The sequence below is a fragment of the Catharus ustulatus genome, chromosome 5 (assembly GCF_009819885.2).
Source record: "Catharus ustulatus isolate bCatUst1 chromosome 5, bCatUst1.pri.v2, whole genome shotgun sequence".
Taxonomy (NCBI): domain Eukaryota; kingdom Metazoa; phylum Chordata; class Aves; order Passeriformes; family Turdidae; genus Catharus; species Catharus ustulatus.
In genome coordinates this window covers 8134632-8206720 of record NC_046225.1, presented here as the reverse complement: position 1 = coordinate 8206720, position 72089 = coordinate 8134632, and the positions used below count along the sequence as shown (strand labels likewise).

The following is a 72089-nucleotide window of genomic DNA, read 5'->3' as shown; positions in this document are numbered from 1 at the left end:
ACAGAAGCTATAAGGCTTCTACTCAGACTATTGCATCAGCAGCACCATTTATTCACTGTTTGCTGGAGTTCAATTTATAACTTTTATTACAAAACAATAGTCTGGGTTCAGGCAAGGCCAAACACTCCATTTGGGCAGCTTTTTCAAGCCCAGAGCCTTGCAGTCCTGACAGAGCTCTCTGAGGTAGCTAATCCCTCACAGCAGAGGGAACATTATCAAGGACAAAAGGGGTAGGGGCTAAAGCCACCTGCATTCTCCAGGTGTGCTGCCTCTGCTCTCCCTCCCTCCCTCCTCTAGATGGACTGATTGGGCTCTCCCAATGTTAGAGAGAAGCCAGAGTTCACAGGGAAGCAGGGGATGTTCAAAACTGTCTTGGGAACTGTGGGGAGCCACCTGGCAGTGCCTGGGTCTCCAATGAGTTTAAAATGTGCACTGTTGCTGTGCAACATGATAATCTCTCAGTATGTGCTCCCTCAATATGTTGCTCCAGAGGCAATTGATTCAGATGTGAAACTCCCTTCACTAAATAACTTTCTGACATGTCCCTTTTAGTAAATGAGAATTTAAGTACAATAAGCAACATGAGTCACCTGTGATGATCACAGACAGAATTTGCATGAAAATTGCATTAAATTCTGTGAGTTTCTGACTGTCGGTGCTGCTTGTGCACAGAGCCCACCTGCTTTAAGAAAAGGGAAAATGCTCTGTTGAGTCTGCATTCTACAAAAATAGCATATTTGGTGAGATTTTTATACTCATTTGTTTCAAGTTGGAGCCTTCACCCGGATTCACTGCATTCATCTTCCATGTCACTGCTGTGACCACAGTGTCACTGCTGTCACTGTGCCTGAAGGTCCACTTCTTTCAATGGGCAAAATATTTTTTTTCTCTGAGAATGCGTCTGGGGACATCATAAAGATGCCACACTTAGCCTCAGGGGGCAAGCTCACAGCTCAGCTCCTAATGGCCTCTCAATCCAAGGGAAATTTTAGGGGAAGGCAGCTTGGCCCACAAGTGCCTACAAACACTCTCATAGACTTCAAAGAGAGACCTAGGAAGTCAATTATCTTTCATGTTGTTACTTGTTGGTATAAAAATTAAAAAGAAATAAAAGTTTAAAATAATCCACCATTTACCTCATCAGTATGTGGGAAGGATCTGTGTTATCTGTATTTAGATTAAAAAAAACCCAAAAAACCAAAAAACAAAACAAAAAAAACAACACCAACAACAACAACAAAGCATTAAAAAAATCCCAAACAAAAAAAAAGCCCAAACAGTACCTCACCCTCTCAAATAAACCAGAACCCCCAACTAATAAACTGAGCAAAACCCCTCATGCTACAAGTAAAGATTGATCACCACCAATTGTCATTATGTAAAGATTTACACACACAAAACAAACCAATTACATGGAAAACCTTTTAATCACAATGCTGCTATTAAATAATCCTAATTTTCATATAATGGCAAGTTTCAGTAGTAGGTCCACTTCTGAGATTGTGAAAATACCAGGATAATGACACAGTGAGAGGAGATACATGTGTTGACACACTATTCAATGACTGAATTCTCACTCCTCCAGGTTGCAAATTGCTGACTGAGAAGTGAGAGTAAAAACCTAATTAACTTCTTGAAGCCTTAACCTGGCACAGTGTTCTTCCTTCATTTTTTAAGGTTTCCCCTCTTCTAATAATACAGATGGAAAAATTAAGACTGCCCTGTTGGTGATGGCAGCTCAGAATTTAGTAGCACTTTGAGACAATGCAATACATATCAGTGACTATCAAATGAAATATAAAACGTTAAATCAACTTAAAGAGAAGTCGTGTGCTTAAAGCTGTAAAAGCTTATTTTGTGTGAAATAAATTTAGAGGATAATACATAAACCAATTTTTTTGTTGTTGTTTTTCTCTGCCTGAAAATATGCAGTCAGAGTGTGACTATAGATTTTTACTCCAAATTCATAACCACAAGGGATCTTCTACTGTGAGCTAGAATAATGGCAATTTCAGTGATAAAAAAACTACCACCACCGCCAACAAAAAAAAGCAACTAGTCTGATTCCCAAGAATATAGAGTGTGATAAAAAAAGTTCCATGCTGTTCCTCTTAAGGCTTACTATAGGATTACATCAGGATTTTTCTTCTTTTTATCTTCATAAAAAATCACAGGCTTAATGGGGAAATCATGAATCAAGGGCAGCTAGAAAGATAATGTCAGTGAATTAATACTTCAAGGAGAGGATAACTGGTGCTGTAATCCTGAATTCCAGAGTGAATGCCTGAACACCACCTGTGTAATCTGCATGACTTAGACACGGCTGCTTTCAGACGTAACTCCTGCCTTGTGATAAACTTTTCATTTGGGAGAAACTGAAGTTCAATAATTAAATGTATTTTTGTATGAAGTAGACATAATGTGAATAGATAAGGGCTGGGCATCAAGACAGCTTTTGCTGGCTACTCAGCCCAGCTAATGCTGGTAATCTTTGCCTGACAGGTCTTGAATTCTTTTAAATAAAGTGGAACAACTTCAGCAAAATAAAGGCAGGATAGCTCCCTCTGTGCTACAGATCAGCATAATTAGGGTTCTCTGGACAGTTGGGATAAACAGGATTAAGAGGTCTCAGATAGAGGAATGATGTGAATCCAGCTCTTGGAGATGGCGTCAGCATTAAGATGCTGCATGAAAAGCACTTCAACTCAGTGATGAGCTAACAGAAGGATAGAGGTTGTAGTTTTGGTCTGAGAACCCCTGGTAAACTGAGATTCTTATAGCATCAACTCATTTATTTCTGCTGAAAAATATAATTCTGCAAGGTCTGGCTGCAACGTTGAAAAATCTACAGGAAGACGAATCTTTCAGCTCCCTGCACACTCTACCACAATAGCTAAATATGTATTTTTTTGAAATATAAGTTTAAAGCACTTTATCATAACTTTTGAAGATGCCTATCTGCTGTGGAGAAAAGGAAAAATTAGATTAGGAACTGAACATTTCCTTAGGCATCTTTCTAGGAGAATAGACACATCTTGTTTAAGGTGAATGGATAATGTATTTTATTTTCATGGGGAAAAGAAGAGAAAGAAAATAAATTTGTTGAGTTAAGTTTACCATTTTCTCCATAAAGACAGGAATGAAGATATTGACATTTCTTTGGGTTTCAAGATCTGTGAAGTTTTCATAAAGCAGAGAAACGATTAGAAAATGTCTAGTAATACCTTTTTCCATCATTCATTTTCTCTTCATTCTTCTGTGTCAGACTTTACAAAGAACTTGTCTGTTTCTTCTACTACAATTAAAGCTCCTATAAAAAAATTATTAGTTTAGCCAAACAAAAAAAAATACAAAGGGAAAATACATATAGTCTAATACAAAGCATAAAGATTTGCACATGCAATTGATGTTCCCTAAATGGCTGCAAAGCAAACTGGACTGTGAATCTTAATGTGTAAGTATAAACAGCTTTAGAAAGATTCACTACAGGGTATGCTTGTATTGCAAATGACAGTGCAGATCAAAATAATGGGATGCCTCCTGTTCCCAGAAAGAGCTGCAACGAACTGATTGGAATTTCACCTTGAGGTCACCTCTGGTCTCAGTTGTCTTCTTTAGTATGCATACTATTCAATAACCACTGTGATGCTAGTGGCATTATCCCATCAGTATTGCAAAATTCCCAGTGCAATCTTTGCTTCATGTCTGAAAATGTGTGCATTCAGTGACAGGAAGAAATATTTTAAAGCATACAAGATTTATACAGCACCTTCTAACCTAAAGGATTTCAGTAATTTTCAGAAACTACAGGCCTCTAGCAAAGTTAAAATATGACTTATCACTTGGATGGGTTGCAACAGTTCAGGAGTATGCAAAGCTCTTACTGACAGGTTGGGGATGGTAGTAATGTCTTACTTGGATGAAATAATATTTTTATAAAATTTTACTAATTTTTCACTTCAGTTCTACACAGATGAACTAGAAGTTTTCCTCTCCATGTTGAAGAAACGAGTTTATTATTTCTTCCCGTAAGAACTCCAAGTTGTTTATCCAGTATTCAATTAATTTACCTTTGAAGGATGAATGTGACAGTCAAGTTTGTTCAAATGAGGATCCGGAGTTCCAGAAAGTCTGGAGATAAGATGTAGTATTCCGCTGTATAAATGCAATTCCACTGTATTAAATTAACTTCTCTCAATATTCATACTAATGTAAGAACACTGTCAGTATCATTCCTAAAATCTTCCCCATCCACTTCTCTCAAGCTAGCTGTTTAGTTCTCTGGTGAATCTTGGTTCTTCTCTTTTTGTCAGCTACAAAGATGTCACCATCTACAGTTTTGTGAAGTAGCACCAAAACTGTAAGTGACCTGGCTTAGGATGCTATATCCTAATTAAAAAAGCAGCTGAAAGTAATAGAATTGTCCAATGTACTTTTAAGTTTGCATTATTCTATTGATATTATTCCTACAGAAAATAAGTGAATGGAAAATGGTGAAATCTGTGAGTGAAAAGGTCAGAAATTTGAAGTTAATGTGAGAGCAGCACTATTAAATAGACATCAAGCAACAAAGCCCCCCTGAAAATAAAAGAAGTACTTGGAATAGAAGGACTAAGTACCCTTTGGATATTACTTTGAATTAAATTAGTCATTAGAATTAAGGTCACATTTAACTGTTTGCTACATTAGACTCATCTTTTGGTGTTTTAAGTGCGTCTTTGGCTGTTCCTCAGCTAAAACCTGAAAATAACCCTATTTCTTTATAAAGACCATTTTAAGCCATTTCTGTCCTAGCATTTAGGTACAATTTAAAAGCCCAGAATTAAACTACTTTAGCAGGATTATCTAGTTAGCCACGAGGCTAGCTTTTTTCTTTAAAAACTCAGCCACAGAATTGCATATGACAGGTAAAAAAGTGAAAATGCTTATACCTCTAAAGAAGATCAGTCATCCTCTCCTGATTTGCAAAATGTATGGTTTGAAACATCCTCCTTTGCTGCAAACCAAAGCCAGTGTTATAACTAGACATGGTTCAATGAATTACATTTAATGCTGTTGCTCAATTCTGCTGAGTCCAAGCTGCCAAGACAGAGACAGCAAAATTTGTACAGGGGCTTGATCAGAAAACAGTGGAATCACTGAAAAAGACAAAAAAAAAAAAAAAAGTGTGGATTGGTCTCAAATATTTAACTCAGAGAAGCTGCAGATGATAAATACTTCCTAGTTGTGATGGGAGGTAATAGAATAATAGAATAGAAAAATTAAGGCTGGAAAACACCTTTAAGATTATTAAGCCTAACTGTAAAATGAGCCACAATGGCAATGGAGAATAGTTTGGAAAATTTAGGCTGGAAAATTTAGGATGTGGGGACAACATTCGTACTGGGAAAGTGATAAAACTTCTCCCTTAAAATGCTGTGGAGACCACATTACCCCAAACAGCTGAGGGTTTCCTATCCCTGCAGTTTGCCAAGACTAACAATGCTACAGCTGTCCCTTCACCTCTATCCTTCTCTCAAACAGGACAGAACATCCTAAGGTTTCTGCTTTAGTGAACCACATCCTTCCCGTGATCCTGAGCTGTGTCCCTGCTTATCAAATGGCCAACTCTTTCCAGTGATACAGGATTGTAGAAGGAACTCATGTCACCAAGCAATTACTGGTTCCAGCACAAGTCAGAGAAGAGAAGGAAAAGAAATAATTCAAGCTATAGCTGCAGTGAGTGAAGGTCTAAAAGATATAGAATTTGCTTCTCTGTGCCTCCTTGCCTTGTTATTTCACAGAGCTGAAGCAAAGCAACCAGCCAGACTGCTTCCTTCTCTGGATAATGACAGGATGGCTTCGAGCAGCACTAAGAGATCTTGCCACTCTCACAATCACATATTACTGATTTCCCAGCAGGTGATTAAGCACATCCTCCTGAGGAACATTTACACTCCACTTGTATGTTACAGAAGTTTTCACACATCTGGAAAAGAGTAAAATTAGCTCTTGTTCAAGTTCAGATGATAAACAGAAGCACTATTGACAAGCACTGCTAACATGGAGACTGCACAGCACAGTGGTACAGTGATAATTAATATAGCATGCTTTTTTCCACATTATACACTTGGAAAGCAAACTAATGTGACTGACAAGTTTAGCTTAGCATTTTTAATGGACTGTACTGCTCAAGTAAACTGAGAGTCACTGGTGGGTGAGGCTGTGAAGTTACAGAACTGTTGTATGCTAATACATGCAACACCAAAAGTAGCTACATCACCAACTTCATAATGAGGCAAGGACTCTGCAAGTGAGATTCAGACTCCAAGTAGATAGAAAAAGAACTCCAAGAACAACCCTAAATCCTAAAACTCGGTCTCTGAAATGTTCAACATTAGGGCTCCAGGCCTCTTCTTGGAGGAGATGAATTTTAAAGTACAGAAGTTTCTCTTGTTGCCAAGAAAATTGAAAACAGTGTTGCAAAATCAGTAAGGCTGAATTAAGGAAATAAAAAGGAGTAGAATTGATTTGTTCACTAGTTATCAGAAAGGAAAAAGTTTCTGCCACAGAGTTTATGTGCAGATAGCAAGAGCCTGCCAAAGCTCTCAGATGAAACACTCAAATCGTGATATACAATTCTATGATATACAATATAAATTCACCTGTACTACTAATTTTGTTGCCAGCTATTCACATCTCTGCTTTTTACATCTCAGCTTCTGACAATCCACAGAAGTGCTTTAAAAAGGCCTGGATTGCAAATGCTATTTAAATTGTATTTTAGATTTAACCTCAGTAGTTTAGATAGATGAAAAGTCTGACTCTCACAGCCAAAACAAAGCAGTGCAATATTTTAGCCCTTCATAGAAAGCACTAAACCATTTTACTAAAATCAATACTAGAGTATACAGTAGCAAGGTTTTGGTTTTATATCCCTTCCTTCCCCCATTCCCTTGGGAGTACTGTGCTGAATAGTTTACTATCTTGCTGGAGTACAATAGTTTAATAGTAAGTAATATGTCAAAGTGATATTTTCGAGCACGGTAATACTGGGATTTTATATCAGACCACAGGTTTCAGAATAATCAATGTATATTTATAATGACTTAATTACAGTGATGAGATATGTCTCTGCTGCCCTAAGGAAAACTGTAAAGAAGAGTACAGTTTCAATTATCTGTACCATAACCCAGCTAAATGCAGTTTTGCAAAGTTTGCTATTAGCAAAACCCATTTTACCTCAGTGGAAGCAGCTTTTTTCAATAAGAGGCTCTGGAGATATCCAGTGAATTGCAACAGAATTAGGAACAGAACTTGTTGAAGGAATCATCTCACCTGAGCAATGATCAAGCCTTTCATTAACTGCCATGTGGCTGAAACATTCACTTGGAATATCAGAAAAAACTAGTTCAAATCTTTGTGATACACTGCTGTTGCTGCAACCTGAACCTCATGCTTTGCTTTTAATTCATGGATTACCTAAACCAAAGTGATGGTAAAGGCCTAGCCTTAGACTGCCAATATTGATACCCCTTCCAAATTTCTTTGTGGATGCTCTTTGGAGCTGAGAAACAAAGTCACACTTGAAAAATACTCTTGTTTGTTTCTTATTTTATTAATACAGCAAGAGAGACAACAATGTTAAATTTGCTGTAGTTTGTTCAGGCAATTGTAACTTTGCGATCCACAAATTTTATGTCAGGCAACTTGAAGTTTATTAGCAAAGAAAGTGTCCATATAAGATGTTTTGTACAAATGCAGCTATCCATATCACCTAGCTGCATTTGTCTACTTAGAAGTGAATAGAAGGGGTGAGGAGTGTATTGTAATGAGGGTGTTTTTTAAATCTTCTTGGTGGTAGTCCTGTGAGAAAGGATAAATCCCAAGATTTTTCACTGCTCCAACAGTAGCTTCTGGTTTCTTTCCAGTTCAGTGTTCCCAAGTTTAGCTTCTACTCAATGCAAATTAAAGCACCATGGAAAGAACCCTTTAAGACAGAAAGTAAACAAGAAAGTTCTCAAAAAAAAAAAAAAAGTTCTCTTGTTTTCTGGAGACCTGTTGTGTTTTTTGTTTTCTTTTATTTTTCATTTGGTAGAGAAAAAAAAGAAAATATTAGAACTGGAACCTAAGCTTGTCTGATACTTGATACCCTTAAAGTTTCAGAAATGTACTGGGAAAAGATGTCTGGTAGGTATGCGGTTATATACAGATTTAAAATGTGTACTTAAGTATTAATTTTCTTGCCTCTAAGGATTTTTTCACTCCTCTATTTAGGATGCAGTCTGTTATTGAAAAGAAGACAAATTTTTGTTTGTCTTTAATTTTCCAGTACTTATAGTGCTAGCCTGAAACTTAGAAATCTCAGATAAATCCATGTTCTCTGTAGATTTACTGTATAATCTTGAAGAAGTAATTTTGTCACAATCCTGTGTCTTTAAAATGAAAATAATAATCGTATTTCTCTCTCAGTGGGGTGTAGTAAGGGGTGTTGTTTCCATGGGAATGAAAACTACATCAGTGTCCTGAGCACCTTTGTAATCATAGATGTATTTTAATTAGGAAAGACCTTCTGGATTTATAACGAAAAGAGAGGGTGACTTCTTATGGCTGAATTGTTCAGCCTTGGATGGGGGCAGCAGAAGTCCAGCTAGCACTGTGGTACCTGAGAAGTGAAAGGAGCAATGGGATTCAGGGAAGGCCCAGGATGATATTGGCATAAAATGCCAATCAGTAATGCAGTAAATACTGATGTCACCCAGAATACATTGGAGCAAACAAATGCAGCTTCAGTATTATGGAACTTTATCATGAGTCACTTTTCCATGTTCCCTAAAAATTATTCCTTTACTCAGTGTTGAACCATGCATATCCCTTCCTGAAATCATTTTAATCTTCCCTCTCAAGCTCAGCTGTATTGAAATGTATATTCTGTATGAATGGTGCCTTGGTGCAGCAGTTACTCCATTTTGATTAGGATGTGCTTGCGAATATCCACAAACTTAAGCCCATTTTAAATAGAATTCACTTTTGATACAGACCTGTCTTCTTGTGAGACAGATGTCTCCTGAGTTTTCTGACATCTTTTACCTCTGGTGAACTAGATAAAAAACAGATCTTTGATCAAGACTGAAGGGGGAGAAGAAAGAGAGGAAAAAAATTTAGTCAATGATTAAGACTTCTTCTGGGAATCTTTCTCCCAATATACACGATCAGGGATGATGTATATGAATACTGTGCTGTGGGAAAGACCCCATTTAAAGACTCCATTGAACAAAATATTTTAAAATAAATGAGAAAAAGGAGTGGTTCAAACAAAATGCAAAAAGAGACAAGGTCTTTCCCCTGTACCAAAATTTTCATGATGGTAAAGTTCATTTTCCTGTCACTGCAGAAAAGGCTCGTTTTGTGTATATAATCATCTAGAACAACACAATTTCCATTCTTTCTTTCTTTTTTTTAAATTTTAGGCAGAAATGAGAAGCATGAAATATAGAATATTAAATCAAATGTCTGGGGTTCCTGCACCTTAGAAAGTGAGGCAAGAGGGAAAAGGGAGTGAATAATAGGCAAGTTATAAAAAGATACCGGGAAGATATATTCCAGGAAGGAATGATACAAAGAAAAAAACAGATGTGCTCTTTTATTTTTACCTATCTACTAATTTCTCTGTTTTGTTGATACTGTCAGGTAGTGCCTAGTGAGCTGACAAATCTGAAAGAGAGTGATAAAGAGATAACTGAATTAGAATTACATATATGTTCTTGAAGAAAAAAAAGTCTTTTTACTGTGCTTGTTGTGACCAGTTACTTTTCAGTACTGTCCAGTCATAAAGCATTTGATAGACCAGCTTCTTGTGCAGAAATGTTTTTACAGGAGCAGAGCTGAGCACACACACTTGTGCAAAAAAAACCCTTTGTTGAACGGTTCACACTGGACATCTTTGTTAATGTTTGCATCTTCCACCAAAAAAAATCTGAGAAAATGCATTAGAGAATGAATGCTAAGTATAAAATCACCTCTTATTTAGAATGAAAATAGTAAGATGAGTTATCTAAAAAATACTACGAAGGTCTCACAGGAATAAACAAGTTTCCCGCATGATTAACATTTCTCCTGACTAACAGTATCTCAAACAAGAATCAACTGCAAACAAATGCACATGAAAAAGCAAAACCAATTCCCAAATCATTTGTGAGCAATCAGAAAGACCAAACTCATGGCATAAACAGATCTCTAGTAATAGCCTATCTCTAATTTGGAATGATACCAGCTGTCGTCAATTTGCTGAGAATTCAGATTTTGGCGTGGAAACTCTTTTCACTTCATCCATCACAGTCTGACTTAAGAGGGTTGGAAGACAAAGGGGGAAAAGTAAATAAATTCTGCTTGTTGCCCAAGGCAAAATTTAGTTTGTTACTCAGTTTGTTGCGGTATGCATCACTTCTAATGAACTTTTAAATTAAATCCACTTGTTTTTTTGTCTTTTTCTATCTTGAGAAAGAACAAAAACATGTCTATATGCTTCTGAGTTCAAGAAGTGCTAATATGAGAGGCGAACAATGAGCCTGACATATGTTTTTAATTCAGAGGTTAAAGTGGCTTTTGCCATGTGTGTCTGACCTTCATCAGAACTAAATGAAAGAATGATTATTATCACTAAAGGAAACCAAAGGAAATATTGTCCAAGGAAGAAAGAAAGAAAGGAAGGAAGAAAGAAAGAAAGAAAGAAAGAAAGAAAGAAAGAAAAGAAATGATCATGATTTAATTGCCATTGTGTGAGTCAAAAGACATCAACAGATCACAAGCAGAAAAATGTGATACCTAAAAAAACCCACAAGGTTCCATGGTTTCATCTCCACCTTCTCTAAGTAACTCACTTAGCCAGCTTATTTTGACTGCTCAGGTAAGATTAGCTAAGAGAATTTCAAGCAGTTTCCACAGGTAAACCTTAAAGTTGGGAAAGGGGAGGGATAACCAACATTGATGGAAAACTTGCATTTGGTGGTTGCCCTGATGGTGGCACTCTTCACTCTTGGATCCACTCACTCGCACCTGCCACATAAAGAATTAATAGGATGGATTTAGCGTTCAGAAAAAGGTAATCTAAAGAAAAGCTGTCCCCATTTTTTACATGCACCCTCCAAAAAAAAACTTTATAAATGTGCCAGTTTTAGAAACAATGGATTTAAATAGTGAGAGAGCGAAACCATGTCATTCCAATCTCAAATGTTCTCTAGTCTAAAAGGACCTCTTTTCTCTTTCTCTGAATTTTTCTCCTCCCACTGTGAATGGCTTAGAGAACTGTTTTTCCTACTCAGTGCTTTTATTTGATTTTTTCACTCTCCTTTTTATCAGCCTAAAATGTTTTTGCAATATTCATGAATTCAGCAGCAGCCCAGGAGTGGGTGTCAGGTGTTGCTTTGCTGCTGTTGCTCCTGCTGGGTCCCCTGCTCAACTAGAGAGTACAATCACATTTTGGAATTTAACAGTCTTGAAGCTGGGGAGGTTTGTTTTTGGAGACTGCTTTTTTTTCTGTGGGTGGGACATGCTGGCTGGTGTGGTGGAGTACTTTATACTTTATACATATACCTGAAGGAAGAAATGTTCTGAACATGCTAGGGTTTTACTGGTTCTTGCAGTGCATCAATACTTTTCCATATTAGATTAAAACTATATCTGAGATATTTATATGTATCTGATATATATATATGAATCTGATGTATATATATGTATGTATGTAGGTTTGTGTGTGGGGGGCGGTCTGGAAGTTAGGGTCAAAAATCTGTGAACAGTTGGAAGTTTGATAGCCCCAACCTGCTGTCAGAAATTTGAAAGCTGCACCTCACTGTACATGTTTCTACTCACATGGTAGAAATGAGCATGTTGAAATTTACATATATATTGGAATTTCTCAGAGGAATTAATCCCACTCTCAGACAGCAGTTCAGTTTATTCCTCTGCAAACCCTTGTGCAGAGCAGCCAAACAATTTGTCTTGTCAAATGATTTAGATTAAACAGATACAACAAGCCCAAGTATGACTAGACATGCATTTTAGAATGATATAAAAATGATAGGTTCTTCCCCTTCCTTTCTCTAATTTTCCCTCTTCCTCCATCATAACATTGAATTAAGGGAATAAGTAGAGTAGATCTCAGCCTAATTGACAGCAGTGAGCTAGTGGAAAGACGTTGCCTTTCTGTGATGCCAGTATTCCACATCCCCCCTCAGGTTTAGAGATTGGTTGTGCTAGCTGTACAAACCAGTGAGGGCAAGCAGACCTCATGGTCTTGAAAGGTTCATTTAGATGGATAGGTAAGAATTAGAGCTGTAATGTTGAAGTAAATAATGGAAAGAACTGATATAACTATTAATTATATGTTGTTGGGATTTTTTTTTTCCATTTAGAGGGAGGGTAATGGAGAGTTTAATTAGAAAAAAGAAATAAGGAAGGCAATTACTGTGCCATCCCATCACTTCCCTCAACATGATTAACAGCTAGAATTGTGTAGGCCTTAGGGCAGAGTTGAGTCTTGAGTATTTGAAAGAGATATCATTTTTATAGATCACATCAGGGGAAAAAAAAAATCACATTTTTAAGTCATATCCTGCACAGATAATACAGTCAAAGAAAAATTACAATATTAGAGATTTTCATCAGTTGGAACAGTATTACATCTGTGAATTCTGTTGCCAGTAAGTCTGGTATCTGCAACCTTAGGGAATGTAGGATATTTATGATAAAAACTGGTGAAAGTTAAAGGGAGCTGAATTTTATCAAGTGCAAGTAAAGATTATGTTGCAACATTTTCTAAGATGAATGACTACTATGGGAAGAAAGAAAGTCAATGAAGAAAGATGATTTGAAAAAAAATAGCTTGCAGGACTAAAAATTACAGAGAAGTTAATTTTAAATATATTAAAGAAGGAGAGAACCCAGAACTGTGTCAGAAAGCAGCCAGCGAAGTGAGAAAAGTAAAATCCATTTTGGAGAAAGGAAAGCATGACATTCAAGACAGGGTGAGAAAGTAAAAAGGAGTAAAGAGACTGGATGGCCATCTGCATTTTCTTTAGCATCAGAGAAGGTTCTTCAGTCTCAGGTTAGCGACAGAAAGAACTCGTGCCAAAGAGTTCTGAACAGAAGATGAAAACATGAGGTGTAGAGCCAAAGGAAGGCTATGAAGCAGTGAAGAATGTTAATCACTGTGGTGTGCTCTCCCTGTGTGATAGGGCACTGCAAAACAGGTGAAAATCCTGCAAGGATTACTGAAGGCATGTGAAAGATGGTAGTGTGTTTGATTATCTTATTCCATTTTTCCCTTTTTTTTTTTTTTTTGACTGAGAGAGATTATCCTCTATGTGTTCTGAAGTGCCTTTGTGGAAGGCATTCAGTGATTCAGTCTGCATCATTTTAGATGGGCTGCATGCTGTGTTATTGGAAATAAGTTACCCCTGCTTTTAGAGACACAAAATGAGCTGCTAGTCTGATTTCTGATGATCCACAATGGGCCTTGTATTGCCTTCTAACGAGAGGCAAGGTTCCTTCTTCCACTCACTGGTAGAAGGCAAAAGGGAAAGGTAAACTGTATCCCAGTTGTTACAGGCTTGTTCTAATGTGAAAAATGCATTTTTTTTAAGTTTTCTCTGCAATCATTGCTTTACACATGCTGAAACCACGTCTGTTAAGAACAGTATTGGTATTAGCTCCTCATCTAAATGCTATGTGAAGAAATTGTTATTTTATCAGTCCTTGATGTGCCTAGGAACAACACAATGACCTTCTTTAAAGTAATTCCCATGCAGTATTCTAAACACAATTTTAAATAGATGTACAGGGAACAGCCATTTCCTCATATCCAGAAAGTAGTAACACTGCTGCCATCCTCTGCTTTTCATTTATGTACACTTATCTCACACTCCTGCACATCTCTCCCTGCGTCTGCCTGGGCATGCTTTTGAAGAACAAAAATGGAAAACTCTGCAATAGGTATCAAATTTTATTTAATTGCCTAGAAGCAGGTAACAATGTGTGTGTATGTCTGTGTGTGTGGCCAGTTGCAGAAACGATGTAATAGTCCAGCAGGCTGATAACATGCCAGGGAGTTGGGGATTGTTCCCCTGATGGTATCCAGATGTATTATTTGCAAAATACATTATTTGTGTGTGTGCACACAGCTGGTTAGTGAAGGGTGCAGGCTGTTAGGTGTGTATAAAGATGAGTAATCCCATCTCCCTTCAGAGGACATTTCTCCACCTTGCTAAACAAGAATACAATCCACCAGACTTGGCAGAGCTATTCCAGGATATCCTAGAAAGGCACAGAAGGATTGTGAGGAAACGTAGCTGGCATCTGGAGTGCAGAGGCACCGAGGATGGCATGCACAGAACCTGCAGCCTCCTCTCTGCTCTGCTGAGTGCTCTGTCTCCCTGGTTTGCCTGAGAACTGTAATTGTACACACAGACGCTCTCGCTCTCCTCCCTCTGTTTGGCTCGGAAGCTGAAAGAGAACTATTGATGTGCAGTGCCTTGTCAAAAGAGAGGGATAAAAATATCTCAGTTTTGGCTGAAACATTTCGTTGTGAAAACTATCCAGCCTTGGTTGAACCTGATCTCTGCAAAAGATTGGTGATGAACGATTTCGAGTGTCAGTGCAACTTAAAGTGCACACAAAGATGCAATTTTTGTGGGAGAAATGTACAGTTCTTTTTTTTTTTTTTTAAATTTCGCTTTTTTATTATTTTACTCTGGCTTCAGTACCAGATAGAAGCAGAGATTGCTGCTATATAGTTACTCACCTTTCCAGTAGATGGTAGTACAGATGTGCTTAAAAGACTGTTACATTTGGGACTGAAACAAACGGCATGTAGACATTTTCAAATACTGAACAAGGAAGAATTTTTAGGTGTATCAGTTTTAAAACTAAACCATGCAAAATTGCCATTGGGAAAAAAAAAATGAACATCAGGACTCCTTTTATTCTAGGTACTGATCTATAGGAAGCTACTGAAAGTTTTATTTTGATGGAAACCTAGGTTGAAATGCAAATAATTGAAAGGATCTCTATAAATCATTGACACAGCTATTTATGCAGTGTTCTGTAATCTGTGGTGCATTATAGTCCCACTGAATGCAAAAAGCTGTGGCTCTGTTAGTTTGTGTAATAAACTGCATGTGTTCAGATTTTAACTAGGCTTGACTTAGTTATTTTGAGATAGAAAAAAATAGAGATAGAAAAAATCCCTTGTGTGACCAGCTTTACAGATTTTCCCTCATATATCTGTTATTGCTGTCTGTTCTGATTTTATGATAAATGATTAAACAGACATATGATAACAAATGCAGACCATTAATGATTTTAGTATAATTTTTAAAATAAACCATAAAACATTAAAAAAAAAGGTGGAAAAATTACCAGTTGTTAACTGCATAGATTTCTATTTTTTTTCCTGAGAGGGAATATTAACATTTGATCTGTTGCAATCTGCAGAATGATTTTATAAGTCATGTCAATACATACATGTTGCTGCATAGTGCATGTTACTAGAATCACTAAACCCTGCTTAGAATAAATCTCCATGAGCTCTCTGAATACTGGCATCAGCAACAGCTGATGTTAATCAATATGGCTGTCATATTACCTCTAAAGACCTAAAGCATTAAAATACAATACAAACATATAAATACATATCCATATATATGCATATAAATGTATACATAGAGAGATAGGAAGGATATAAAACCATTATTTGCTTGATTAGTGTTGTCTGATATATTGTAATGATTGCCACTGAAGAGACTCCTACACAGGACTTACACTTGAGGGAAGAGCAGGGGCTTCATTTTAAATGGCACACTCCAAAAAATCAAGATTGGTAGCAAGGCAGAAGGCAAGTAATTACGTGGATTCTGCTCCCATAACCTGTTTCCATCAAAAATAGTAGAGATATGGCAATAAGAGCCACTACCTTCTGGATGATGTCAAAAGAGAAATTGTCTTGACAAATGAGGGAGATTTTAAATGGGAGTTTTCTCTGACCTACAATACAAGGAAAGGTTATGCTAATATGTTAAGGCACAGGACTTTGCTAATGGCTGAGCTGTAGACGAGGCAGTGCAGCTCAAGACGAGAGTCAGGTCTTTGTACTTCTCTCTCCCTGAGTGACTGAGAAACACTCATTATCCTGTCCTAGGTTATCCTATTATAAATGCTCTTAGCTTATTATAAATGTTCTCTGATATAAATGTTGCAAACAGTGATCTTGGAGAAGAAAGTGTGAAGTTTCTGGCACGAGGAGGACAAACTACTTCTGTTTTAAAACCAAGAACAGCAGTTGTCTTGTTTGAGCCAAATTCTGTTTCGTGAACAGTCATCTAGCAATCTATGCAATCAGCTATAAATATTTCAATTTTTTCCCAAAAATATATATTTTTTTCAATTAAAGCTCAATTTGGCCCTGAATTATTCTACATATACTTCTCCCCATGAACAGTGAACTCAAAAAATACTAATCTATTTTAAGCACCTTGAAACCCATTTCTCTCTTCAGCTAATGAACTATGCAAAGGAGCCTCAGTTGCCTTGGGGAAGCTTGTCAAAACCATCACAAGGAGCCTTTATAAAGCCTAAAGGACATGTATCATAATGTATAAAATTTGTCATAGCATATCATTATTACCTTTTGGGAGGCTTGTTACAACAATTACAGATGATTAAGCCATATTAAAAACAAAAGGCAGATCCGTGACCAGTAGAACAAAGGAAACTGAGTTTACCACAGTTTGGGGTGGGTTTTTTTGGTTGTCTAGTTTAGTGTGATAGAAAATGAATCTTCATTAAAGATTTTCCTGACATAAAGATGTTTACAGGAGACCTCTGCAGGGAGGATCCTGTGGTGTCCAATACTGCATCTATGCATGATTGTGTAGGATGTCCGTGGCTGCAAAATTCAGAGCCGTGTAATTATTTCTGAGACCTCTACCTTCCACAAATCTCACTGCAATGAACTGTGCAGAAATCATCAAAAAGTTATTGGGGGATGTGGGAGGCACACAAATGCCTTTAGAAAGGTACATAATTGCAGTCTGACGATGACTGGGGAACAAGGCTGAAAAAGTGCCTGACAGTCAGCCTTCCCTCCTGTTTTTACTGTCCTGAGTGCTTCCTTTCTCACTTACTTTTCTGACTGAGAAATTGCATGAACAGGATTATGTAGGAGAATGCATGCATCTCTCACCTGGCAGAAGGATGGGAAGCACAGTTTGGCCCAAGGGAGAAGCTCATACTCAGCACATAAACTGCAATGTCAAATACAGGTGTGCCCTTTTCTCTGGTCTCCACAAGCCTTGCACAGTAAGCAGCACCAGACTCAACAGGAACAGGTAGACTAGCCTCAGGCAAGCTCTGGAAAGATGAGATTTGAAATCTTTGTCATGAGGAGGGAACAGCACTCTGGTCATTAGCTACTCAGCTAATGTGTAAAAAGCATATTAGTTTTGTATCCTGCAGCCAACCTTGCTCAGTGTGTTGGCTTTTTGAGTCTCAAACACAAATGCTTCAACATCCCTCTGCACTGTGGGTTTCCTTTTGTGAGTTTTTTTTGGTTATTGTTTTTTAATTGTACCTAAGCCAAAGATAAATCTGATGTCTGCCTACAGTGTGTTTTGGAGCACCAGGCAGCAATCTCTAAACCCATTGTGACCAAACCAATGGCAATAAAACTCATCAGCACAGCCACAATAAGCTGAGACAAAATGCTGCACTAATAGAGCTGTGATGCTATCAAGACAAACCAGTGGCTGCTTCACAGGAATGCTCTGCACTGCACCATGTGAAGATATTCACAGTAGTTTGCATAACCTTGCATTTCTAGGAGGATTTAATGGATTTCATAGCCCTGCATTGGTGGGCACTATGAGGGACAAATTTCGTGGGTATCATTCCCATGAAGAAGAAGAAGAAGAAGAAGAAGAAGAAGAAGAAGAACAAGAACAAGAACAAGAAGAAGAACAAGAACAAGAACAAGCCCTAAGCACCACCACTTCTAGTGGAGAGCTTTGTGTCAGCGTGCAGATTCTTGTGTGATCTGGCTAAACTTCAGCTAACCATCCATACCAGAACAGATTTCAGCTCACATTTTAATTACTTGGATTTTTTTTTTTTAATGAAATAAAATAAATCGAGATGCTTGCTAAAATTCTCATCACTTTTGGTAGCCTGATGGTGTACATAAATTTGGCTAGAAAAACCTTCACAGTTAAACTTTGAAGAAGACTAGTTGTCTAGAAATTATCAGTGTAAATTAGTGCTACCTAAGAGACACTTCAATTAACTTCTGATATAATGATAGGCCACGTTTTTATCTCTGCCAATTATTTTGATCTTCAGGAATAACCACACCAGCTAGCAATCTCTAACAAAATGGAGTAGCAAGTACACAAGCCTTGTATCACAAAGAAAATATTTTTAATGTGTTTATGCAAAACAAATCACTGCTCTGCTCCATCTTTTCTACCTTTTTGTAATGAAAACCATTGCCTACAGTTATTTACTTAAATCACGTCTTTTATTATTCGTGTTTTATGCCAAATTTCCTTTTTTGTGATAGCTATTTATCATAGCAAAAGCAAAACAGAAGCACTTCAGTGTGGGAGTTTTATAGGAGGAGGCTTTAGTGAAGATGGGATTGATACATCAAAGTCTTATCCCATGATAACAGATGTATTTAAATATTTACCTTCATTTTTGTCCTCTACAGTTAATACAATATTTCCCTAGCATAAGCTGCTAAATGTATTTTCCCCTTTTTTATTCTTATTAAAATTGTGATTTGATGATATATTTGTAAAGCTGTGAATAGTTATTAACATTTCTTTAAAGGCTTCAATATTTGAATGGCCAAATTCCAGCTTGAGTAATTTGATTCTGCCTACTTAAATTGCCCTCACAGTTTCAATTAGATAACTTATTCTTCTATTCTTTATTCCCTAAAACTGTTCTGCAGCATTGCTGCCACTATTAAACAGCTGCTCAATTTTGCCCCAGAGGTGGCTTAACTGATCCCTATAAACAAAGCAAAATACATAAAACAAACTTAATTTTTTTTCTGGATGGAAGTTGGTAAATATAAGTTTTATGGTGGGTAAGTATTGTTTTTGAATGCCCATGTTTATGCTCATTTTAAGGGTAATGATATAGAAACCTTTCCCACAGTGTCCTATTAAGAGTGCTCTGGAAAGAGCAGGAGAATTCATATTCCATACCTGTTCAAAGTCTTTCCAAGGACAATCACCTAGAATATTGCTTTTAAATTGCAGGTGTCTTTCCATATGGGTATAAGAATGACCCCACCAAAGAGATGAAAGAACTGTAGGCTGAATGTGAATATCTGAAGATGTCTCAGAAAGGCAACCATGTATGGCATGTCAGGCATACTGTGGAAGACTCTTCCTCACATGCTTTTGGAAATCCTGGCAGAGCCTTTAGAAGGAAAGGCAACCCCAGAAACTTTTAGAAGACTTTTCCATGTACTAGAATCCCAACCTGAAGCTATCCAGTTGCTGCACAGTAATTTTACTGTACCAAGAAAATCCCATTCTTTCTACATCTGTTAAACCTGTGAAGAAGAAAAGGATCACAAGCAGCAAAGACCACTACCTGCATCCTTTAAGAGAAGTTTTAGTGGGGCCACAAACAGTGTGCAATGCATTATTTTTTTTTTTTTTCCTCCTATCCAGACTTATATTTCTGCTCTTTACAAGGGACCTGTTCAGATTACAGAGGTTGCTGCAACTTCAAGGTAATGTGATGCTACTGGGAGGTCGCGTGGGAAATCCCTGTGTAACTGCACATCAATAATTAAGCAAAATTTCAGAGCAGGCTTTTGGATTTAGGCCTTTGTAAATTAAATCCTCCCTTCTTTCTTCACACAAGGTTTCTATAGATAAATCTTCAAATAGGCCTAGGACAGGTAGGCCCCAGGCTTCTAAGAGCTATATATATACTGAAATTATTTCTGGGATCAATTAAAAAGGAATGTTTAAGTATAGAACCTGTGGAAGTTGAAGGAATACTTAAACATTTATAATTTTGAGTGCTACTGTGGCTGAACAGGGCTTCTTCTTTGTTTCCCTTCCTCCTGTTTCCTGGGGTGGATGACATATACTTGGCAAGTACCTTAGAGCAGGCATTCCTCTGGGTTTTTTCCTGCTATACTGTCTTGAAGAAGACAACCTGCACTCCTGAAGAAAGATAAATACTCTCCTGCAATATTTCTTTCTCTTTGGGGGATATAAGGCTTTTCACTTTTCTTGATGAACTGATGAGGTTTAGAGCATCACCTCAAGGACTTTCTGCACTTTGAGATTTCTCATCTTCTATTTCTTCCCAATTCTGCTTTATTTTTTTCCTAAAGTTTAATCTTCATCCACATATTTTTCATATCTGTGAATCTCCATGCAGTCCAATCTTTTTCTGTATATTCTATTTCAGACAGTGAATCTCTTCTCTTCCTTTTTCCATCCCCATTCTGTGTCCCTTTCAGCTCTTTCCCAGCCCCAGGCTTTTCCCTGCCTCAGCATTAGGGGGGAAATGCTGCCTACCAATCTCTCCGATTATATTGAGCTGCACTTCAGGATACAGATCTGAGCTTTAGCATTACTTTCTGCCTCCTGCTAGTGCTGAAGGGCTGAGACAAATGAGACAACAATACTCAACCCTGGATGTTGAAAATAGCATTGCAGAAAATGTCAGGGCTACAGAGTCTTAATGCAACGTAAGAACCTGGAGCAAATCAGGCCAAGTAAGGGCAGGGAAGTTTATGAATCAACCCAATATCCAACTAATAGTGCAAAACCAAAACTAAGTTAGGAGTTTACTAGAACTGTGTCAACTACAAAGGATCAATATTTTAAATAAAACTCTAACCAAAGCATACCAGGATTCCTCTTAAAAATCAAGGAAGGTTGCCACACTACTATGGGAGTCTCTGTCTTTAATTAATAAAAAGAACTGTGGCTTTTTATCACTTCCTCTCACCAGAGGACAAGCAAAGAAAGCAGCAAACATACCTTGGTGTTCTTGCTGCAAAGGCTGACAGCGTCATCTCATGTGCCTCATGTTCTGTGTTCCACAAAATGCTCAAGGATGTGAGCTTTATGTAAAACAGCAGCTCTTCCCAGCATTTCTTAAATAAATTTTTTAGTCTCAAAAAAACCATTCTCAAGTATTTCAAATTTGCCTCATTTCACCATTAGGCAAAAAACTTTAGTCTGTAAGGAAGAGAACACACACAGTAAATTTCAGTGCTAAAGAATGGTGGTTTGGGGAGCTGTGTCATTGTGTATCACATTTCCTAAAACATTATCAAAGTTACACTGTGCAGTTAGACCAGCTGAGAAAAAAAAAAATCAGCCCTTATAGAAAGTTCTTATTTTTCATGGCCAGAATCACATTTGTTCAACATGAATTTGGAAAGGAAATTTTCACAAAGCAGTGTAAACTATTCAGCCTTTTTTGTTTTGTTTTGTTTTGTTTTTTCCCTTGGCCTCCACAGTTCCACTTTACTCGAGTTCAGGTTGTATTTGGTGGGTTTAGCACCAGCAAGAAATTAAACTCCAAATAAGCCAATTCCCTACCCCACCTGTTTTGACGAGGGGGTACAAAAGCAAACATTGTGGGTTGACACAACAATTTACTGAGATAAAAAGCAATGAAATAAGAAAGTGGTTGCTAAAGCAGGATTAAGAGCACAAGTGTACAAAAAGAAGGTGTTTTACCCACAAAAAAGGTGTTTACCACCTTGGCTTAGTTCCACACAGCCACCAGGACCAGAACCAGGATGGTTCTTACTTTCACCAGGTTCTTACTTTCTAGTCAGCATAATAAGCACCATCATTTTACAGCCAAGGTTTCAAAGAAAACACTCTCAACATTGCAGAGACATTCAAACTGAAAAACCTGAAAAATATTTTTTCTCTGTTGATAGACACTCAAATGCATTAGTTATTATTGAGCACTTAATAACTGTATTTGCATTATGTATTCAATTTGATTTTTAAAATGAGAATACTTCAGCACATTTACCATATGTTACTTAAGAAACCATTATCTATGGTTTGAAATAATAGAGAAGATATGTAATTTGCCAACGTATTCTGCATTTTTCTGAAAGCATATTAAATAAAACCTTTTCAATTAGAGATGAAAAGGAGAATAACATTCTACTCATGATTGTAAAAAAAGAAAGAAAATTTCAATTTTTTAAGAAATCATTCCACAACCACAGTTTATCTCTTTATTTAAATTTTAATTTTATGATTCTCCAAATGTGCCAAATATATAAGAAAGTGTGAATTGTTACTATTCATATATTTATACTGTGTACCCATTAATAAATGACATACAGTTTTGTATACAAGCACATCACCGAATATTAAAAGTAAACAAAACTATTGTTTAATACTCTGAGTCATGTTATGGAATGTTACATTGACATAGTGCTTGTCAGTGTATTTCCTACATTTAAAATACAAATTTATTTTTAAACTCTTTTTTTTCCCCTCAAATTTTATCACATTGATATCAAGAATTATGCAATTATTGCTCAAAGCATATGTAATTTACAGTTTTAAGACTGACCAAGGTTAAAAGGATCCTAAACATTTCCTGAACAGTGTTATTCAGGGTGAACTTCAAATTGTAGTTACTGCTGTTCAGTGCTGTGTTCCCTGCAGTTTTCCACCATGACATATTCTTTCTATTATTTGGGATTTGGCAGATCTCTGTAAAATAACGTGGACACAGGATAATGTAACCTTATTGCCACATGAACTCATGGCACTGTATGATGAGCAGCAGGGAGATCCAGACTGTGGAATCTAATAATGGATAAAATTAAATTCTTCCTCCACTTAGACACTTTAATTACCATTTTCTAGTTAAGATTTATATGTTGGTGTATAAATACATATGCGCATATATATATACATATCTATAAATGTTTATATATATATTTATATATATATGTATGCACACAGTTCTTCTTCATAAACAGGTCTTGGATTAAATGAAATACAAGAACCTAGGTCTGAAATACTTCAAAGTTTGAACAAACCTCAGACTTTGATTTTGGCTGTGAGTCTTGCTGTCAGTTCAGAGCCAGGGATGGTGAATCCATCACTTGCTCTTTGCACCTACATGAGAACCCTTGCTTGTTTGTTTAGTCTCACTCCCCAAACATGAGGCACCTCCTTTGCCATAAAGGTAAATACTGTCATATGATTACTGACCTGGATGCTTAGGAACCTATTTCTGCATTCTTGTTATGGACTAATAACTGCAAGAAATGTTTCTGGCCTACAAAACATTGCTTATTTTTTAGGCGGCCTGAATGTATCATGCTTTCCAAAGCTTAGTTTCACTGGGTTTTGTCGTGATCCTACATTTCTTATAGACAAAGATCTAGAGAATCTCCTCTGAATTTATTCCCTTAATCTTGTGGGGCCCTCAGATCCATGCAGGAAGATTTGAAAATGATACAGTAAAGAGGAAAATGCCATTACAGCAAGAGTCAAGCCTAAGCTGTAAATTGGACTCCTAAGCTTCTTTGGGGTTTCTGGCTGGCAGTTCTCCAGCACTGGACAGTTCTGGCCATGTTTAGCATTTTGCTTATATTCTCCTTGTAATTAAGTTATATCAATGCCATCTCATGCAAATTGTGTATGTAAGAAATATATAGATTGTATATGCAGATAAGCATTTCAAAATTGGTTAAGACAATCATGTCACATTAAATAGCACAAAGGATCAGAGGGTTCAAGTGGCAGGCTTTGGCAGTTTGAGCAGGCATCCTTAAATCAACAACATAAATTTTAATATAGCAATTGTACTACACCAAATGTCTGTGTTAACAGGATGCTGCTTCCTGACTATTTACAGAGAATGCAAGAGAGAAGTAAAGTAACATTAACACATTAATATTTTTTCTAACATCTTTGTTTTTTAAATCTTCTGCAAACAATCCAGCCCAAACAAATCTTTGTTTTTATAATCTACTCAATTTCTAAACCCCCTACTGGGTAAGTCTTTCCAATTAAAATATGATTCTTTATGCTTTTTTTTATAGGAAGTGTTTACTCAGACATTGCAGAGTGGTTTTTTTTATGTATAAATTTAACATTGCAAGAAATTAAACTTTCCATAGTCTTGTTTAAGCTCATTTCTAATAACAATTCACAGACAAGTATTCATTAATTTATCACATCATTCAGAGGCACCAACACACTCTTTGAGGACGTAAGCAGACTAAAAATTGTAAAGATTTTCCCAGATTCCTTTTTTTTTTTTTTTTGAAGTAGGATTGTGATGAGGTGAAGGGAATCAGAAAGTCCCCAAGAAATCCCAAGACCACGTGTTCACCTAATCTTGGTTCTGGAACCACTTCACAAGCCATAAGCAATGGCTTCCAGGACAAATTCTGCAGTACACCTGAAGCACACGAGTAACACAAAATATTTGGTGCAAAGGATTCCCTTTGTGCTTTGCAGGAGCTATTTCATACCCACCTTGGGCAGTCTTTGATTGGTGAAGTGCATCAGAGAAACTCTTGGAGTGTGAATATTCCAGTTTTGTGTCTCCCAAAAGAAGTCCCATCTCAATCTCTGAGGCTGTTCCACAACTGAACCAACTTTTTCTTAAATAGAGGTGGGTCAGGAGATTAATTTTGTATAATCCCAAAGCCACTGGCCAATGCCTGCATGGCATACCAGGACTGCTCACAGATGGGGGATAGTCCACTGGAATTCTCAACACCTTGAAACAGGACTTGGTTTTTATGTGGATGAGAATCTGGGAGAATGTAGGAACACATGAAAATAACTCATTCCAAGCAGGGTTCATGAATAGTCAGTGAGAGCTCCTCAATGCACGTTAATTAAGGTCTAACACTGTGCTGATCACACCCCCTTCCCTTTCTCTCTCCTTCTCTCTCACCTCCCAGAGCCAGTAAAACCATATAAAGAAGAGAGATCATGGTGTCTCAGTAACCATCTCAAAGTTAGAAAGCCACAATGATATAAAAATTGTTCTAATTTTAATAAGCAGTTAGAGATTTCTTATTATGCAAAATCCTCAGATTGGGTCCTTATTGCTGCAATATGTACAAACACCAATAAATGTTCCAAATCAGTTTTTTGTATTAACATTAAACCAGATAACCTAAAAGAAAGGTAATTGCTATTTAATTCTAGCATCTTTACAAGTGTCCATTTTAGCTATTGTCTGAGGTTACTAAGATTTAACTTAGTTTTTTAAGTATGTATATTCTATGTTATAGAGTTAGTATAGTGTGAAACTAATTGAGATCACCATGGGAGTTAAGATTATGTATTGATAAATGCCAGGATGATATTGTGTTTCAATAATTCTCATCAGCACAGCCATGGAAATTAATGCTATTTCTGTATTGCACTATTTTCTTCTAACAGTTTGAATGGAAAACATCTGATCTGGAATTGTTTGCAGTGGATAAAAGCAGCCTGCATATTAAAGGATCTGACATATTTGTAAACCAGCAATTATGGCATATACCCAGCAATTTGAAATATTTCTGAATTGTTCAGCACATCCCAAAATTGCTCATGTAATGAAAGCACATGAAAATGTTATTATCATTGTTTCTAGTTGTCTTTCATTTCCCACTGGAAACTTTTTTGTCAGCTTAATACATTTTTGTTTGTTTTCAGCTCTAGCTTTATTTGGTTTTGGTCCTGGAATGAAAATGAGCTAATGACACCTTTTCTCAGTCTACAGAGGCTTCCTCTGTCTAGCAAGAACAGATTAGTTGCTCAGTGCATGATCTCAGAGTGAGATTAAGTGTTGCTGCTCTATTTTTTTATTAATATTTATTTTAGAGGAGGGGGATCCCAGATGTACCTGTACAGGACATTTTGATCTACACTGTCTGAATACTATTAATGGCATTTTGTATCTTAAAAATAAATACAATTTACTCTTCACTGGTTTTTGTCTCTTTTTTTTTTTTTAAGTATTAAATTAAAAGAAGAAAGGAAATAGAAATCTGAAGAACCTCTAGCCAAAGGCCCAATTTAACAACTCATAGTGTTTTTAAGAGTTGAAACCAGAAGTGACTCAGGGATTAGGTGTGATAGTTGTATCATTTCACCTTCGGATTTTCAGTCTGAAGCTGCGTTGGTGACAAGTATTAACAGAAGCATCACTTAACAGCTTGGAACAGGATACAAAAGAACAGTGACAATCCCCCCTACCCCACGCTCCAAATGTTCTACAGACACTTTTCATGCTGGAAGCATAGAACAGCTGTAGCCCCCCAAAAAATAGCCCTCAGGTGACCTTCCTGCCTAATCCATAAATGCTGCAGAGTTGCTTTATTCTCTGCAGCATGACCACAGAGCTAGGGATGAGCAGGGATGGCTGCAGCATCTCCATCCTCAGCTGCTGCCAAATGAGCACCTCGGGAGCTCAGACAGGCTCTCAGAAAATGGAGTGGCTCTCTGGATGCCCTGAGCCACTGGGGAGAGGGCTGGCACACACTGAAAGAAGTGCTGAACAGGGGAGGCTTACCTCAGAAGCAAAGCAGCTAGTACAAAGAATTTTGATGATAATGCCCCAATGAAAGCTTATAAAGAATTAAAATATGACAACTGTCATAACAACAGAAAACATTGTTATAATATGAGATTGTTTCACTAATGTGTCCTGGCATCCCCGAGGATAAGCAGCCACTTTGGTTCTCCATTTTTCATTTTGTTTGTGCGATATCAACCTAAGCATCAAGACTGCAGTGCTTTAAAACACAAACCTTGCAGAAGAATATCAAACTGTGTGCAAACATACTGGAGATAGATTTGCCAGTGCAACATATTGTCTCTGGTACAATCACTCAATTACTAATAAAACCTCTGCAAACAAATGTGTCTTCAGTTTAAACAAGAATATAATAATACATATACTTTGAAACTGCAGAGCCTTCATAAACTAAATAAATCATCGGGCCAAAGCAAAGAAAAGGATTACTCTAACTCCAAATCTAATGATAAAAGCAGTTTTTAAAGATGTCCTTAACAAAGGACAGAAGAAAGTGTGGACAAAATAAGATTATTTGGATCCCCAGTAATTTCTTCTGAGCTTGTGCAGCCTTCTCAGCCCAAAGAGATGTCATCCATGACTGAGTGTCCTGAGCGTTATTGCACTACAACCACAGGAAGAAAATATGAAATTATTAGCACAGACTTAAAAGCAATCTGAGCAAATCATATCCATAGTTGACACACAGGGAATAACATAGGTATGTTTGCAGTTAAAATAAAATTGAAAATAAATTTGTTCATACAAGAGAAATGCATGTTCCTGTTCTTTTTCTCACATAAATTCACTGATATCCTGCTGGCATTCATAAATGTTTTGAGAAGAAGAAGTTGTCTTCACTTTCCATTACTCAATTACAAACTACTGCCATAGGAACTATTTCAGGAGCTATGAGTCCATGTAACATCAACTTCAGACCTTTAAGGAGATCACAGAGTTATTCTAGAAAAAAAGAGTAGTAAAAATTAAACTTGATAAACACTTCCAGCTGCCACTTGTTAGAGCATATACTGTATAGATTTTAATTTCTCCATTGTATCAGGCCTCTTTTATAAGCCCACACTCATGTTAAACAGACAACGTCTCTAAATTTCCTCATTTTCCTGAAACGAGGATCTCTTGACACTTGTGGTTTTCCATTAAATAGTCTGAAACTTCAGCAGCTAAGAAGTTTCCAACACAAAATAGTGAAAATTCTCAGTATAATCTATTTTTATAGTAACTGGTGTTTTATATAGTTATGGTTTAAAAAAAAAAAAAAAGTGTTTTTTTTATTCATAGATGTTGACAAGAAGAAATTCTTTAATATTATTTCCCAGATTTACAGGAATAAGAATTACTAATATTAAATTAAGATTTTAACTGTATAAAGTATATAGAAAAACTGAAAACACATATAGAAAAAAAACCCAAAACATTTCAGACATACATCTGTAGTTAATTTTTCCTAGCACTTCTTTCTTTTTATATAACTCTCTTCTCTCCCAGTTTTGTTCTGGAACTCAATATTTTCTTTATATTATTACTACGAGTTTCTTCATTCTTTACTTTCTTCAAGATTCTTTTGCTCAGTAAAATTAAATCTCCTTGTACTCTGTTATTCTTAAAACTGTTTCAGTGTTTTCTATTTACTTTTTTAAAAACTATTTCTCCTCTTATTTTGTATCCCAACAGTTTAAAAAAAAAATGAATGGGGAAAAAAAAAGTTTCATAATTCTCTAGTTGAAGATAAAAAGAAAGGAGGGAGAGTACTGCAGATGTCAATTGTGAAAATTACCTTGTCTCCATGATCAGCCAGACCTTGGATTTATTGAACTACAGGGCACTCTACAAGGTCTATTTAGTTCCTCACATTTGTTTCACAGCACTGAACTGAAGGAACCGAATGATTTGAGCACGGTTATTGATTAATATTTTTTATTGCAGATATTGTTCCAGGCACTTCAGGAAAAATATAGGTATGTTTAAAAGAAAATAAATACATAAATAAGATGGCATGCTGGACTCCTTCTCTCCTGCTCTTTCTCTCCCACCGCATGTGTATCCATTAGCCCAGCTCTGGAAAGCTCCCTGAACAATTCATAATCATAGCAGGCACTTAGGAAAAAGTATAGGGGTATTTAAAACTAAGACATATACATAAATAAGATAGTAATGCAGGCTATATGCATATGTCAGCAGAGATGTGAAAGCTGTCTGAAGAATTCTGTCAGCAGTAAGTGTGCCACAGGGCAACTACGTGAACACTCAAATGAGATGGACCAAAATAATTCCTTCCCTGAGCAGTGCCCTGCAAGAGCCTGACTTAGCCATACAAAGGACATTCACAGACAGCAGGAGATGTCAAAGCTCTGCCTGGAGGAGCACTGGCTGCTATTTTATTTTTTTTTTATTATTTTTTAAATTATTTTTTTTAAGTATTAAATCATGCCTGAAATGCTATGGGAAAATTTAAAAATTCAAAATCTCAGACTCACTTAAAAGTTGTGTGCTTGAAAGTACAGAGCTTTGCCATGTTTTCATGGTCTTGTCAGTTTAATTCATGGCAAGAGAAAAGAATTCTCCTTAAACTCTGTTTTCAGGAGTGACTTGGGAGATGGGTGTATTCTAGGTCCTGGTTATTATTAAAAACATTTTCTAAATGCCTTTGGCTAAATCACAGAGAGGCTGTAAGCACCTACCAAGACTTCTCAGAGAGTGAGTCTGCAGCAGCTGCTGTTTCTCGATTCACACACTTCCCAGTTTCTCACTAGTGCCTTCGTGTAGACAAACCCTTCCCAGTGACTGAAGCAGATTTTCTGCATCAAAAACGTCTCATATTTGTGTTGCAATGAAGAGATTTCATACTTCAGTGTCAAACCATGTCACTGAGAGACAAACAGAAAACACTTTAATCTCAAAATGTGTCTACACAACGTTCTGAAGGTGTGATGACAGTACAGACATCCCTTCTAGTCTGAATTTAGCTAGCATGGGAAATGAGCCTGCATGTGGAAGTGTAAACTCATAGAAACTTAGGGACACACCCTTGAGCTGCTAAGAAATAATAAGGAACCACTCCTTGGGGTAAAAGATTCCTGACAGAGGAATTCTCCTATTTCTGGCACTAGTATGCAAATAGTGAGACTTGAAGCCAATTGATCCTTTATCTTCCTTCTTATCTCTTCTCTGACTCTATAATTAATAACTCAGTCTTCTCCCAGATTATATTACTGTCCAAATTTTATACCTGTTTATAATCTCTTGGGATTTCTTTTTCCCAAGTCTGTGCAAGTTTGATGCCAAAAAAGCTTCTTCATTTATTTCAGCATTCCCCCTTTTTTAAATAAAATAACCTGGTTTTGACTTTGAAAATATAAAATATTCATGTTAATAAGTGGCAGTCAGTGACAGATGTTAAAATTAAAGGATATGTTAGAATACTTCAGGTATTGCCTCGTGTAAGAGTTTCAGAAATCTATAACCATTGTACCCTTTGACCTGCTTCTGTGACAAAATCAAACATATATTAAAAAAAAGAACAAAACACTAAAGATTATAAATAAAACTCAAAATAAAATGTTGAAGTTCTTAAACAAAATCTGAACGTTTGCAAAAAATTTTCAAGTGCCACACTGATTAGAAGAAAACTGTTTCCCCACTGTAGAAAGAACGAGATTTGTTCTTTTTATGAATTAGAATAGAAGCATCTAGAAATACAATTTCTGGTAAAATGGAAAATCTAATTTTTGAGCAGGACTATTAATCCTTATGCTATGTGTAGCCTGTGTGACATGAAAAAGAGTCAGGTTCAGCCACCACAGGAGCTGGAAGCTCCACTTGTTTGATAATGAAGAAACAAGTAGACGTTCTCTTTTGTTACAGTGCTAATTCACAGACTGTTCCATCTAACAGAATACTAATTACCTTAAGTGGATTTCACAGTTGACAGAGACCTTTGCTGGGAAGACAAGCTTGACAAAGGCAATTGAAACTTAGCTAATGAAGAATACGAGATCCACCTTTGAGGAATGTTAAGTAAGTGCTTTGCTTTTCATGAAAGGTATCTCTTTTATATGTAAAGTAACCATAGAAATGTCAACATTTCATTTTTAAACACCTTGCTAAGTTCTGCAGAGGGTTATCAAATTACCTTTAGGTTTTCCTTTCCTGTAATTACATTTATTCATAGAGCATTTCCTTGCAGTGAAGCTGTGTGAACCAATCCTGAAAAAGGCACATTTAATGTTTGCTTAACACAGCTTAATCAAACCAGTCTTCATATTGACCGTCACAGGATGGCTGAAATTTTTTCTTGCAAATGAGGGCTATGCAGATGTGTGTTTAGTTATTACACAGTTACTTGAAACACACAAAAGTGCAGGTGAGAGCCAGTACTGAAAAAAAAAAAAAAAAAAGTTCTTTTGGAACCATCTTACCACGGGTAGCTCAAAATATGCAAATAACTCCTGCCTTTGGTGCTGCTTGAGCTCATGCCATGAAAATTTGGGATGCTTTAGAAGCTACTGAGAAAGATGAGCAAAACCTTGTTTGGGTGGTTGGTGGGGTTCTGCTTGTTCAGTAAGGACCAGAACCACCCAACCCAAAAGCTTTAAGAATAACCCCCTCCTTTTTATATAAAAAGTTTCCTCCTTGGTGTAGAAGGTCTGATGGTACTGCAGCACTCTTGCACACTGCAGGGCACACTGATGTGGTCCTGTGCTGCTGTGAGTATTTTATGGCTCACCTGCATTTTTCAGGGAATTAAGTCTTTAGGTTTCAGCACCAGTAAGATGTTTGATATGCACATAAATTAAAGTTGTTCACGTAGAGGAAAGTTTCAAAGACTTCTTAAAGCCAGAAAGCAGTTTATTTTCCAGTTATTCCAGGTTTTACTGAGGAAGCCAATCAGAGAAAGATTCCTTTGAAAATGATCTAGTTTAGAGTTGTTGCTCTCCCTTTTCTGAATCATGTCCTACATGATAGTTTCAATTATTTATTACAAGGCAATGGTAAAAAAGTGTTAATTAGCAAAGATGAAAAAGACCGACTCAATGGGAGCTCCTGTAAAGGAGCTCTTATTTCTAATGCCTGAGGTGACCACTAATTTACAGCTTTTGATAGCTTGCATGCATGGTTCACAGAATAAATTGGTCTTGGGGAAAATACACTGTACACCTTATTCACTGTGGTTAATAAAGAAGATCTAGCTTTTGCTGTTGTTTTGTTTTTATTTTTATTTTAGTTTGTGAAATTTAGTTTTGATAAAATGGTTTAACTTGTCAGTGTTAGAAACTAAAATATGCAAAGAGAGAAACAATGACACTGGAATTGCAAGATTTTCTCCATTCAGCTGAAATGCCCATACCCAGCCCAAGAGGTCAGCTCTAAAAATAATAATGCTTTTTTTTCTCATTTCTGTACCAATGTCAGCTAGTCTTTAGCTTCTTATTAGAAGCTCTTTTTAAAAGCTTCAAAAATACTACTATCTCAAAATCTTTGCATTTTTTGTTTGTCTTAGCAACAATAAGAAAGAGGAAAAATAACACACTACTAGATGACTATGCTAATAATGGAAATCATACAGAAGACTGAAACTAAAATTTCTCTTAATCATAATGCATCAAAAATATCTTCATATTTTATTTTTTTATATTTAATCACAGCTAGACCTACACAGCAGTCTGAAACAAGTTTCTTAACAAAATTAAGAATCTCAATTAATTAGAATATTGAACAAGGGTAAACAATACAGTTGTCAGAGGTCTAGTTTGACTCTTTCTTTGCCTGTAATCTCCAATGGAAACATCAGCTTGCTTCTTGAAAGTTAGTCCACAGGTATTCACATTTGTCATTGGTTGTCCTAATTGGATTTTATACAAATGTGGGTGATATGTGACTTGCATGTGAAGGATTCTGTCTCTCCCTCTCTGCCCCTCCTTTATTCCCAACTCTCCTAGTCATCACCAAAACAACAACCAAACAAAAAACCCACTAAAAAACCCAAAAATCAAAAAAAACAACTAAAATGGTCCACTTATTTTCTTAATTTATTTTGGCATTTAACATTGTTAAGTCAAGAAAACCGTGCAAAATTTTTAGTGACCACTGTGGGACATTAGGAGTTACACGGATCCAAGAGGTGTCACAGCAAATCCTTCAAGGAAAGCAGGAGTCTTGAATTCTGAGTATTATTTTTCTTTACTTCAGGTCATTGGCTTGGTGTTCAGCTGCTAGAAATTGCTGGAATTTATTTTTTTTCCAGTGATGTCTGAAAATGTGAAGATATTTTTAGCAAGTGCCTGTTCCATCAGTGCTAACCCAGTATCCAGCCTGTCCATTTACTTCTTTCCAATCCTGCTGCTCTTGCTCTTGCCTGTGTTCTTCATGTTGTTTCCCAACATCACAGCCATGCAGGACCAATTCAAACCCCCAAGCAGAAGAATTCACATGAAAAACTCACTCTTTCCCAAACTCTTTATGTTTAGATCTTTCAAGCCTTTCATATCTTCCTCAATTAACACCTCTCCACTTAGCCTATTTTCCTTATTTGTTCATTTTGTTGTTGTTTTCTCTATTAATGAGATATTAATTGACAGTCTGTGATGTTTCTCATGCATCAAGGTTTTTTCATCTCCTGAAGAGCCTTGCTGAACATAAAATGAGAACAATGAACAAAGTCATTGTGAGAGTTAAACTAAAAAAGACTATGAAGTGCTAGAGTCCAGAATCAACAGCAGCAGATAAAAGATTAACGTGATGCTGCTGTTGTGATGAGTTCATTATCACCATGTTCTAGTCAGAACAAAGGTGTGAAAGGAGATGAAGGTTTAACAAATTTAGAGTGTGATGTGAAAATAAATGAGATAACCACAGTCTATGGTAAATTGCTATGGGCTTCAGAACATTTAAAATCCAGGAATAACTAAAATTCAGATATTTCCAAACTAACTGAAATGTTTCAACTGTATACACAGCAAGGTAAATGTATTGGTCTGAGCATCTGAGATGCATGCCCTCACCTGGAGAGGAGTTTTTGAAGCTCAGGTTTTTGAAAATATGTAGTTAAAATACTGTTTTAATGACAGAAAGTAATGATCTTCATTTAATTATCATTATGTTCTTCAGTTTTTAAACATTCTGGAAAATATTTTGGATATTTAGCATGGCCATGTGGCATGGTATCACCCGTGAAAATTGACACCTGCTCTGTTTAAAACCAAAAAAACATGTGCTTTTTTTGTATATTTGCATGTCTTTCCATCTAAAGTTCTTTATTTGACCAAAAAGGGAAAAGACTAGTAGGTGATCTCAGAGATTGTGCTCAAGTGTTTCTTTCAGCCAGAGCCAACATCAAGCAGTAAAAATTAACTTGAAAGTACAGAGAGCAGAGGTTATAATCTGCTGGTGTTGAGGTGGGAGCATTTTTTAATACTGATTCTTTTCTCTTTCACTTTCTGGTGGCATAAAAAAAGTGTCACTCAGTTTTAGAGATTGGTTCTGGGAGTAGGCAGTAGGCTGCACCAATCAAGAAATCAGAGTCCCTATCATGCAGCTTCTCTAGTGAATCACAGAAGGGAGTGAAACAAAGCAAAAGGGGATTTATTAAAGATAAAATTTAATTAAAAGGACAGAATATGAAATATAATAAATATTAAAATAAAGACATGCCTTGTGGGGCAGGTAGTGACATGAACATGGGATTAGTTTTAATAAGGTGAATAACCCTTCACTAATATGAGTATTGGGGTCAGAGTCTAGCCAAAGCATTTGAATATTTTCTTAGGTTCAAATGATTATTTTCCAGATATGAAACAGTCAGCTTTTTTCTTTTCCAGCTGCACATAGTTTTGAAAATTGTTTGGTGGAAAAAAAGAAATAAAAATGGAAAACCAAAAGTTTTTGTTTTGCAAGGAGGGGGGAATTAAAGCCTCTTCTGTTTTAATTAAGTTCTTCAAGTTTCAGTTGAGGTACCAGAAGTACCATTGGTGCACCAGAAGACACAAAAAAAAAATGAGTTAACTCATGTTCCTGTACAAAAGTGGATGACAAGTAAAACTAAAATGGCAAGGCACATTATGCAGATTTTTTGTGACTGGCAGCTAAAGATTTACATAAAATTAAAATAACCTTTAAAATTAGGACAACCAGGTCACTCTAATGTGATCTGAATTACCGAGCTAATGATATTCTTATCCTTCCATGTCTTATAGCCACTGCTGCTGAAAATCCAAACTTGTGCAAGAAAAGTTGAGTTGGAAGAGCTTCCCTGGGAAAACTACCCCTTACTTCATTGGCGGTACATCTGAGGGCAAAATACAGTTCTTAAGTAGATACTTTAAGACAGAAATGTCTACAACTAAAAATAAACAAAACAGCTATTATTTCATATAACTCCTCCCTCTGCATTTCAGACTGGTGGATTTTTTTATGCAGACAGAGATTTGATTTTGGTGCATATTCTTAACATAGTATAAAGAACAAGACTGCAAAGTCATCAGTTGAACAGCAGTAATGAAATTAGTAAATAATAGTTAATTGATTTTCTGAAAAGTATAGTCAGGATCCAGCTGCATAAAAGGTACTTTTATGCTGTACTACTGGTATAAACAAACTCAAAACTGGATTAAGTGGCCAGCTGGGGATACTGACCCCATAATTGAAGACCTGAGTGGTAAACAAGTATTTTAATTATCTCAGTGAAAAGATTGTCCAGGGGGAGAGGGGAGGAGTGACCGGTGTGTTCTGGCAGTCTGCTAAAGATCCAATCATTGCTCGAGACTATAAATTAGAGGAATCATAAAGAATATATAATCTTTATAATCTCGTGTTTTCCATTTCAGGCTCTTCAATGGATGGCAGAATCCAGGCTACTAGTTGTAAATAACCAGGTATGCAGACTTCCTTGCTTTCAGGACAGGAATTTTTAGCTGTTTTATGAGCGTGTCTCTTTGCCCTTTGTGTGGGAGGCTGTTTTTCAGAGTCTATTAATGATAAAAACTGTGACACACTTTTTTTTAAGGTTTCAATAGGGTTCTTAGATTTGATTTGTCTAAATTTATCATTAAGCAAGTTATATATATTTGTCTATGAGCTTCTCTTCCTATTATAGAATGCTTCCAACCATATAAACATACATACGTACACTTGCAACCTCTCTACAGTTATAGGCACATATTTCTTAAGTAACTTGATTCATACACTCCAGACATTGGGCAGTGCTCACAGTGCTGGCTGTGGGACACATTCATCTCAGCATTTTGTGCAATGATTTGGATGCAAGCACAAAACCTCCGCTGATAAAACGTATGGCTGATGCAAGGATTGGCTGAGTGGCAAATAATTGTAATCGTGCCTTGCATTCGTCTGGAATGATCTGGATTACAATGGTGGTGTTTGTGAGACTTGTGCTGGGTCTGTCTGTGCTCAGAGCTGGCGAGCCCCAGCTGAAAGGCAGCAGCCTGGCCGGGGTGTTTGAACTCTCAGCACTGTTCATTAGCTCGCCGAGCTCCCAGCCCTGCTGCACAGACCCTGTTTTGCTGCTGTCTGCCTTTGGAGTGCCAGCAGAAAGCAGTCGTGTCTTCCTTAAAATCCCTTCACCCTTGGTACTCCGGGCTCATTACAGCAAAATCAGTTCTAAAAGGAGAAAATGCAATTCTTTTAATCTTAATAAAAAGGAATCGGAGTGCTACCTGTGGTACAGGGGACTCAGCTAAGGTTCCTAAGGACAGGCATCTGTTGTGGGTTTATATTGGATAAAAAGACTTAGGTATGGAAAAAATTTAATGAAAATAAAGCTATCTTGCAGTCCACTAAACTCAGAAATAATGAACAGAGAAGTTAGGTGGTGATAATCCTTTTAGGTAGCACTGAAGGTATGGATGTTTGAATGTTTTATCCTGGCTATCCACACAAAAAAAGAATAGCTGGAAAATTATGAAAATAACTAGTCCAAAATGCAAGGCAAAATTTTTATAGTGAAAAAAAAGTCACAGTCTCTTTGGTGTTTTGAGCAAAAACATAGGGCAAAACCTGATTATAGGCTCCTATGTGAAAGACAAGAAAATACTGAATTTTGAAAGATTCTCTTATATGTCTTGGAGAAAGGTCTATAAAACACCTGAGCACCATGCAAACAAATGTATGATTGCCTCACACAGGAGCCCTAGCTGATGTGATTTTAACCTAATGACTTCAGCTTGCATTGTTGGAGGCTGTAATCACATACTTGTGCATGTGCATGTTAGTAAGCAGTGAAAATTAACCGTGAGACAAATGAAAATCAAGGTTTCTGTTTCTTTGTGCAAAGACCTGGGAGTAGGTGAAATGTCATACCTCTGGTACTGAAGAGTTCAAACTAAATCAGCTAATGCTCTTTTCTGCTTTTAATATCCATGAATCTCTGTTTTCTTATTCTTCAATAGCATAATAATGCCTTATTCAAAACTAGAAGCATTTTTATGTGTTTAATGACATTTGTCCTGAGTACACGTGGTGTGTGACCATGGGTGTCACTGTGATACATCCAAATTCCTGCAGCAATATCATGTCTCCCAGATGCAATATTGGAATCTGGATTTGCATAAGCACTTCAGCTCTGGAATATAGTACATTTCCTTCTCTGATCAGCACAGATTGCAGAATTCACTTACATACAAGCCTGTAGAGAATAAAAGAGTACCTCAGGTTCCATAAAAGTTATGCTTATTGACTGTTTTCATTGCTGCGGTTTTCACCTCAAATTTTATGTTTGAGTATATTCAATGCATTTCTTCCAAATCTCTCACAGGAGAATTTTATCTAAAATGACTCAATAATCAAACTGGCAGTTTCTTACTGTTCAGGTTTTCATCCTGAATGTAACTATCTTATTAATAATTAGCATATTAGCACTACTGCTTGTTAATTACTGTTTGTTAATTGTTTTTTAACTGGATTGCTAGCAAACCTTCCAATTTCCTGTATAAAAGATAATCTAAATAGAGCACTTTTCAGTTGCTTTAAAAACTCAAATCATAAAAGGAAGGACATTTTCACAGGTCTGTGTAGAAATAGAAGCATACTGATAAATAAATTTACCGGGCTATATAGAAAATTAAATTTTTTTAATTTAAAAAAAACCCCATATTTGCTTTGCTCAGCCTAGAGGAAAATGTCAAAAGGTCTGACATACTAAAAAAATCTGCCACTCACCCAGTAGAAATTATCTCTTTTGAAGTTGCTGCAGTTAAGGCACTCTTAAACTTGAGTATCTTTAAAAAAAAAAAAAGGTAAATTTTAAAATATTTTTGGTTCTATAAAAAGTTCTTATTAGTGGAGTCTGACATGGACACACAATGTGATAAATATTAATAAGCCACTTAGAGAACAAATATCTAAAAAGTTAGTAAATACACAGTTTCTAAGCAACTCAAGTCATCATGTTCCTCTCCAGGTTTCCATTATAGATCTCTGTTCCACAGTCCTTCTCCTCACTGGCACATTTTGACATTGACTGTTCAGCAGTGATATTTGAATTGAGTTTTTGCCTAGGAGCCATAAGTTCAGAACACTGTATGCTCATTTTTAATACAATCTGGGACCACAAAAGACACACAATAAACTGTTTTTCATTTCCATTTTGACTGAGCAGTACAATTACCACAGTTCAGTCACCTTGGACATTTCATGCCACACTTCTGTCTTACATTTTCCCTATTTCCTGAACTCTTCTTACGATACCCTTCTTCATAAAATATTCTATGAAGGCTTTAAATGAAAGGTGAAATATGGAATTATTTAAATCAGGAGAAAGGCTAAAAAGCTGCAGGGTAAAGCTGCCACTCAAAGGGAGCTTGGCAAGCTGGAAAAACCTCATGAAGCTCAATATAGGAAAACACAGAGTCTTGCACTTGGGGCTCAGTATTCCCACACACCTCTGCAGTCTGGTTGCTGCTGAGCCTTGGGGTTATCCAGAGAGGCTGGAATACACATTGGAGCAAAATAAAAATTTCCATGTCTCTATCTCTGCACAGTTTAATTCAGTGTTTTACCTGCAAGAGCTACAGTGGCTCTCAGAATCTGAACACACACAATACAGTCTTATATTTCTCTCCAAAAAGTATATGGTAATTGAGAGTGTAAAAGAAAGGTGGTGTCTCCTCATTTCACTGAATTTTTTAGTTCTTTAAAATACAACTGAAAATAATGTCTTTCTTCCACGATCAGATCTGAAATGCCACGAGACTACACAGCAGGTTTCTCCTTCTCAACTATAAATTTTACTGCCACTATTTCCCAAGTTCTCTACTAAACATGGACAGCTTGTGAAATACTTCAACCTGTCTGGCTTCTGACAGGTCTTCCTACAAAACTCTGAGCTATCCAAGAACACTCTGTAGCTGTCATGACTATCACTCCACACACCTTTCTCCTACAGAAAAATCCAGTGGGAATCAGAGAATAACAGCAACATGAGCCAAAGTCCCTCTTTGTGTGGAGGAGCCCACAAGCAGAATTTACTCTTGTGTCATAATTCTGAATTTGAGAAGAATGCTTCTCCCAATTTTATATGAATGATCAGACCATTAAAATACATACATACATTTTTTCAGGAAAACACAGGTAAAGATCAGACACTGTCTAAATAAATAAAACACATCAGAACCTTACTCCTAAGTATGTTATTTAATAGCTATTGAAAATGGCATAAATTGAGCATATGGGGGTTTTAATCTACTGCTAATAGGAATAATAATATTGATGATGATGAAGGCAAATAGTTTGATACTCTTCTATCTAGCTTTGCACTAGATGTGCTCTATGACTTGGACACCACTGTGGAAAATCCAGGTTGCACAAGGAAATATTGAATTTGTGTCAAGAAAACTGCTTACATAGTAATACACTTATTGACTTAATCAAAAAATGCAAAATGGCTGTGCTTTATAACACTTAGAAGATCATTAGATTTAGTATCTCTCTTCTGACATATTAACCTTTCTACAACCATGGCAATATATACTTGTCAGGGGTGGTTTTCTTTGGATTTCTGTCTTTTAGTAAATATAAAGTTAAATAACATAACTTGGACTTTCAAAAGCAGTTATATTGGGATTGTTGGATATGGCTTTATGACTATGAGAATTTAAATGTGTTCCAATATTTCTAAATTGCTGGAACCATAAATGTACTTTTCTTCACGGCTTCCCCACAGTTTTCACCATCTGTTTTTTTTTTTTTTTTTTAAAGTGCTCCAACTTCCATTAGGTTAAAGATTTTACAGCTCAGAATGTTTTTCTAGAGTTTCTGATGTCAAATTTCTCTGGAGTCACTTTAACAAATTTCATATATGTGTAACATGCTTTCAGAACACATAAACCTGGCATTCCTTGGGGGGATTTTCTTGCCAGTACATTGATTAGGAAAATGTTCCTTAATACGATCTATTTAAATTACCACTATTTACTTAGGTATTATTGCTGAATTAGGGATTGATTTCTTATGTCAAGATTTATTGGTCCAGACTCTCACCCACTGTAGCCAAGTTTTCTCAGAATAAAAACAAAGTGCAGTGACCTTGGATACTGGATGCCAGCTGATCTAATGGTTAAAGGCCAGAGGAATACAAAATTTATTCCAATTCATTTTAGTTGCCAACAGCAGATTAAGATTGTCCAGGTAGATCTACCAGCTTTGTGGAGAAAGGATTTTCCTTTTTAGGAGTTATTTTAAAAGTTCTATGTCCTCACACTACCTCCAAAAAATTACTTTTGCTGGAAGTGTCTTTGTTTTGGGAGAGATGAGGCACTGCTAGTGAAATCCACTGTTGCATCCACTGACTTCTGCACTAAAAACATGGGCCTTATTTTGGATAACCACCTTGTGATTGAATTAACTACACTTCAGCAAATGTTTGGACACATAACTTTTGTTTCTTTGGAGTGAAAACTGAATTGGCCTATTGGCAAGAAAATCCATATCTCTAGGATTATGAAATAACAAAAAACTGCACCACAGGAATTTCTGAAAACTGATAAAGAGGGTGCAGTGAAGAGACAGATATATTAGAAATATCAGCAATCTTCTGGTTCTCATGTTCAAATTGCAATTTATGAGAGGAACAGACTACAGTAGAGTAAGAGTGAAGCCTACAGAATGAAGACAAAAGGTCTCAGTTTCTAAAACCTACCAATGAACATACAATGAGATCATCTTATTCTCCTGAGCTTCCAAATTCACTGGGTTAGATTTTATTGTCATTAACTTGAGAAATTATTGAAGGCATTTTTACAGTGCAGCAGAACATAAACCTAAACTCTCAATTCACAGTCATCCTGCTTTCATCAAATTTGTGGTTTAGACATGATTAAGAAACAAAGCAACAAAAACAACAGAAAATAGCCTGCTATTGTAACAACTCTTGCCAAGAGGAAATCAAATACTGGAAAACAGCACTCAAAGACATTCTGATGTTTGAGTCTGTGCTTTGGACTCCTATGAATTCAAGAACAGATCATTAAGTTAAAAAAAAGAAGAAAAAGATAGAAAAAAAAAATAAAATAATAATAGCAAAAAGAATTTGTGCATACTTACCCAAGATGACAGATATGTAGGTGATGCAGGCCTCATTGAATGACTTTCTGTCCTAGCACCATCAGGAAAAAACAGCCTTCCATTTCCTGTTAGGAAAATAAAATTAGTTCCACCCAATACTGACCTTTGACTAGTTTAACTTTCCCAGAACCCTTTGGTATAATTATTTTAAGAAGGTGATAAGTAATGGCAGTATCTAATGCAATGATGTCTATAACCCATCATCTCCTATCCCAACAAAACGATAATCGTTACAAAGGACTTGCCTGCGGTGTTCTCTATTCCCTTGGCAGAAGGTAATGACTGAAGAAATTCAATATTGGGCCTAAGTTGCTGTTTCTTCAGAAAGTAAAGGGATGAACATCTTGGAGAACTGAAAGAGCTGCGTAATCAATGGCTCCTCTCTTAAGGTGCATGTGGTGAATGGAAAAACAATAAAGCAATAGATGTGCCTGATGTTTGAATTCAGGATCCATCATTTCACAGGTTCACAGTCATTATTTGATCTACATAATTATGCTGAACATTTGAATTAAACTAGGAATAATTAAATGAGAAAATGAGCTGAGCTCATTTCAAAAGAACACTTGGCTACAGTTAGGAAATATTTTTGCACGTATAACTTCAGTTTGTGTGACAATGGAAATACAGTTGCATCCAAGAATAGGAAGCAATATATGCATCCATTATTTTCAGATGTTATATCAGAGAATAAAAAAAAAAAAAAAAGTGAAAAATGGCAAGTGATCTCCTGACCAAAGAAAAGCAAAAAGACTTTTGGATTTTTTAAGGAATCAGTTTCCTTGTCCAGTGCACTGCTAAGCTGTGGATACAGCGGTACCAGCACAGCACCAAGAAGGGCAGGGAGCAGTGGCTGGAGATAAGGACATTTAAGCCAGTATTGCCTTCAAAGGAACTCACGTGGCACTCTTCTCCAGGGGGAGAATTCCATCCTTGGGGAGAGTCTGTGCTCCTCGTCTAAATGAGGCAGCAGCTCAAAACCTGCCGTGCGTGGGCTGCAGCCTGACCCCAATGCCTGTGAAAGCACTCTGGCTGTGACCACTCTCACCCCTAATCTGATCCCTGAAAACCAAGCCTTAGAAGATGTATAAAGTACTTACTCACTTCTGAACGTGCTTTAAAGCTATCCCTTGGAGCAGATGGAGTTTATTTTGTAATCTCTGTACAGCAGCTGAGTGACAAAAAATGTACTGCAGTGCAGTCCAGAGTCAGTGTTTCCCTTCAAATCACTTGAAATATTATAAAAATTATTTTGTCTAGTCGAGGCACCATTTCCTGTCCAAAGGGAATGGTTAAGTTACTGTCAATGATGCTGATGACACATTTGCTGATTTATTTTTCATTAATGTATGTATTTGTTAGTCCCTGGGATAACCTCAAGAACTCAGCACTAGAAAATCTTTGACCATCTTTTTTACAGATTTATAAATGTTTTCATGATCTAATCAAAGTAAAGAAACAATGAATTATGATTTAAGTGAGCATTATAAAAAGAGCTAATGAACAGCTAGTCTATCTTTGCACAATCTATTTTTGAGTAATTTTGAATAAGAATTAATTCATTATTTTCACTCTGAAAATAATTTATGAACAGAATTAGGACATTCTTGAATATGGTAATTTTTGTAAGTTGTTTCCCCAGTTCTAATAGATGCTAGAAAATATTCTTTTTTATAAAATATATCCCCATTACAGCTTGAATTTCTCAAGGAGAAGATTGTGACACTATCTGGAAGCCCATTTTTTAATCTTGTTTTTCCAAAAATTGGGATAACTGGAAGTGGAAAGTGAGGGGGAAAGAGGCTCTGTACTATTCTGTACTAAGAACATAATATTATATAAATTCTTTATCTATTACAATGAAAGTTCTATATTATCATTCAATAATGACTTTAGTTTTTTAAATGTAATATGTACTTGAAAAGATGAACAGAAGACTTGGTGGTGTACTTCAGTTACTGCTTACTAATTTCCACATAATAGATGCTTTAGCTGATTTTACTTGCACTTTAGCTTTTTATGGTAATTGCCTACTTATCCTGTTCTCATCAACTAATAGTGAGTAATTATTACATCTCTAATTGACCAACAATAACTACTGTAGCTTCTTTTGCTAATTAAAGGCTTATTTAGGAGAATATTTAATTTGCTGTAGTAACTTTTTCTTCTTGGTCAGCAAGTCAATATATTTATTATATATTTTTTTATTATTATTTTTATGCTGCTTGTATGAGGCAGTGCATGCAAAGCTCCCTAAGAAGATTATGTATAACACCTTATATCTGCCATAAAAGGGCTAAGCTGAAGCTTATGTTATTGTTAAATGTCTTGTAAAAGGAATCTGTGACAAAGTTATGATATGGAAAGCATTCTAGCACTCAAGAAGAACTCAGGAAATGAAAATTATTTTTTCCATGGATAAATTGTTAGGGAATTAATTTCAGCTAACTCCCAGCTTACAGAGTCTTTAATGAGATCCCAAAGATAACATCGTGTTGGAGAAGTCACAGCTCTTTGATCATAATGCAAAGGTGACAGTCACCATCAGGCAGAGCTGTCCTCAGGCCTCTAAAATTTAAAAAATTAAAATCTTGGAAGCTGGGCTGAAGCAGAGGAGGGAACAAGGAGACCCCCGTGGCTACTCTTCCACCACACGAGCTCTACAAGAGCGCTGGTGCTGCTGCCATGCACAGAAGTAGATTGTGGGAATCTCAGGGGAGATGCTCTGAAGTTGCTCATGGAGGGGAACCTTCACACCGACATCAAAGCAGTGTCTGGGAATCAGGTGGCAGCCTCAGGTGTGCCAGAAACCACCATAACAGAAGATGGCATGATTTCACATCCCCTTCCTCCCATTGCCACTTCTTGCCGAAGACACAACACTGATTTGGCGTTACCTGGTCCTCCCTGTGTGTAGGGATGAGCAAATTTTGTTTGACCTCATCTCAGTGTAATTTTTTTCCATGAGCTGCACCACACCTCCCAAGTTAAAGGCTTGTGTAAAACCCAAAACCCACACTTCACACAGTGCTGACTCAGAAACTGAGAATTTCTTGGTTCAGGTATTAAAGGCCCACATTTGCTTCAACCAGAGTTCCTAAAAAAGTGCACTCTCACATCATTCCCCAATGCAGTACAATTTATGTATGCTCATGAACCAAGACAATGTACAGAAATTTGTTTTGTTGACAAAAAGAAAGAGGTCAACTGGGACTCCATAAAGTATCATCTGGGAGTTAAAGAGCTGCAAAATAAAGTTTTTTGCATTTTCCCCTTAATCAATTATTGTTAATAAGCTTAAAAAAAAAAATTAAAATAAGAAAAAAATTGCCAATATCTGAAGGGAAAAAGATTTTTTTTAAAATATAACCAAGGATGTTTTGTTCCTCCCCCCACCACCCCTTGGAGAAATTATCTTTCTGTGAAGAAGACAAGGACATTTTATTCTTATAGAAATCTCTACAAGTAAGTGTATTGCAGTAGAAAATAGGGCCAAAGAAATATGCTTGGCATAAGGTTGAAAAGATTTAAACTGTGTGGTATGTAGCATAATAAAGAAAATCTTTTTTTACTGAAAAAAATGAGCTGTTCTGCCTGACCTTGGTCAAATTAGAGTGGTTTTCACTGGTAATAAACTACTAATGTTGTCTCTGAGAGGCCACACCTTCCATAAGCAGTGACCTTCATTTCCCTTCCAGCATCCTGGGAAGACAGGGAAGCCTTTTGAATGTAGGCATGCTTTTTTTTCCTGCTATTCTGAAAATGAATCTTTACCTTATTTAAAGGAGAGTGCCATTTTTGAATCGAAACTAAGGCAGCACCATTTCACCTCCCATGTGATGCTTCTGTAGCTCAGGCTCTGGAGCTGCACAGGTTATTTTTGCCTTGGAATGTCAGTTTTGCTGCATAAGGGCAGCTGTTTATTTCCAGTAATAGGTGATCCTTGGAATCTCTCCAAGCTGTGGTAGCTGTGTCTGACCATGTGCTTACAGGAGAGGGAACTGTGGTGTCGTGTTTTATGTGTGTCCTTGGTCTTGAACATTTACTACCAGCTCTGAGCAGCTTGGCCTGCTCTTATCTGTAAAGGCAGAAGAGCATGAAGTCTGTTTCTGAAGGAAGGCTTAAAAGAAAAATAAATCCAGGATCCTTCTAGCAGCTAGAATGGAATTAATTGGAATAATTAATAAATGCTAAATATCATATTGAGTTGGAAACAACCGGTTTGAATATGAAGAAGCTTAAAAAAATCTGTAAGAGATTTTCTGTGATTGGGAGAGAGCTTCAAAGTACTTTTTGGCCTAACACAAAATTATTTAATACTAAGTTGCAAAGAATAATAATTGTACATTTTTTTCATACTATTTGAAATTACAAACAATTGAAAAGAGAGATGTAGAATTAAGCAGGAGTCTAAGGAGTAGCAAATCCCCGTAAATAAAGCAAAGGTTCCAATGCAGTGGTTTAAAAGAACTAAACAGACTCAATTCTCCCTATATGGACCTATTTCTTAACTTAGTCAAGAAAAACCAGAACCAGTGAGGAGCTGCAGCTCAAAAACATGGCTGGCTCTGAAGTTCCTCATTGGAAGTGGAACATGTTTCTAGCACCCCCAAGCTAATTTCAGGATATTGCAGAATCTGCTTGTGAATTCAACACCAAATTAAAGGTGACTGTGCTGAATCTAAGTCACAGTCTTTATTCAAATTAATTGATTTTTAAAAAGAAGTAGTCAGACTGGGTTAGCTGGGTTTATTAATTAATAGTGACTCAAGCATCTGCAGTTTTTACACACTGCTAATTCTTGGGTTTCATAAATGTGTAACTTGTGAGCTAAATATACAAAATTGTCCCCTACCACTCAGCTGATTAATGTCCTACTCAATGTAAGGTTTCATGCTAATAAATGTATGTTTAAGCAGGCAATGCAGCTGAATAAAAAAACAATGCTAATAGTTATAATATGAAAAAATAATAATAATATAACAATATAATCTGAATAAAAACTGATTTCCCCATTTGCTCAATTGAGAGTGGCTGACTTGAACTCAAAGCTGGAAAGAGACTGTGTAAATAGGTAACTTCAAAAGAGTATTCATAAAAATTTGGATTCAAAATATCCAGAAGAGCTTGTTTTCATGCTCAGAATATCAGTACATTTGAAGCTACACGAGATGCAGAGGGAGAATTGTAAAGCTGAAGGGGAAAATTGCTGTGATAGGCAAAAAGCAGCTATTTCTCATTTTATATTGAAATTCAATCCATTTGGGGCCTGAGTCCTTAGGCAATTTTCTGCATAGGAATTCATTTAATGATGTTATTATTTTCCCCTCAAATTGATGAAATGGAAGACATTATACTTTTAAATACTCCTTTCATATGTGAAAAAGATCAGAGAACAGTGAACTCCTCCAGATCTGATTTTCTGCTAGAGCAGAAGAGGATTTCTGGCCGGCTCAGTGTTGTAGGAAGCAGCATAACCATCCATTCACAGAATACAACAGCAATGTTAACATTCCCTCCTCACTTTAGGCAGCTAGAATGTTTTAGTATGAGAGAATCATAAAATACGCAAACCTGGAAGGGACTCATCAGGATCACTGAGTCCAACTCCTGGCCATGCACAGGAGCCCCTCTGTTCCTGAGACCATTGTTGAAATGTTTCTTGAGTTCTGTTGGGCTTCTGTTGGAATTCTGTGACCACTTCCCAGGGGAGCCTGTTCCAGTGCCCAAACACCCTCTGGATAAAGAAATTTTTCCAAGTTTCCATACACAACCTAAACCTCCCCTGGCTCATCTTCATGGCATTTCCTTGTGACCTGTCACTGTCACCACAGAGAAGAGATCAGTGCCTGCCCCTCCTCTTCCCACTGAAAGCAGCTGGTAACTGCAGTGAGGTCTCCCCTCAGTCTCTTCCAGGCTGGAACTGGATCAGCTCAAGCTGGCCACCCAGCACTTTGCTCATGAGATCCACTCTACTGGCCAGCAGCAGATCAAGGAGGGCATCAACCCCAGTAGGCTCCCTTAGGACTTGTTATACAGGTTTTTAGGAATCTTGTGGAGTGGGTGATGCTCCCAGATAATTTCTGGCGAACTGAAGTTCCCCCCTGAAGTCAGGACAACAGCAATTGATGTAAAAGTGTCTCTTTTTTCCTCAAAGAATAATTAATCAGTGTTAGCATCCTGGCTGGGAGGTCTTTAATACACTCCCACCTCCTCATTTTTTGGTTGTCCCTTGATTTTCTCCAGGAGTTCTTAACTGTGCCATTGCCAGCTCTGAGCTCCATACATTCTAGTCATACAATGCCAACCCTGGTCCCTTTTGGCCTGCCTACCCCTCCTAAAGAACCTGTAACCATCCAACAGGACACTCCAGGGAGTTTTGGCACACCATCCCATCACTCACCACTGGCAAACCATCCCATTAGCTAAGGGTCACTGTAATTAAAAAAAAAAAATCATATACATTTGACTGAAAAACATATAGATGTAATACATTGAACAGAGTCTTCACTGTTTAAAAACAAAATATTGACATGGACTTAAAAATCAGATTTTCAAAAGCAATCATGGACAAAACAAGCTAAGCTTATCCTTCTAGGCTAGTTTATACCACACTTATTTCAGTTTCCCCAAACCAAGTGCAATGAAAATCAAAGTCCTGCGCATTTCTCAGTTTTGTACTAACATAACTGAAAAGGAAGCTACTGTGGTGTGGTCTGTGAACTAGTGTGGGTTTTGCTGCTCAGTTATATGTGTCTCTGGGAGAGTGTAGGAGTGAAGGTACTTTATTCCTTATATACTTTATTCCTACCTTCTTTGCCCCGCTTTTCATGGTTGGATTTTCCCAAATATTTGACCAAAATATGTTCCAACCTCTCATGGTCCTGGTCGCCTGTGTCTGTATCTTGCCCCATTTTCCTTGCCACATACTCCCCCATTTTGCTGTGCTGTTTTAAGAGTGAGTCTGCACCCTGTGCTCATCCTGAGGTGACACAGCAACTGTGTGTGTAATGGTTCACAATGCTCTCTGCTTTATTATCTTTTTTTTTTTTTTTTTTTTTTTTTTTCCCCATAAAAATATTTTGGGGATTTTGAGGAAAATTAACCTGGATTTCATAAAAATATTCAAGGATAAGATTCTCAGTGTGAGGGTTAATTCACTACCCACTGTTATGCAAGTTAAATTGCAATTATTTGTCTTCCTTCATTTACTCTGCTACATATATCAACACAGAACTCAACCTGCTATTTTGCCACCCAGTCCTTGCAAGCACCTTCTGCATCTTTTTGTCATTACCCTTGCCTTCATTATCCTCAGTAACTTAGCAAACTGTGTCACTTCACTGCTCATCCCCTTTCTCAGATCACTGATGAATACATCCCCCTGGGACTCCATGGTGATTTTCTTCCAGTAAGAAAACTGACCATTAACTCCTACTCTCCATTCCATAAGCTGCTGCTGTGCATGGTAAGTGTGCAGAGTGGGAGGCTTCTTTATATACTTACAATTTAAAAAAAAATATTGCATCTAATTTATAATTATGTCTAATATATAAATTTTACTTTAATGATATAAATATATTCCTGAGAAGAGACTCAGCATTGTGTTCTTAAAATGAAATTCTCTTTTTCCTCTTATTGGAAGTATTTTAGATTTGCCCTCTGTCAAACCTTGACATTTTTGGTCTGCTTCTATTTTTTATGTATGTGAATCACTTGCTTTTCAATACCAAACTGTCAGAGACTTGTGTATTTTGAAAAGAAGCCAAGTTTCAGTATCATTATACTTACACATTCACCCTGAGGCATAATTGTTCTAATACACAGTTTTCATCCTGTAATTTAAAGGAAAGTTAGGGTGTCTTTCTGCCTTCCAGTAACTGTCACAGGATTTTCAGTATGCATTGGATAACACAAGACCTTTCCTGTTCCCATGGAAATCAATAGCAACACTTCATACCCATTAAACTCTATCAGAGATAAAAAATGGAATCTACATAATTAGGACCCGTTTTTGTTTGATCACTGGTTCATTTGAGATCAGGAGAACTGTTAGTCGGGGATGCACAGGGTGGGTTGCCATGAGCTGAAATTTTCAGACAACAAAACAAAGGTGAAATTCTGGGATCCCACCCTTTGGGACCAATCCTACTGCCACCCCTCACCAGGCAGACATGTCACACTGTGCTGGGGATCTCTAAGACCTGAGCAAAGGTAACCTCTGTTTTTCTCTTAGTTTCATATCCCACCTGAGCACTGCTCAGCATCATGACACCTAATTCAAAGTGGGATGCTTCCATGGGTGCCAAAGGACCGACCCAGGATAGAGAGTAAAAGTGATGGGAATTCACCATCCATCTACCTATTCTTCAAGTTTCTGCATCAGGGTGGTGTGCCTCAGAAGTTCTTCTCTTAGGAGAGATTTAGGGCAGTTTCAATCCACTTCCCTGAAACAGTGGAGCCAAGGATCTGATGTTTTAGGTGCACTGTGAACATCTTTTTGTTGGCAAATTAATTATGTTTAATTGAAATAAGATTTGGGAACTATAAATGAATTTTCCATAAAAATCTCCCAGTTTTGAAAGGTTTACAAAAGCTAGAGCATCACATACCAGGTTAATCATAGACTGCTGTAACCACAAGTTAATATTTTAAAATGTGAAGAAGAATTTGCCAGATTTACCAAAAAGATACAGAATGTTCAGAATCAACCCAGCAGTAATATGGCACACTAAAAGGGCAAAAAGCAACATAAAAATACAATAATACTCAGTAAAATAAATTTATTTACCACACAAAGATATATATGCACACAAATATTGGTCACATACACTGTATTTAGGAAGTTAAGGTGCAACCCTCACAGTCAGTGCCTTAGCATCACTGCAAGGTTTCTCAACAGTGTTTTTTGACTCCAATGAAAGTAATTTAAAGCTTTGTAGAAACACACAACTGCTCTGCCTTCTTGCTGTGAGCCATAGATGCAGCCCTAAGTAATGAATTGTAACTGTGCCCCATGTAGCTACACTGGTCAACTCTTGCTGTCTTCAATATGTCTTTAGCTGTTTACAAATAAACTAGTGCAAGTACCATTTTCTAAAACTATGAATATGAATATCCAGTTATTTATTTAGCAACACATTTCTTTATTTTGTATATTTTTTTACAACAAAAATGTAATCTAAGACACACTATCTAAAAATAAAATACATGTTATGGACATTCTGTGCACATTAAGTAAAAATCAAATGCATTTTTTTACTGTATGTATAGTGCAATTCTTTTTCTGACTTAATGAGTATCTAAAAAGAATGGAGGCAAGCAGGAAGGCACTAACTTGCCAGTCCACCTGATCCCAGCATAATTTCAAAACACCAGTCTCAATTCTTGCAGACATCGTTCATCCTCAACTGTAACCTCATATTCAGTTTTAGCATTACTTGTGATTACCATGGCCTTAACAAAAGGTAGGCAAAGTAAAATTTCCTTATAAATCTCTGAAGCAGAATAAAATAGTTTGCTCTGAAAATTGGTGTATAGATTGGTATGTAATTGGTATCAATTCAATTCTTCATAAAGCTCCCTGTGACTTGCAGAATTTCAGATTTGTGGTTCTCCTTATGTTCCAGCCATGCTTGGGATCCATAAAACTCTCAAATTTAGAAACTAGCACATCTGTAAAAGATGTTCTGGGAAACTTTACTGTGAGTGTTGCCCAAACGTGAATAAAAGCCTCTAAATATAAAATAATGACCTGGATATCCTGAAAGCATCATTGTATGGACATTTTAGGGCCACTACAAATCCTGCAAAGCCTACAGAGCTAATTAAAAATTCTGTTCAGTTGGAAAAAACCAGGATGACAGAAATAAGTGCCCATGAACAACCATTTTATTTTTACATTGTGTTGTTGCTCTATGAACTAGAACGCTCTTAGTAATTAAAATATTCCAAGAGCACATCCTACCTATCTCACTTTTTTTTTCACCTGTCTTGCTCTCCAATTTCTCATCCCTTAGATTTTTTTTCCACAGCAAACCATTGATCTTGAAAGCTGTAACTTTTCTATTATTGAGCCTTAAAAAAAAAAATCTGTATTTTACAAGTCTGATTTTGTACTGAACAAGTCTAAAATAGCAGAACGAGTTATTAAAATAAGCATAATTGTATAAACAAAATGTTCTGCCTGTTCTTTAGAATGCATTACACCTATGAAATGACTGAAGAAAAAGAAAAGAGCATATTCTTAGCCCAACTTTTACCTTGCCTGGTTATCATAATATTTTTACAGTTGTAGGAGACAACTAGAAAGAAGCAAAATAATTTAAATAGTGATTACTACCCCGATACATTTCACAGATCTTCACTATCTTCTCAGTTGTCAAGTACATGGACCTATTTTGGCGCTCTGCATTCAGTATTTGTTTTGATTTCTTTTCAACAAAATCGCTGTGAAAAGGGATCTGTTTAAAAAGCTTGCAATACCATATGGAAAGGCATTTTTTAAAAATGTACTTTTTTAAACAGAGGAGCCAAAACATCAGAAAGTTTGCCTGCATAAAAATATAAGGAAAAGCAAATTATAAAGCTACTTGAGATGGAATTAATTTATGTAAATATAACATCATATGATAGGCCACAGTACTGGTAGGCAGAGAATAATTTCATTCTTCTGAGTCAATCAGAATCCCTCAAACAAAGCCTGTTACAAGGATCAAACCTTATCAAGAGGTAATCTCTTGAACTGTGAGGTGTTTATAAGGGATAGGATATGTTGCAGTGGGTTGAACAGAGCCTTTACCTGCAGAATAATCCTAGTGGGTGTGAACAGTGTTATGCAGAAACACAACAGAACGAGTTACAAGGTTGATATCATCTATTCCCAATGCATTTGAGGTGATTCTGCTGAAGTTAGCAGTTGGTAGAAAAGCAAGGAAAGTTCTGATCCTGTGACTTTTGCCAGCCTCTTTCCTGTAGTACCACTACTGCTGTAAAACAGGAGCAGCAGTAGGGGTAAAGGAAAAATAATGCAAGTTAAAGTTTAGAGGGTTTCTTATGTCAATAGTTTCTTCAATAATTTTGGTGTGACTTCACCAAATTGTTTTTTTTAAGACCAACTTGGAAGACAATTGAAACATTTCCATATGATTCCTGTTGAGTTGCAGAAGTAAAATAGGTTCAGGTCTTTGTGAATTTAATGAAAAGTATGCTTCACACCAAGTCTACAGACGATGGCATGAGATACATTGTTGAGAGCTTTATATTCAATAGATGAGGCAGATATCATCTATTTGATATTTCATCAGCTTCTTAGCCTGGGTACAAAGAAGAAAATTCAGTTCCAGCACACTTCCCAGGAAAGCTTTGCATTTTCTTGATCATATTTTTATTATTTTTATTTTAAACTAAGGTAAAGCTTGTATGCATCTAACTTAGACATGTGAAGTTTTAGTACAGCAAACATAAAAGAAGTGCCTTTCAGTTTTGTTTTTTTCCTAGATAAAAGTAGATAAATGTCAAGAAAAGTCTTTAATTTTATATTCTAAAAAAGAATGATTTATGGGGAAGACAAATCAAATTACTTACCTATAGCAGGAGATTTTTGAAGGTAGTTCCTTGCTTCTCTAAAGGTAACACTGAAAAATCTCTGATTATTCACCAATTTGTACTACAAAGTTAGGAGGCAGAAACTCCATTATTATTCCATTCTATTAAGACGAAGGAAAAAAAAAAAAAAAGGCCATGAAGAAAATTAATCATGAGAAACATGGAGATGAAAAGAAAAATATTCACCTTTACCTCACCTATCAAAACCCCCTGGAAGTTTCAAATGCAAGAGAAAAAACAGGTAAGCTGTGCTTTCTGGAAGAAACACTACTAAGCTCACAGGGGCAGAGTTTTTTAAAGCATGATGTCATTCCTTTGGATTCTTGGTCCCTTGGTTCCCAACAGAGCCAGTCTCAGGTTTGCATCTTTTAGCATGTAAGTACAGGTATGAATGTGACCCTCTGCATCACTGAGCTGGCAGGACTATGGATGTTTTCCTGGGGGTCAGTGCTCTGTGGAAGTGCAGTATTTGCTTTCTGCACAAGTTAACAGCTTCAGCTCACTTAATTCAGCAGCCTTCTGTCCACCCTGGTGCAGCAACATTTACTCCCTTAGATGTCACTGGACACCTCAGCAGGACACAGAGGTGCTGTGGGCACACAGCAGGTGATGTAGGATGGAAATGTGGGCAGAGGTAAGGATCACAAATCCATCATGCAGAAATTGAAATGCCATTTAGGAGCCCACAGGCTGGGAAAGGTTAAAAGCAGACGGGACAGAGAAAATGCACTTAAAACAAAGTCTCACTGTTGCTAATTTTTTGAGCTTTGAATTATTATTTGAACATAAAAGAAAGGACTTTTAAGCATGAACTATAACAGTTTACACCAAATTTAAAGAAAGTTTATTTTATGGGAGATCTGATGAAATTTGTGCCATAAATAACTTGGTCAAGTTCCTTAAATCTTGGGCATGTATTGAAAATGAATTTAGGAAACAAAATCTGTATGAGTTGTAGTCAAAAATTCTACAGAAAAGCTTTAAGGGATCACTTGTTACATTAAATGGCTCTGCAAAACTGTCTCATATATATATATATGATTTTTCTTAACTCATACCTTTCTGTCTTTCATGTGCTCAACACAATGTTTCTGAATGTCTGCTTGAATAGTCCATTATTTTAATTGATTATCATTGATGGCTAAAAGGAAGGTAAAACGATTGCACCTCTCAAGAGGACATGATCTATATTTGTTTAGATCTGTAGAATTAGCTTGTCCAAAAAGGAACTGTTAAAAAGTCTAATAAAACCGTAAGATCAGTTCCTCAAAGTGATGGTTAAATCAATAACATGTGCAACCTATTATTCTGATTGACATAAGCCTTGAGTAGTCTGTCAGCAGAAGGTTATGCTATGAAACATAATTAAAGAAACATAAAATTGATTGCATATCTCGGTCTTGAAACTGGAAAGGATTTCTGATTATTTTTCAAATATTGAAGTGTTTCTCTCCTGTTTGCACCAAATCAGTAGAAAAACCTCTTTTGCAATTTCAACATGTAACTCCTAAATTTGCTTTTATAATAAGAATGTACTTTTGCACCCTAAGAAGTGGTTATGAATAGATAACTGAGATTCTTTGAAAATACCAGTTTGAAATGTATGGTAATGAAATTCAGATGAATACTTCCTAATACATTCCCTGCTTAAATTTCTGTATCTCTCTAAGAGCACTACGTGTAAATTAAAACTGTAGAATATAAGTAATTTCTAAACTTATTTAAGATAGATTTACTCTGAAGTTTTCAGGACAACAAGAACAAGGCATGTGTCTTACTTTCATGTAAATCTCTGGGATGATTTGGATTTTAATGGGTCTTGAATAAGGGAGAATCCCTACAGTGTTACATCTGACAAAGCCTTTATATGGAGCTATGTAAGATGTCATTGTGCAAAGCCTATTTATTTTTCTTTTTGTAGAAAAGAAAGTAATTTTATTGGTCTTTATGCAGACATCAGGGTAAGATGATCAGAGATCTGGTTTCAGATGTATGCCTGAAGATATTTTAAATAGGTCAGTTAACTGTTGTACAGATCAGTTTGCCTTTTTGTAAATTCAGAATAATAAATCAGATAAAAACCTAATAATGCATTATAATAATATTTATATTATCAGCAGTTTTTTATTTGCAAGCCTTCTTATATAATATGCCTCAGTTACACTGAAGTTGTGTCACAGAACTATGATTAATCTATGGCTATAATGAAAAGACTACCTGGATCTCATTTTCTTTTTATTATACATTTTTATAATAGTGTAACTTCAAAGCTTTCAGTGCGAAGACATTGTATTCACACACCCTGACAGGAGAACAGAGCTTGTTGTGTATCATTCCCACCCAGTGCTTCTCCTCTGACTGAATTTGTTTGTTGACAGAAGAGTTAAATTGATGAGAAAGTAATCATTATTCAGCATCATAATCAAAAGCCATCTTTGCATAGGACACTTGTCTAATTTAATCTTTTTGAAATCCATTTTAAAGTGCCTTTTTTTTTCCCCTGTAAATGAAGAGAATGGCATTTCCATGAGCTGCATTAGTTCTATCATTTCAATTGCATCAGAGTGGTTAATAGTACACATTGTGCAAGATGAGGGGAGGGAAGCAGAGGTAACAAATGATTCCTAAATTCTCATCTGCCTTCACTGATAGCCAACAGTAGCAGCTGAAGAAAATAAAGCATCAAGCACAAATTCTGGCAGGCACGCAGGCAGTCAGACTGAATTTCAGGACTATCAAGACTGCATGTTTCAATCAGTTTTGACATCTCCTGGCATTTCTCTTCAAATTCTACTTTCTATAAAGAATTATTTTACTTAGGTGTTCTTTCTAGCTCACTTCTGAGCATATAAAAATGCATCTCACCTCTTACTGTGGTTATTCTTAGTCTTCATTTTGGCAACCTATATTAAAAAAAAAATTAAAATTTATTTTGCATTAAAATGGTCTAGGACATTTGGATTATGGAACATATACTGCATTTTCAATTAAATTTACCATTCTTATACCAGAATCTTGGAGAAATTACCAGCATCCCCTCTTCTTATTTGAGATAGTCTGAGTTCCCTCAGGATTTAAGGGTCATGAGCTATAAGCACATCAGTACATAAGCTTGGCATTGCTAGAGGTCTGATGAAGTCTCTGGATATATAAATTTTCAGAAAAGGAAGTGGTACTCCTGTGTTACAAAATCATGGAAAAACTCTGACAACTGGAACAGGGACAATGCATTGGAAAATCTTCACCACTTTGCTGAGAAAGGCACAGAAAGCTCCAAATGTCAGAAACTCTGAACCCTGCAAACAATCCACCAGGCCTGGTTTAGCTAAGACAGGCCTCTAAGTGCTCATTGGAAATCCTCAACTGAAATATCCCAGCAGTTGTTAATCAATAAACACATCCTATTTTTCATCTGAAACTGGATTCAACTTTTTGCCCCTGGAATTGTTTATGAGTTCACACACTTATTGAAAAATTAGCAAAAACCTTTAATACAGACTAGAAGAGTGTTCTTATTCATATTTCTTTACTTTCCTGCTGAAAATAAGATATTTTGAACTTCAAGTAATTCCTGCAGTTCCTTCTTGAATTAATTTAAAAAATACAATGAAACCTGACTCAACAATTGATAATGCTTTCATGAGTATTGCATACAGTAGAATAGTGCAGATTTCCTTTATTCCACATTCTTCTGAGGGTTCATCCAGGACTCCTATCTTACAATTTTAATCAAGGACTCTGGTTTAAACCAATGTTGCTCCAAGTCTGCTCTACAAGTGCAGCTTTTATTCTTGTTTCAAGAGAAATATTGATCCATATACATGTAACAACACATTGGAAATGCAGAAAATGTGATGACCTAGACAATTCTCTACTAGCTGCCTGTATCATCAGTTTACCTCCATGAAACTCTGTAAAATTTACTATATATATTTTTAAATTCTGTGGACCAGAGTAAGCCTGCCAGGCCAGTGCAGCCAAATTCTGTTTTCATTAGAGCAGCAGCAATTTGGCCTGTGACTTCAGTTAATAGATATATTGGTATTGCCTAAGATTGGGCCAAAACCAGACAACTGCAGTAACTGTTAGAAATTCTCCCAGCAGATAATTTCCTATGTACAAATAGTTTTTAAGGTCTATCAGTCTATATTACAGATATCTGGGATTTAGCATAGTCAGAAGGGAAAATGAATTAAGCTGTAAAATAAAATCATTGCTGGACCACAGCAATTGGGACTGTGTACCATTCTATTCAAGTTAGACTCTGAATCAGAGCTAGGAAAAAAATGTTAATACATAATCTTTAACATGAATCTAGAAGTTGTAGTTTATTTTCAACTATTTCGAATAGTTATTTTCAGCTATTATTCAACTATTGATCTTTTTCCTATTTATGGAGCAGGGACTATGAGACTGCAAAAATATTTCTCAAGGTGCCAGATCACTGTCAACAGAATTAGCAGAAAAAGATATTTTCCTTATTGTAACAAAGGGATAAAGAAATAAAATGCCAAAAGCTTTTTTTGCCTTTCTTTCCAGCCACCCCCAGTGTCTGAAATTCTTTTAGCCACCTCAGTTTGGAAACCTTTTCTTCCTCATCTATTTACCTCTGTAGATTATTCACTGCTGGCAATTAGCAACCAGAAGAATCCTGCTGAGGAGAGCAAGTTAAAAGGGGACTTAAGAATGACTGTGCCTGGGAAACAAACAGACAATCTGGAGCAGCAGACTTCCACATTCCAAATGCACTCATTACAGAGATGAACAGCCAGAACAACCTCTCTTCTTAATTCCTTTTATCTGGGTCTCCAATCTGCTCACAACAGTGCTTAGTCCAAAACTGAGTCCACTTCAGTGGGCTTGGAAAGGAAATTACCAAGATTCCAGCCTTCATTCTACCCCCAAAAAAGAACAATTTAGATAATGGCTGGCTACATCTGGATAATAACCAAATATCACTTTTCACATCCAAACCATTTCATCTGGCATCTTCCAGGAAGCCCTCGTGTCTACATGATGGAAAGAGGAGGAAGGCTTTTCCTGCTGCCCAGCTTTCATCTGCAACAGGAAGAAACTCAAAACATTTTCAGTGATTTCAGTAAATCAGAATAGTCAGTCTTATGTACCATGTTTATGAGAAGGAAAATAATCTTTCCTCTGTGGATTAGCTGAGGATTTTTTCTTAAGGTTATAAAAGCTGCATAAACACAAGGCATTGGAGAAAAAACATTCCCCAAGTGCAGCTCTGTTACAGCTGCTATTGCAGAAAATGCATTTTTGAACTTTCAAAGATCTTAGTGTTCCTATTCACGAAGCCTGCATGATATTTTAACAGAGTGAATAAGTGACAAAGACTTTAGGTAAATTATCTTAAAAATATTGCCGGAACACTGTTAAATAAAAGATGGCTTTTCAAACAGAATGTAAAATGTCACATAAAATATTATCATTAAATAACTGCTTTTTTGAGGGAAAGCAAAGCCAAAAATGCAAAAGCCTCTTTAGGAATATTCACTCCTCACAAACAAAATCTGAAAATACAGAAAATATTTCAAAACCCAATTAATTTCACAGTTTCCAGCATCAAAACAACCTTACATACTTCTTCAAGCTGCCTGATTCTTTTTGGTTTGACTCTAAACTACCACAGCATTACAAGTCCTATGACGAATTATGCATTTTGAAAAGTGAGATAAGAAGGAGGCTTTTTTTGTTGTTGTTTTGGGGGTTTTTTAGTTTGTTTTTTTTGGTTGTTGTTGTTTCTTTTTTTTTTTTATGACCCTCCCTTTTTCTTGTTTTGAACAGTCTCTTGCTTCCCAAAATGCTGAATCTGCCAGCCCAACCAAGTTTGAAGTCGATCAGAGTGAGACCATTCAGTCATCATGTCTAACTCTCATGTACTTTTGTGTGATTTCTTAACAGGATTTTTAGTATCCTGAACATTTCATAAGGGACACAAAAGTGGTACCTAATTAGAAACATTTAAGGTTGATCTTGAATTACTTGATTTCTGATCTGAATTTTCATCTTGTTTGGAGATAATTCTATCCAGGCCTTTGATTCTGGAATATTCTTCTCAATTTGTTTAGGTAAGAATGCATAACTGAGAAAGAGAGCAGGTTTAGAGTAGATATTGGGGAGAATTCTTCACTGTGACGTTGGTAAGACACTGGCACAGGTAGCCCAGGGAAGCTGTGGATGCTCCATCCCAGGAATTATTCAAGGCCAGGTTGGAGGGAGCTCTGAGAAACCTGGTCTAGTAAAGGTGTCCTTGCCCATGGCATGCCCAGGGAGTCTTTAAGGTCCCTTCCAACCCAACCCCCTCTGTGATTCTATGGTTTTCTGCCTTTAGAAATGCTTTCATGGATGGTTTGGATGGGTCAGGCATGAATAAAAGGCTTTTTCTTAGCTGTCCATTTCAGGTGAGAATTGCAAGTTGCAGGCAGGCACAGAGGTCATGGCTCCAGGAGCTGGAGATGTGCCATCAGAAAGCCAATTTCCATACAGACAGGCAAATCCAGTTATTATTTAAATGAATGCTTTAGAGACATGTGTGTGCTAGAGGAGACGCAGAATATTTCCTGAGCAATTGACCTACTTGAGAGTTTCTGCCTCTTGAACATCCAGAAGAGGGTGTCCCTGTACAGCATAACCTGGACACCCTCCCCCAGCATTACCTACTCCAGTAATAGATCAGTGAGCTTTGCAGCCTTTGCCACTTCAGTAATGAGCACAAAATTCTGACTGGAGGTGATGTAATTGTGGGACATCAGGTCAGCCAGTCTTCATATTAATCCTTTGCTCCTTATTTCAGTTAAGAGCAATGAAACTGGGAACACATGTAAAAGATTGAGATCATTTGTTCCCAGACCACTTTCTCAACATTTTTTATGTCTTTATGCAGCGTTTTATCTGGTTTTCTATCACTCCTTTTGGGGATGATGGCATCTCAGCCTTTTAGGAATGACAGATCTATAGAGACACGTGCTCTTAGATCACTGCATTTTAAAGTTCCAAATAACTAGCGCAGTAAAGTTAATTTTATAATTGAAGCATGCCTAAATGTTTAAATTATAAGCCAAACTCCACTAGTTTAAGCCTGCAATAAGGAGACAACGCTGCTTTCATTCCCTTTCGGAGTAATTTTGGGCCGTGGTTTTCTTAGGATCTAATTGCTTGGAAAGTTCAAGTGGTCAGAAGCATCTTTTGTTTAAAGACAGGAAATATTAACTACTTCAATTAAATCAAACCTTCTAAGCTCACACCAAATTCTCTGTAATCATTTTCATGACATGTAGATTTTTTGCTTGCATTAGAGAGAATCTAATTTTGCACTCTAAGTGTTCCAAAGGACTATTTGCTGCACATGGGGTAAATGACTTGCATTTTTTGTTTTGTTTGTTCATCTGATGCTGGCAGAAAATACTACTGGAGGGGGAATTGTATGTTCAACATGAACATACTCCCAGTTTTTATAGTTTCTCCTGAAAGGGCTGGAGATGATAAGAAATAAGGCTTATATTTGCTTTTTGCTTTACTCATGACAAATGCAGAGAGGCTGAAGCAGTCAGGGGATATGATATTAAAAGTCAAATTACAATGAAAAATTACAACCAATGATTCTTTATACCACCAAAAAATTAAAAGTAAATAACAAAAACACCCTTGGGGTCTTTGATTTGGTAATGTCCTAAAATATGTACATAGATTAATGCAAAATAATAAATCCACTGAAACTGAAGATAAAGTAAAATTAGGCCTACGCTTGACAGCTTTAAACTGAGTTTTAAATCAAAACATATAGATATATTTCCAAAAAATGCATGTCCATCTTTAATTGCACGCAAATATTTATATACATATATATCAATCAGTATTTCTGTGAAATTAAATATGTTGATAGACAACAGTTCTGCTTTTGTGCATACCTTACTAAAGAAATCCAAATTACTCCATCTTTATGCATTACATTAAGACAAATAAAATATTCCATGTCTCCCTCTTGTCAGCACTTTCCAAAGATTTTTCTCTCCGTCATCTTTTCCTTCCTTACTGTGAGAAAGTTCCTCTGCATTACAAGCAACTCATCACTGGAAATCTAAAATGCAATCTTATGAAGCCCCACAGAAAAAATAATTCCTTTAATTAAAGCTGTACCCCATTGCTGATTTTTTTTTTTAATTGACGAAAATGTAGATTTATTTATTTAATAAGACATTGAGAGACAATTTTTTGTCTTTTCTTCCTCTGGGAAGTGTTTTATTGTTTGCTTCCTTTCTCTTGCCTGCTTGCTGTGTAATTTAAGACTGATGCCTCCCTCTGGGAAACAAAACTTGATCAGAGAACAGCCTGCACTGTCACCTAAACAAATTATGTTTTAGTCACTGCTGATGTTGGCTCTGTCATAATGGAAATGTATAATTAATGCCTTTGCTTTTACTGCTTTGGAAAGACAGCTCCCTGAATCTGGTTCAAGAGAGGGAATTTTAGAACTGCACCCTTTTCTCTTTCTAACCATTAACACAGTGGATCCCCACCACTCTAGAAATGAATGATCAGCTCCATAATCTCTACAGTTATTTCTTAAATCTACAGTCCAGGCAATTTATTATTATTAAATAATAAAAATATGCTGTGCAGCAAGAATTTGGCAAGGAATATGAGAGGAGGGAAAACTCAGGAACACAGGTTAAATCCTACATTTCTCCTTTCAGCAGAGCTTGAAAAGATTAAGCTATTTCCATTAGTTTCCTGCAGAGTTGCAAGCAGTGATAATAGACATGTGCTAATTTCACTATTGCACTGTGCTATGAAGCAGCATTTTAGATCATCTTTCACCTGTGACACGACTCCAAATACCCCCAATTAGCAGGTCTCTTTTTTGTTTTCAGTTTTTGTTGTTGAACTTACAGCAATGACTAAACATCTGGTATTATGACTACAAATAGCCTCCATCTCCTCACCTCTGGGATGCAGTGTAGCTTTGGACTATTTATACTTTGATCTAAAATTCTAAATGACCAAATTATTCTTCTGTAATAGGTCCTAAGTGACACTAAATGGATGGTCTCAGCTTTTTCTTTCCAAAATGGACATCTCTCTCACCTATTTAGCTACTGCTCTGCATAAAAAGCTCAACACAACAAAATAACAGAAACACCATTTTCAGGAGTGAAATAACCTTTGATTTCTACAAAGATACATAGAGACCAAGAAACACTAAAGGCAGTGAACTGTGCTTTAAACACATTCTAGTAACATCAGAAGCTCAGCATTTTTGTTTAAATTCATTATCACTGTGTCTGAAGCTGTACAGAAATCACACCAAGGCAGCAAAGGTACCCATCCTCAAAGAGTTGTGATGTAGATTGGTTGAAAACCAAAATGGATAAAACAGATTTGGCTTCTAATGGTTTAAAACCAAAATGGATAAAACAGATTTGGCTTCTAAAATTAAACTGCTACTGCATGCCATTTCCTCATCAGGTATTTCTAGGTATTATTTGCATACAGCTTCCTATTTCCATAGAAATATTTCCACATTCTGAAAAACACTAATACCATTTTTGGTGCCACTTTTCAAATAACTTCTGTAATTATCATCATCCCCATCATCATCTTCTTATTTTATGAAATAGAAAACTGGGGTGAAGGAGTTAAGTCATTTGCTGAACTTCTCACACAATTTTTCTTTTCCTCTTTGAAATAGATGAGAAGAAATTGTAAAGCACAAGGTCTTGAGCTGATGTAAATTGAGTTACTTATTCTTAAGCCATAAATAGCTAAGATTAATTCAGACAAGTCTTGAATCTGTCCACAAATCTTCTGACTTCTAGTCTTGCAACTGAACCACTGAAGTATTCTTGGACTATTTAGAGTCCTAGAAGGCAGATAGATACATCTGCTGAGTGTGATACTCTTCATTGATGTGACCAAAGCTATGAAACATGCATTAAAAAAAAAAAAAAAAAAAAAAGTTTGATACAAGTTCAAGTTAACAATGGTTCTTCCTAAGGAGAGCTGAATCTAAAATGCTACATCCTTTGTCAATGAAAAAAAAAAAAAAAATCCACCATTAATTTAGAGAAAATAAGTGATTTTTAAAAGAATCAAGACTCAGCCAAAGCATCTCTCATATTTTTAATCTGTATTAATTATTTTTTTTTCCCCTGTGAAAACTTTCCTTGAGTTTCCTGGCTTTTTATTGTTCTACTTCTTGTGTATGGATCTCATGAGAAAGCATCTGGGACAGAAGGACAGGGTAGAAAAAGTGACTTCTTCTTCTTACCAGCCTTAATCAGAGAAACCTAGATCATCTACAGATTACAGGCCAACAGCAAATTACTTTCCTGATCTTGAATTAGGCTGGGTTCCAGCCATTCTGAGGGACGTAACCTTCTGTTCAGGCATTCAGGCAATGAAAGTGTCCAGCCACTGACATCCTTTTGGGGAATGGGGAGCAAAGTGTGTGAACAGGACCCCCCTTTTCAAGCCCTCTTGACCTGGTCCCTCCAGTTTTCTCCCTTTCAGGTGGTGATAAGTCCTTTAAGTCCATTTACATATCAGATGTCAAAGACTGATTTGCCACAAGCTGAGAGTTTTGGGGTTTTAATGTAGAAACTTCATTGCTTTAGCTGTTCAGCATAGCACAGGGACCTAAATACCAGAGCCTTCAGCATCAATAATATTAGGGACCTAAAGTTTGGAGATGCTAGGAAGTTTCCACTGAGCACTGATAAAAGACAACACAGGAAGAAAACTGGAAGGAGCTTTGAGGATTAAATGGCAACAGCTGAGAGGCACCCATCACCATCAGAAAAACCAGGCACACTTTCACACAGGCACCTGTAGGAAGTGGCTGGCAGCTGTGTTAAAAGTCACAAAATCCCTCTCACCACTTCAAGCACAACCCCATGTAAGCAGAAAAACACCAGAAACAAGCAAACCCAAGAGCTACCTGCATAGACCCACATGCATACATTTTCTAGAAAAGAAAAAAGGGCCAAAGTGTCTCTGAATGTTTGAATTATTGGGAAGAGCACAATACCCCTGGGGAACCAGATTTTTTTCTGAAAATCTATTACTGTAAATCCTGTTTGCTAAACTTAGTCTGACATGGGATTCCTCACATAAATCACAGCAGTCAGACAAATGTAGGAATCCCTCTGAGGTCTTCATAATACTGTCAAGAGATATCCGTGTGTTAACCTCCCTCCTGTGCAGCTATTTTTGTTCTTCTCCTTAGTTTGCAGACACAATGGGTATAATTTATTTTAATTATTTGTTTTCAAGTTGAATGGCTACAGACTCTGAACAAGAAATATCATTAGGCTCCAGCATATCAAATAGCATTGTCAAGATGCTATTCATTTGGTAGGCACACTAAGAGAATGACATTTTCATTTAACATTGATAAGCTGAATGTATTTATTTATAAAGGTAACACACCAGCTTATATTCCAATGAAATATATTTGATAATATTGAGGCAGAGATAACAACATTATCAAAGGAGAAAAATATACAGGGGAAAGAAATATAATAGCACATTTATCATTTACATACCTTGTGAGGTTAGGAGCTTTATCTTTCTCACAGTTTTTTTACTGGAATGGGATAAAGACCAATGTTCTATAATGTACCTTTGTCTTCACAGTATGGATAATGCCATTATTCCCTCATTAAAAGTTAGAAACAGAAGTATGTTTCAGTGACCTGTCTTTTATCCATGATAGGTTCCATCTTCATCCTTGTAGTACTGCAGCACCTGCAGTAAATTGCTTAATGCACACTTAGCTGAATTTGCATCTATGCATTATCCATACAGATAGTTCAGAAAGTCCTATTTCAATGTAAATGGGGAGCAATATCACTGGAGAGAAGGAAATTAAGCTGAAATAAAAATATTGAAAGATGAGAGCTGGGAACGACCGTGAGGTTCCTTTATTATTTTATAATTACAAGGAAAACATGAACTTGACAATGAAGACTCAGAGGGTGAAAAAACAGCTCTTAGCCATAACAGCTGTCTCAGAAGACCAATACCATTGAGAGTACATTGTACTTTGCCCTGAGCTTTCCACTGCTGGAAGCAACCATGAAACATTCTCAGCTTTTTTTCCTTCCTTCCACGGGACCAGCTGTGTTTTCCAGAGAGGTTTGACTCACACCCACCCACTCAGGGAGGCAGGCAAGGGAGTAGGGAAGTTTCCACTTTTCCAAAGTTACACATGGGAATGCCTAATACAGGCTACTGTGTTGGTTTTGTGTGATGGATAAACCTTAATTTTCCACCCTGCTTACACATGGACCAGGGGTTTCTGTGTCATGGACTGGAAATTGTGTGTTCACACTATTATTTCCTGACAGGCCTGTGGATTTATTTTTCCTTGTAACACTACTGTATATTAATGTAACATTTTCCTCCTGAATCCCTAATGGTACTGTCACATTTAAATGAAGGAAACTTTACAAAATTCAACTCAAATATTCACAACCTTGATTTTACAAAACACATTCCACTATTTAGTCGAGTTCAGCGTGAGCCCTGCATCCTTTTTGCCTCCAAACACTGCCAAAAATTGCAATGGCTATCCCTTGGGACATGCCTCTTATGACAGAGCCTATTTTCACCATTAATTGGTATCTAATACCACCACAGTCTTGTTTTCATTCAGAGAAGCCAAAGTGCTTAATCTAACACGAGAAAAAAGCCTCTCCAGTGGCTTTACCTCTCTTGTCCTGCATTCTGTCTGTGAGTGGCATAGCTCTAAGGAATACTTTATTACTGCTGCAGACCACTCCAAATGATTCAGAGACCCTTTATATCGTAGCCAAAAAACAGATGAAGAAGAATTAGGTCCTCTGGGACCTAGATATTATCCAGTTCAGCTGAAGCCATTCTCACTTGGTTTGTCTGAGAGTGATTTTGCATTTTAATTTTTAATAATTCTTTAATCCATCTAAAATGGGGGAGAGCAAATAAAGTAGAATCCCTCTGCTTCTTCCTTCCTTCCTTCCTTTCTACCTCATTCATTTTCCCATCATTTTATTTTTTTAATTCTGTATTCCTCTGGTTTTTGAAGCTGTTGATTCAACACATTGCTATTTCTTTTATGCACAGTGAAACACTAAATAGGAGTTTGCTAGGAACTACACTTTTTCTATTCTCCTTCTTTTTTTACTAAAAAAAGTCTCCTGTGAAGACACCCCTTTATATTACATTGAAAGTTAGAAGCAAGTGCAAACAGCCAAACTAGAATTAAGGTTGTCCTGTCTTTTTTATAGATTCTCTCTCTTTCAATTTCTCCTCCTTCCAATCTCGCTTTTCCATGCTATTTCTTCCTACTTTCAATTCTTTCATTTCAGCAGATTTCTTTATCACTCTTTGTCTTACCATGCTCCAGTTCCTGTATATTCTTTACAGAGATGTGTGTATATTACTGAAACTCCCTCGGAACCTTGAAACATTTTCCTTATTTTAAAAGCAGTTTTATACCAGTTTCATAAAGAAAAAAAATTAACTTTAGCTCAAACCACAGAGAACACACCCAAACCTCAGCAGGTAGCCATTTTTTTGCCAGCAATTTAAAAACAAAAGCTAAGAAATCCAAGTACAGAGGGGCAAGCTGAACAGTGAGTGCAGGAGAAATGTCATTTGCTTCAATCTTCACAACTCCAAAGCCTGAAAAATCAGTGTGGACTGAGGCTGTATCTTACACGTAATTACGTGTAATCTGAAGAGCTGAAGTGGAGAGGATTAGTTTGCTGCTAGTTCCAGCGAATGCTCACAGCCTGATTATATTTTCAGGGCACTGGTGGGCAGCAACAGATGGTGGTCATTTCCCTGGCAGGCCATAGCAGGGATAATTACCAGACACAGTTCCAAGGTTTATGATATTATAAACCTCTCTTTCATTTCTCATTCACTGCATGTGGAAAGTATGGCCTTTTAACTCCTTTCTTATTGATTTTATACTAGTGCAACACCTTTGCCTCCAGTTATTTTGAAATGATTCAGTGGTGAAGTAAAACAAGAAATAGACCTTTTAAGTCAATAAAAATAATAAAAAAAACCCTGATCTTACTGCTTTTTTAATTTTTTCTGCATTTGAAGAACAGCTTTGTGTTGATTAATGAAATAGAATGCAATAATTGCTAGCAGAATTTGATGTTGTCCTTTAAAAAATGCTGATGCTTAAGATGATTCTGAAATAAATTAGTTCAGTGAATTAACTATGCCTACAAAACCAATAACACTTGGAATGTGCCAGCCAGAATCCAGAAGTGGCTTGTTTTTTAACTGGACTAGCTGAAACTTTTTTGGATTAGTCTGTTCTGGATTAATTTCAGTACAGCAAATTAGGAAGATAAAACTGAGCTCTTTGGGAGTAAACAGAATAGATGTTAAGGCAAGTTAGAGCACATGGGTCAAGAGCAGGCACAGATTTTAGCAGAAAATTCTTTTTCACACTGTCTTTTAGAAAGGGGAAAGAAATTAACTGCTCTTTGTGTCTGTAATAACAATGAAGAGACTCACTCTTCTGATAAACTTAATTAAATGTGGTCAAATGGTCTAAGTCCGAAATTTATGACATTTCAGAGGCTCAACATCTGAGCAGGGAGTTTTACCCAGTCTGTGCAGAAGGACACTGAAAAGCTTCAGGATCAGACCAACTCGAGTTCAACAAACAAAAGCAAGAAGTTCTGCACCTAGGGCAGAATAACCTTGTGTGTCAGTACAGGCTGGGAGCCAGCCTGCAGAGCAGGAGCTGCTCTGGAAACACTCTGGCAGTCACTGTGGATGACTAGCTGGAAGAGAGCTCCAAAGTGTGCTCTGACAGCAGCAAGGAGAGCTGCACACACACGTTGGGAGGAGAGCAGCCAGCAGGTCATTTATTGTTCCCTTTAACTCAGTGCGTGCTGAGCTTCACCTGAAACACCCGGCTTTGAACTGCCCAGCTTGAGTCAGATGCTGAGGATTCTGAGAAAATCTGGAGGAAAACTGTGACAGGAACAGCTTCACAGTACAGGGCTTGCAAGGAGAGACAGGCAGCTGCACTGGTTTGGCTCAGAGAGGAGGTGGCTGTAGAGTCTGCTGCCACACAACTGCAAACAAAATGCAAGCAAAAAAATATAATCCCAGCTCTTCTCAGTGTGGATGGTAGGGGAAAGGGATTGTTGTGATGGGAGAGCAGGGCTGGAAGGGGTCATCCTGAGAGGCAGCTCAAACTCATCCTGGAAGTTCTCCAGACTCCAGCAAAGAAGGCTCTGGCTGCCTGATGGAGGGAGGGGACAGCTGGGGTTTGAGAGGAATGCTCCTCAGGGTCACCTCCTTTTCAACCAGCATCTCTAACATTCTCTTGCAAGTTTTCTTTCATTTTTTCGTGCAGTACTTTGATGATGAACTCAAGAAAGTGCTCTCCACCCTTTCCTTGAAGTGGAAATGTAATAGGTGACACGTTTTGCTGTGGATTTTTTTTTTTTTTTTTTTTGGAAATCAACACTGGCAACAGTGTTACAAGACAAAGAATATAAAAACCCCAGAATACCAGTAAATTTTTATGCATCTTGAGTTTTATTTATTCTCTCAGTTTCTAACCATATATTAGCAGGCCATGGACAAGTAGAAAAGCACAAGAGTCACTGAAAAACAGCCCAAGGGGAAACAGATGTGCTCAGCGCTCCCACCTTCTTCACCTCTTAGGTATTTGGTGTCTGTCAGGAGAGTTGTTGCATACAGAAGCTGAGAACTACAGTTTCACTTGTATTTGAAAGCCAGAAAGTAATACAAGGTGGGATGAAATAAATTATGAGAATGTGACAGAGTAAAAAAGATATAGAGAGGGTAGAGAAAAAAAAGCACAAAAACAACAATTAAAAAAAAAAAAAAAGGTAACAAAGGTAACAGTACCATATTAGCTGATTAAAGAAATAAGAAATTCTGGAGTCTTTTTGCATCTATTTAGACAAAAAAACAAAGGGTTAACATAGTTCTTTTAGACCAAGTAGTTTCCTAAGGTTATGATACATTGCCATGGAGATAATCCGTGCTGTATACTCAGTACTGTTTTGTCTCTAATTTTGTTTCAGAAACAATTATACCACCTTGCAAAATTATACCTTGTCTGTGGGTTATTATTAGGGGGTTGGTGAAGAAGAGTTTGTTGTTTTGTAGAAACTGTTAGAGAAAGTAAAAAATGTTCCCCTCTCTCTTATTGGAGGCCCTCTGAGACCTTCTTAGGGAGTCCTGTCACAGTGACCTCTCGTGACAATTCCCTTCAGAGCTCACCAGAACTGATCCTTGGCAAGCTCAAAAGCAAGGAGAAAATGAGAACTGACAGAAGATACTCTTCCTAGGAGTAAATATATTGCCTCACTGAAGCTCTTATCCTTTACTGTCCCTGAGTAATAAGTCCTGAAGTTGGCTTGTGAAGTGCTGTAAGAAAATGAAACCGTGGTCTGTGAGATACTAATATTTCTTGAAAGAAGGAGGGGGATCATTCCTGTCCTCTGATTAATGCCTCATGCACTGCTCTAGTCCATTAGAGACATAAAGGTGCCTTTAACAGGCCCCTGAGCAAAGTGCTTTATGCAACACAGTCCCTGTCCTTGACACGGAGACAGAGAGTATCTTCAGCAGCGTCTGCCACCAACACCAAGTACTCAGAAACAGAGGAATGCCTCCAGGGAGCTCTTTCTGCCAAGAGAAATTAGAGCAGCTCGTGGTTGTTCTGACTCAAAGGAGAAGCCAAGCCATGCTCTGGGCTGTGGGGTGTAAAGGTGTCTGAGGGGAGAGGCCCTGGCAGAGCTTCCCTGCTCTGTGCTCCTGGGACTGAGAGAGCATCCTGCTGCTCCCAGCCGTCACTATCACAATAAGCCGCTACCAAAACCATGGAGGTGCCAAAACTTCAGGAAATTGTTGTATTCTATTTGTTTAGCATGACTAAAACCATCCTAAACCATTTAAACGAGGAGGATTGATGTTTAAAATACATTTTCATCTCCAGGTCAGGCTGATACGGGTAGCAGCATGCAGTGCTAGACTACTGGTCAATAGTAGAGCTGCAATGTGTTTGCATTTCAAACACAGGTGGTACAAACACCTTCGTGGTAACATTTTTAAGGGCACCTCTGTGTGCAGCATATGGCCTGACCACCGTATGATCTCCTCATTTTATTATGGCTTTCTTATACATGTTGGAAATTATTTTTATTATAAAAGATCAGTCCACCCACTCAAATAAAACAAAAACTGCACAATGAAACTACAGAAGTTTGGCTACAGAAAACAGTGGAAACATCTAAAATGGAAAGGGTGACTGGTTATGAAAGATACAGTGTGAGAAATTTACCTGATAATCAGAAATTTTGAGAAAAGGAGAAGTGATAAAAGAAGAAGGAAAAGATTATTTATCTCTAGTACTTTTACTGGACTACTATCCAAGATTACCTTGATAGGAACATGAGTTCCACCAGCACAAGAGCTAATATAAACTCACAATAAGAGTTACAGAGCTGACAGGAGTAGCCAATCTGTTGGCACTCTTCTGGTCTGTCACTTAACATCTTTGTGATAAACATCATGTTAAACCTGAGTACTTGAGCAAAAAGATTATTTTCCACCAATAACCCATCAAATCTTCCATCAATGTCACATTTCCCACAAGGACATTTTCCTTCAAAGAAGTATTTTGCACCAAAGCACTCAAAAGAGAGTTATAAACAGCAAATTTTTTAACTAGTAGTAATCTACTCATCTTCAACCTCCACAATTTTATTGAATTTAGTATCTCTGTATTATTCCTTGGTTCCACAGAAGCTCTTGCAGAAACGATTTTACTATTGAAGGTGGAAGCCAATGTCAGGAACTTCGTGTTTCTGTTTATGCAACTGCAATTCCTGCTGAGCAACTCGTCCTCTGCTGTGCTGCTGTACTTGTCTACCTCTATATGCCAGCTATGGTATTTTCTGAAGTGTATATATCCCCTCATGGTATCTAATCACTGACAGTCAAACACCCCACTTAGGTATGGCTCCAGCAGTGCATAGGAGCCATAAAGAAAACTTAATGAGCTTCCTGGGGTTTGCCTGTAATAGAGGAACGTGCATGTGGCACAGAGCTGCTCGGTACTAATTCTGACAGGGATAAAAATAAAGGTGTCAAATCTAATACAGGGAAACCTTTCTCCAATGGGAGAAAACTATCAAGTGCTGAATTCATAGAAAACCCTCTTAAAGAACTAACCTAGAGATTAATGAAAAGATCTGAAACTCCAGAAAATGTCTGCATTTAAATTGCTTCTTTCAAAAGTGGTATGGCTGGCAAACTTCTTCCCTTAGATTCATGACTTACATCCTTTTATCCCATGTCCCTCTCCACAGTAACTCCGCTCTCCTATGCATTCCAGTATCTTTCTTTGTCACTTTTGCAATATTAAGACCTCCCTTCAGATCCTTTGAAGTCCTCATAATGCTCTCCCATGCCCACCCCATCTCCCCCCAAACCTAGTTAGAAAGAAGAAACAGCCATGAACGTGAGACACAATTTTTTTAAATAACTCATCTAGCACAACCAAACAGATCTACTCAAACTCCCCTTATCTTTCCCCTGAATTCTCATTATTGACAAAATGTCTTCCCTCAGGACAACTATTGAAAATTGAAAGCAATTCAAACCTCTGGGAAGTTTGAAAAACCTTTTTTCTCTCAAAATTAAGCTCCTTAATAGGTTGAAAAATGACTTGGGAGAATAATAAATGTTTGCAGAACAAATAAAACCAGATGACCACAAAAAATAACTATAGATAACACTAGGAACCAAAGAAATCTGATTTTTACAATTACTTTGAAACTCAGATGGAGGCCCTTCCTAAACAAATTGTTTTGCCATTACTTTGTTTACTGTTTTCCCATCATTCCTGAATTTGTTGCTTGGTTTCATCCCATTGCATCTTCCAGAGCATCCCAGGATTTTCAGAGGGAGCTCTGTGTTGATCTCAGCTCCACAGCAGCTGCAGTGTGGTGATGTAGAGCTGGGGCACCAAGGCAGAGTCCCTGAAGATTCTATGGGCTCAGTCAAAGTGGGACTTAATTCCATAACCAGAGCTACAAGGGGACATCCCAGGACCCTGAAACTACTGGTAGTGAGCTACAGAATGGTTTCTATGCACCATCTTCACAGCCCTCCATTTCCATGGGCAGAAAACCCAGGAATGCACACAAGGAGACTGCAATGTGTTCAGCTTACTTTCTGAATCACGTTCCTATTCACAACTAGCTTTAAAATATCTCATTTGAGGTGTG

The 72089-nt window shown here is 37.0% G+C and overlaps 1 long non-coding RNA gene across 1 annotated transcript; it reads right to left on the bottom strand.

The window, feature by feature from the left end:
* Window positions 1–37776: 37776 nt before the first annotated feature.
* On the bottom strand, window positions 37777–52846 carry LOC116996152. Its single transcript, XR_004417888.1, has 3 exons — window positions 52765–52846; window positions 41158–41243; window positions 37777–37835 (listed from the first exon to the last, which is right to left on the bottom strand). It is a non-coding gene; the product is annotated as an uncharacterized LOC116996152 (long non-coding RNA).
* Window positions 52847–72089: the final 19243 nt, after the last annotated feature.